Source organism: Nicotiana tomentosiformis, chromosome 2, assembly GCF_000390325.3.
Source record: "Nicotiana tomentosiformis chromosome 2, ASM39032v3, whole genome shotgun sequence".
Taxonomy (NCBI): Eukaryota; Viridiplantae; Streptophyta; class Magnoliopsida; order Solanales; family Solanaceae; genus Nicotiana; species Nicotiana tomentosiformis.
In genome coordinates this window covers 169,207,739-169,279,827 of record NC_090813.1, presented here as the reverse complement: position 1 = coordinate 169,279,827, position 72,089 = coordinate 169,207,739, and the positions used below count along the sequence as shown (strand labels likewise).

The following is a 72,089-nucleotide window of genomic DNA, read 5'->3' as shown; positions in this document are numbered from 1 at the left end:
ATTCCAGTTCTAAGTTCTATTATTTACATCTGGTTTTGTAAGTATTCGGATGCATCTTGCCTCGCCACTATTTCTTTGAGGTTATACTTGATAGTTACTAGGTACCGATTATGGTGTACTCATACTATAATTTTACATATTTTTGTGTAGGTTCTAAGAGTGGTATTATGGTACCTTTGAGCTAAGTAAGAGTGTCTTATTGGAGAATTCTTGATGAGTTGCTATATTGTTCAACCCGCACATGGAGTCCTAGTCCTTATTTATCTCCTATCTATTTTCTTTCTCACAGACAGTGTTGATTATGTATTCAGACTTGTTCTATATTTGCAAGGTCCGGGATTAATTTTATAGAGTGATTCTCAATTTGGAAGCTTTAAGTTGGAAAAGTTGACCAAGATTTGACTTTTGAGTAAAACATATCGAAATCGTGATTTGATGGTTTCAATAAGTTCTTATGGTGATTTGGATTTAGGAGTATATTTAGATTTGAATTCAGATGTTCCTAGAAAGTTTTGGCTCTATTTGTTAAAAGTTGGCAATTTAAAGAATTGAAAAGTTCAAAAAGTTTGATCGGGAGTTGACTATGATATTATCGGACTGGATTTGTGATTTTGAGACCTTGTATAGGTTCATTAATGTATTGACCGATCAATCGTTTTGAGCTTTAGCATTTTGTTCGGCGGTTTGAGAACTTGAATAGCTTCATATGATGTATTATAGCCTGTGTATATGATTGGTTTTTATGTTTGCAGGGTCTGGGGTTGATTTGATAGAATGATTCTCAATTTGAAAGCTTTAAGTTGGAAGAATTGACTAAGGTTTAAATTTTGAGCAAACGACTCGGAATTGGGATTTGATGGTTTCAATAGGTTCGTATGGTGATTTTGGACTTGAGTATATGTTCGTATTTGAATTCAGATGTTCGGGTATATTTGTTGAAAGTTGGCAATTTGAAGAATTGAAGAGTTCATAAGTTTAATCGAAAGTTGACTTTGGTATTATCGGACTCGGATTGTTATTTTGAGACCTTGTATAGGTTCATTTAGTTACCTAGAACTTGTGTGCAAAGTTTGGTTGTGATCCGAAATGTCTAGGTGTGATTCGAATCAATTAGGCGAAGTTAAAATGTTTGGAAGATAAGAGAATGATTTTGATCTTCGTTTCGCAGTTTTGATGTTATCTACGTATTTTTAGACTTTAGATAAGTTTCGATAATATATTTGTCCTTGTTGGTATGATTGGATGGGATCTTGAGGGGTTCGGGTGTGATTTGGGGTAGTCTCGGACCTTTTGGTTCAGTTTGGAGTTGATGTGTTGCTGATGTTCGGCAGAGCATCGCGACGCCGAGCTAGCTCACGATTGCAGAATTGGGATTTGGCGAGCTAAGCATTTTACTTTGTTCGCGGTCCTAGTGGTGCGTTCTTAATGTGTGTTTTGGGAGGTTGAGCTTTACACTCCGCGTTCGCATGGTTTGCCTCACGTTCACATGCTATTGGAAGGAAGACCTCCGCATTCATGGCAAGTGGTCGCGTTGGCTATCGCGTTCGCGAGACGTTGTTTTTGGCTATCACGTTCACATGCTATTGGAAGGCAGGGGTCTCATTGGCTATTGCATTCGCGAGACGTTGTTTTTGGTATTCGCTATCGCGGAGCTCAGATGCAATTGCATAGAGTACTTTCCAAGGCAGCAATGTTTTGTGCTTCGCGAACGCGAGGCTTATGGCGCATTCGCGAAGGGTACTTCTTGGCAGATTACATAGGATTTTATTTCTGGATTTTTACCCATTCTTCAATATTTTGAGCCCTAGACTTGGAGAGGGGGATTTTTCATAGGTACTTTTCATACAAGGCTAGAGGGTAAGTGATTTTTACCTATTTCAGATTATATTTCATGAATCTACACGGAATTCTACACCTAAAACTTGAAATATTGAAAGGCAAATTGGGGTTTATGCCTACACTTTAAGAGACTATATTTTGGGGTTTTGACCATCGATTTGGACCCGAATTTAAAAATAAATTATATATTTGCACTCGGCATGCTATAAATCATCAGACTGTTGTATTGGTTTCGGATTTCGGGCATGCAGACCCCGGTTGACTTGTTAGGAATTCTTCAAAGATCAAAACTTTGTGGATTGGGAGCGCTTCCTGTAGTATTATTTGATTTCCGTGGTTAATGTTTGGCTTGGATTTGCATGATTAGAGGGCTAGAGAGAGGTTTTGATGCAATTTGTGGTTGAAACTACCCCGGAAAAAGGTAAGTCCCTTGGCTAACCTTGTTAAGATAGAAACCCCTAGGATTTGACTTGATTTCTATATGTTTAAGGTATTGGGGTGGTGTATATATGTGGTGGCATGCGTATATTCACTTGCCGAGTTTATATCATGACCGGGATAGAATTGAAATATTTCATGCCTTGTTTTGACTATGTGCTCATTTGATTCATGATTCTTTTGGCTTATGTGGCTATGTTGGCTCTCTTATTCATGATAGAAATCATGCCTAGGTTTATGATTACTTATGAAGACATGGGAACTTACCCTTGATATGTTGAATTTCTTAAATTGTTTGTAGTCACATAGAGCTTAGAGCATATATCTGTATGATTTTATTAAGTTTTTTCACATAGAGCTTAGAGCATATATCTGTATGATTTTATTAAGTTTTTGTTTATTCTTCTCTAGACTCTAGAATCTTGAATCTTCTTCTTTACCTGACCGATTTTGAAAAATTGGTTTGCGTAGTGAACCTTTTATCTGTAATTTTTGAGCATATGCATACATTTTGAATAAGAATACTTGATTTGGACTGAGAAATTTGGCACGAAAGGTAAAGCGTGCAGATGAGATACAGTTATGGCACACAAGATATGATAATTGTATATTTGATTATGAGTGTTGCTATTAAGGTCCTCTTTGCGCTTGAATTCTAAAGTCGGATAATTAGCCATGTTACTTTGGGCCCTGTGAGCGTGGCCGGTACATGAATTTTGTACAGGGCCGGAACATAGATTTTTTACTGGTTGTGGTAATACATGAAATGTGTATTGTGGTACATGGATCTTGTACCGATTTGAGCATGCAGTCATATACTTGACTCATTTAGGAGTATTCATTTAATTGCTTATTGTTGCATGATATATTTATATTCTAGTTGGGAGCCTCGACTCCGTTATTTTAGCATGCAATATTTTGATACTATATCTTGACAATGTTATGATTATTTCTTGTACTGGAAGATCATTCTTAATATCTTTCAATTGTTCATATCTTGGATTCTTGTTATTCATGAGGTTATCTACTATTCCATTTCAAAGTTCTATTCTTTACATCTGTTATTGTAAGTATTCGGATGCATCTTGCCTCGCTACTACTTCTTCGAGGTTATACTTGATAGTTACTAGGTATCGACTATGGTATACTCATACTATAATTCTGCATATTTTTGTACAGGTTCTGAGATTGGTATTATGGTACCTTTGAGCTAAGTAAGAGTGTTTTATTGGAGACTTCTTGATGAGTTGCTATACTCTTCGACCCGCAAATGGAGTCCATGTCCTTATTTATCTCTTGTCTATTTTCCTTCTCACAGATAGTGTTGATTATGTATTTAGACTTGTTCTATATTTCGTACTTGCTCGTGTACTTGTGACACCTAGTCTTGGGGGTTGTATTGTATTGGCCGTGTTTAGGTCGTGTTATGGCTATATCAGATATTGTTATTGTTTTGGACTATTTCTATCTTTATTTATGACATGTCATTGTTAATTAAAGGAAATGGACTTTATTTTGTAGATTGTGAGTTGGATTGCTTAGCAAGTGACTAGGTACCATCATGGCCTTAAGGTGGGATTTTGGGTCGTGGCAAGTTGATATCAGAGCTCTAGGTTCATATAGGTCTCACAAGTCACGAACAAGTCTGGTAGAGTCTTGTGGATTGGTACGAAGACGACTGTACTTATCTCTGGGAGCCTACGGGATGTTATGAAATTTCCCTTTCTTTCTTCCTGTCGTGCGACTTTATCTCAGCTTGAAACCTATATCTTCAATTTCCTCTGACTTGTTTGTACATGATGTTGAGCACTCAATATCAGTTGAGATCCAGTGATTTATGGGGAAGTTTCACCTGCAGGGTTTTTCTTGATGTTGAAGGTCGGCTACTATCGTCTCTTTGTGGAGAGGTTTTCATCTATAGTCGTCCCAATGCTGGTGTTGCCCACAGGTTTGGGGCCTTGCACAGTATATTATGACGCTTTACGTGCCAATTTTGGCGTGGTGTTAGTGTAGAGTGTAGGGTGATTGCTTATGTGTCTCGGCAGTTGAAGCCCTATGAAGGGAACTATCTGGTTCATGATTTGGAGTTTTGCATTTTGTTCCGGTGGAGGGAAGGCATTTGGCTCTGAAAGTTCTGACCTTGGTATATAGAATTGTGAGATTGAGCATTTTCGAACGAAGTGGAGTTCTTTCTTGTGTGGTTGCGGTTGTCTTTGTTTGAGAATATCATAGCTGGTCAGTATGATGATTTACATTTTCATGCCCTTAGGGACATGGTGTGCAGGGTGGTGCTAGGGATGTGGTCCTTAGTGAAACGATGTTTGACAATTTCAGGGTCAGATTTATGTTTCCAGTATTGATGGTTCGACAAAGATGATCATTGAGGAAGTTCATATTTTATGGTACTTTGTCCATACGGATGATACAAAGACATACGTGATTCGAGGCAACATTATGGTGGAGGTCAAAGAAGGACATTATTAGGCATGTCTCATAGCATTTGATTGCCAGCAGGTCAAGAATGAGTATCAGAGACTAAGTGGCTTACATCAGAAGGTGGCTATACCTGCATGGAAGTGGGGGCATATCGTTATGGATTTTGTGGTAGGGTAGCCACAAGCTTTGAGGAAGGTTGGTGCGATTTGGGTCATTATGGGCAAATCACTAAGTCTATGCATTTCAGTGTGATGGCTACTTACGTTTTGGAAGGTTTTAGATTTGATAAGAAGGGTTTTCTTGAGCTACGAAGGAGATGTAGATGCTTGATACCATCTTGAGTTTTGGATGTGCTTATGGATCTTTTGATTGTTCATTGATGAGATAAAACATATTCTCGCAACCTCTGTACAAGTGTAGGCTCGGGAGCATTCATTAGTTACATAATAGTCATGCTCATAGCAAGGTCATAGAAAGATTTGAGGCTAAACAGGTGGGCTATCACTTATGGGAAGGTTAGAGGTTGTATATTATTCATGAGGTTTCTATGAAGAGTTTTACCTTCAATCCAATGGGATGTATGTACTATGAGGTGAGTCTGGATCACTTGAGGTTGATGGCACGACTGTCACAAATTTGAGAATTCATTTGGGCTGATAATTTGGGATGTGTTATGGTTAGTGCAATATGAGCTTATGAGAAGTTCATCGGAGTAACGGTGTGAGGTCATAGTAATTAAAAAGGATCGGTCATTATGAGTATAGGTTAGTCTTGGGGGTGTACTGTATTGGCCACCATTAGGCCGTGTTATGGCTATATCAGATATTGTCACTATTTTGGACTATTTTTGTCTGTATTGATAAAATGTCATTGTTAATTAAAGGAAATGGACTTTATTTTGTGGATTGTGAGTTGGCTTGCTTAGCAAGTTCGGCTAGGCGCCATCACAGCCTTGAGGTGAGATTTTGGATCGTGACACAAGAACATTAAGGGAATAGTAAGAAAAATGCCACACCCCAACCTTGAGGGGGTGACCGGCACCCGGTTCCCTAAGGCCCATGCATACCAATCCTGATACATGTAATATACTCAACCACATGTGGATTGACAAGGCCTCTGACGGGTGTTTGCCTAATCAAAAGATACAACCACCTACACGCAGAAAATACCAACATACGTATATATAAAACAAGGCCAACAAGGCCAATATAAACAAAATGGGTCCACTAAAAAGGCTTACAAAGCCATACTAGTATACAAGACGACTGTTTACAAGCCTCTAGAGAGTAAACAGCACCTAGTTGGGAAAGGACCCCGACATACCCAACTATGTATACACATATAACCACCATACCTATCAGCTCACTAAATAGCTTCGGAAGAAGGGACCATGATAACCTTCAGCTGAGTTGAGTCACCTACTGCGAGGTATCGTCTGAATCTCTATATGTACCTACGGGCATGACACGCAGCACCCCAATAGGGGGTCATCAGTACGAAAGATGTACTGAATATGTAAGGTTGGCAACGCACATAAATAAAATACGAAATATGAAGGAAGAGTACAAAAGTCAACCTGAAACTCGTAACAAACCTCTAAGGGCATACATTGTCACAATCGTGGATATATTTGTTTGTCTGTAAAAATAAAGCCACGCAAAAGGTCCATGTAATATAGTATCAAGTCACTCTATGGGGGAAATCATTTCATAACATAACATACCCGTCCTCGAAGAGAACTTGATCGTACCAAGCCTTAATAAGACTCAGTAATGTCTCATGTCATATCATAATGTATCCGAACTCGAAGAGGACTCGGTCGTACCCGGCCTTAATAGTTCTCGATAATGTCAAAACCAGCTGCAATAATGTGCACATATAAATGGCGTACCCTGTCACACCTCCCCTTTTCTCGTGGGATAAGAAAGAAAGGAGTTTTTTCAATTTAAGTGACATTATTCGAAATGGGATTATTTATTTAATCAGAGTCGCCACTTGGGATAATTTCTGGTGTCCCAAGTCACCGGTTTATTTGAAATCCCAAATCGAGGAAGTTTTGACTCCGAATTACGGTCCGCGAACACAGAGGACCGGGTAAGGAATTATGTTAACCCGAGAGAAGGTGTGAGGCACTCTCGGATTCCGTAGTTTTAGCACAGTCGCTTTAATCATACCTGGCTTAATTAAATTATTTAATTACTCATTTTAGAACCTATGTACATTTACCATTTTACCACTTTTAATTGCTTTATTATTCGTAATTATGGAATTATCTTGAAACGAATCACGCGTACGTGTATTCATTTTATTTGGTATGTCATGAATCATGTCACGCGTACATGTACACAATTAATAACACTTTATTATTTTTAAGATTGTTTTGTCAAAGTTGCGCGAACGCATACTTTGCCTTTAATTTGGAAAATCGTAACTATGTCACGCGAACGTGTACATAATCACGATAATTGATTGGTTAACACGTGCCTAAAGCATACTAGCGTATTTAGAGTATTCCATTTATCTATCTTTTTTATCCGAGACATTTAGTTATATATATATATTTTTTTTTTACTTACTACAAAAAGTCTTAAATTAGTTTATTACTCATTTCGCTCTCTCATAATCTTTTAGCACATGAATTATAGGAGATTAAAAGAGTTTGAGTTAGTTAGCTAATTAATTACTTTGGAATGCAAGACTTGATCATTAAGCCTAAGTTATTTTATAAGACTAATCCTTGACATACTTAATTTCACATCGATTTAAGCTCATCCTTTCATTCTTTATTAATTCAAACCTAAACTTGCTAAAAATATTTAAGAGCAACTAAAGTTTAATCATCTTTTGTAATTTTTTTAAAATTATCACTATGATTGAAATATTTAATATGTTACTGTTACTATTACTTTCTAAAGATTTAAAATTAAACATTAAGCAAAGAAGTAAAATTAACTAGCTAAATCATCTTAAAACTAAAACACATACAGAATATTTAATATGTTATACTAGAAGGACATTCACATCACATATATACTAATTAGAGTACTTCAACCTACACTAAAGTCTGCAATTTGCAAAAAAAAGAAAGTCCTTATGCGAAATTTTATATGGATTTCTACGTTGAAGGTAAATCAGTTTTATTATCATTATTTTTACGATGCAAAATTGACAACTTTTTTAAGGACTAATGGAGACCTCTGAATTTATATATATATTTTCTTACCCATGTTAAGAAAATATAAAGAAAACGAGCAAATTGTGAATCTTCTTATTAAAAAATACTTTATCCTTTTAGCTAAAGGACCATCTCAACTTCTGAACAAAAATTAAATCAAACAATAGGTATGAGATACCTTAGCACTACTTTAAACAAACTTTAAGAATGATATTCTCAGTTTTATTTAACAATCTTTACGAAAACTAGTGAAAATCGTTATATACTAGAATATAAAATAATAAATACTTAGTGTTGTATAATAAAACACTTCCTATAATTAATTTTTAACTCTAACAGCGAATGAGTATTCAACTAACTATAAGTTATTTAGCACTATCTAGGGTATCAGAATCACGTTAAAAAGAAACTAAGGAGATAACTAAACAATGAAAATAATATTAAATAAGATAAACATCACATTAAACATTACAAACACACAAAATACATACAAATTAAAAGGCTGAAGAAACAAAGATAGAGGATATGAACCTTTGCAGAAGCTTTCAAGAATATAAAAGAACACCCAGCAATTACAAGAAAACGAACGAAGACAGCAAACGTAACCCGGATCCGAAACTCGAAATCGAAACTTCGTCTCTTTCAAAGAAGAAAAAAAACTTTTTCTCTTGATCCTTCTCACTTAGTTCTCTATGGAATATAATCAATGGCTTCCTCCCCGTATATCTGAAAATCCTCTCGTATATAAAGTGTATGCCAACTATATATAGAATGTGTGTGCCTTAAAAGTGATGAGTGGAGGAGCAGGCAATAAGATGTGAGGGAGAGTGGGCTGATCTCGTGTGTGTGTGTGTGTGCGCAACGTGTGTGTGAAGGGAAATAGGGATATGGGGTTGGGACGTGAGGAGTGGTGTGTGTAGGTAGTGATTAGAAATTTGCTAATCTTTTGGTTTTAGTTTCGTTTTATTTTCCTTTTTGTTTTTTTCTTTAAAAGATAAAATATAAAGATAAGATAATTAACTAACTAATTTTTAGACTAAAATAATATAGGCAAACTAAATTATTATACTATAATTTAAATGACACCCAAAATATACTAAAGCTAAGCTAACTTATTTACTATAATTCTAATTAAAAGAAATCATATATTTTTGTAAATTTTCTTTTTCTCTTTATAAATAGAAATAAAATTTATTTTATAAGCATGTGAATATATTTTTTTTGTAATTTTTACTTTTCTCAAATAAAACTTAAAAAATAATATAAAATTTTTAAATTATCAAGATTAGACCTAGAAAAAATATTTACACTAAAATAGTATAGAATTCAGGTGTGGTAAAAAATTAGTTGTTCACAGCATGCCCCTCTTTGCTTGAAAACATGAAGAGTTTTCAGGCAAAGAAAATGAACAAGGTGACTGATTTTTGACCTCACTATTATTTAAAAAGGAAAAGAAGATAAAAGAAAAAGATATGACCGAGCCTTGGCTTTAGGCAGCCTACATATTCCGGGTTATAAGGAAATCAGGTCACGTGTAGTTCAAGTGGAAGAAGAGTGATGGAGTATGCTTAGATGGAGAATCGAGCGAAGTTCTGTCGAGGTTCTGGTCCGCGGTTCCTACTATTACAGCAAAATGAATAGAAACTTACATACTCTTAAAATCTAAGAGTTACAAAATTCCTATCTAAAAGTCATCTGGAGTCTGGTCTTGATTCTTGAGTTGCTTCTCCCATTGACTTTAGACTAAAACTTGATGCTCTCGATGCAACAGACTATAAAATATTCTCATAAGCTTGTTTCTTGATCTGATGATGAGAAGATGGATCTTGAGACCATATGTCTTCGCATGCATTATGTCGAAGTTGGTTGCGGCTGGTGTTGAGATCAAAGGTTCCACTTTCTTTTGGCAAGAGTTGGAATCTTATTTTTGCACATCCAATCCGTGCTTTGCAGAAAAACCAACAAGCCATCACAAACAAACAAAACGAATAAATATTTTCTGCCCCAGTTTGCACTAGGAAATTTTTGTGAGTTATTGAAAATACATTAAACTATCTTTGCTATTGCAAAATAAAGAATTGTAAAAGACTTTTTTTTTTTTTTGATAATAGGGGATGTCGTACCCTATGTTAATAAGATGGATGGAAACCAAGGGACCAAGGGATGTAGTATGCTGGCAATAAGATGAGGCTGGTGGCACTCTCAGATGCTACTAGGGAATGTCGTACCCTATGTTGGCACTAAAATGTAACCAGGGGATGTAGTACCCTATGTTTGGAAATAAGATGAGGTTCGTGTCTCTCTGAGATGCTACTAGTGAATGTCGTACCCTATATTGGCAAAACGTAATACAGCCAAGGGGTGTAGTATCTTGTGTTGGCAATAAGATGAGGCTCGTGGCACTCTAAGATGCTACTAAGGAATGTCGTACCCTATATTGGCACTAAAATGCAACCAGGGGATGTAGTACCCTGTGTTTGGCAGTAAGATGAGGCTCGTGGCACTCTGAGATGCTACTAGGAAATGTCGTACCCTATGTTGGCAAAACGATGAGGCATGTGGCTCTTTGAGATGCTACTAGGGAATATCGTACCCTATGTTAGCAATAAGAAATGCAACCAGGGGATGTAGTACCCTGAGGTGAAGATAGGGTATTGATTCCCTATAATGAAACTAAAAATAACATGATTACATGTATATTAGAAGAAAATCAAGTATTTGAGAACTTCACTTGGTGGTGTTTGTCTTTTCACGAACTGTTTCCTAAAATTGTTATGTTCCTGTTCTGAACAAAGAAAGATTTGTTAGTTTTAAAATGGTAGTCAGTTTGTGGCCTTGATTTCTTGGGCGACTTGACCTTGCGTCTATTACACTTGTTAGAAAAACTGACTCCATCGATGATTGTACAAGTTGCCGGGAGATTCTGTCTTTTCTTTCTGGAGATCTTCTTTCTCAACATCAAAACCTAACCATTTTGCGCCTATCACTATTTGTGTTCATGGTGCAAACAACCTTGCTTCCCAAAAATCTTTTAACTGAGTAACTTTTGTTGATTCTTGGAACATTGTTTAGTCCTTCCAGCCTTTTTCTCGTCAAGGAAAATCGCATATGGCTTTATGCCTTTTCCTATACGGTTTATGCCCAGCAATCTTTGCTTTATATAACGGGGAAACTGTAACCAATTTTGCGGCCTTTTCTTTTCTTTGCTTTGACAAGATTATACTGAAAAGGACTCAAAAAAGTAATGCGAAAGAAAATAAGAAGGTGAACTAATAGGTATTACAACTTAATCAAGAAGTGTCCCTTTCAGAGGAAAGAATAAGAAAGGACTTATCTAGAGGAAATATGCTGACTTCAATGAACATGACATGTACTTTGGACTGGATGCCCGATCCGTTTGAACCGTCTAATTCTCGAAATCTGTTGTAAACTTAACTTTGAAACTGAGTTCTTTGTCTTGACCATGCTTGTGTCGGGATGTACGAAGCCTTAAATCGATCAATGATGCCCTTTGTGGGTTTTCACCAATTGACCTCTCTCATCTATCTTTCTCTCAACTCACCATTGCCTTATAGTGCCCGTGAGGGTTTTCACCAATAAGACTCTCTCATTTATTTTTCTCTCTTTACAATGACTGAGGCATCACCCGTAGTATACTGACTTAGCATTCTCGAAAGTTGATCAGAAGGTCTTAGCAGGGAAAGGTAAAAAAGAAATACTCAACTGAATTACAACTTTTGGACCCATTTTGATGGAACAACCATCAAAAATAAAATAAAACCATGCCCCAGTTTATTTGAATACTGGGGACATGTGGATTTTTGTTTTGGTGTGACCGAACCCCAGAGTGAGGCTGCCTACGTATCCTTTCGGAATCAGGTCAAACGTAGTTCAATGAACATGAACTTGTTTTGACTTATTTTATTTATTTATTTATTTTAGGTACATTGGTTCCAAAAGAGGGAAAAACAAAGAAATATAAACAAGGCTTCAAAGGGATAACTAGGGTTGACCAGTGTTTGGGTAGCGAGAATGATAGCCTTTCGTCATCCCAACCTGAGAATGCTAAATATAAGAATGCCCCAACATAGCCATGTCATACATAGTATCTCTTGACCGCATCTGCGTTGACGGATATATCAGTCACCTTTCCTTCTATATCTACCAAATGTAGAGCTCCTTTTGATAATACTTTCTTGACGAGGTAAGGACCTTGCCAATTCGGTGCGAACTTTCCTTTTGCTTCTTCCTGGTGCGGAAAGATACGTTTCAAAACAAATTGTCCTACCTCAAATTTTCTTGGGCGCACTTTCTTATTGTAAGCGTGTGCCATTCTTTGTTGGTATAACTGACCAAAACAAACTGCCGCCAAACGCTTTTCATCAATCAAATTCAACTGTTCCAATCGGGACTTCACCCATTCAGTGTCCTCAATCCCTGCTTCAACAATGATTCGGAGAGAGGGAATCTCAATTTCAGCAGGTATGACCGCTTCAGTTCCATAAACCAATAAGTAGAGCGTTGCGCCAACTGATGTACGGACAGTTGTCCGGTATCCCAAAAGAGCAAAAGGCAGTTTCTCGTGCCATTGTCTAGACCCTTGGATCATCTTCCTAAGAATCTTCTTGATGTTCTTATTTGCAGCTTCAACAGCTCCATTAGCTTTGGGACGGTAAGGAGTAGAATTGTGATGCTCAATTTTAAATTGTTCACATACCTCCTTCATCAGATGACTATTCAAATTAGCAGCATTATCTGTAATAATGGTTTTTGGAATACCGAAACGACAGATAATGTTGGAGTGAACAAAGTCTACTACTGCTTTCTTGGTAACTGCTTTCAATGTAATAGCTTCCACCCATTTGGTAAAGTAATCAATTGCAACCAAGATGAATCTGTGCCCATTTGAAGATTTTGGCTCGATTGGGCCAATGACGTCCATTCCCCAAGCAACAAAAGGCTAAGGAGCCGACATAGGATACAACTCTGAAGGAAGCGAGTGAATCAAATCACTGTGAATCTGACACTGGTGGCACTTGCGAACAAAACGAAAGCAATCTCATTCCATAGTAAGCCAATAATATCCTGCCCGAAGGATTTTCTTTGCTAGAACATATCCATTCATGTGCGGGCCACAAACTCCCGAATGCACCTCATTCATAATTATTTCAGCTTCTTTGGCATCCACACATCTCAACAAATTCAAATCCGGAGTTCTTTTGTATAGGATTTCCCCACTCAAAAAGAAACCATTAGAGAGTCGCCTAACAGTTCTCTTTTGATCCCTATTAGCATGTTCCGGATATTCTCTTGTTTTCAGAAACTGTTTAATATCACGATACCATGGTTCACCATCTGGTTCTGCTTCAATTGTATTGCAATAACCATGTTGATCCCGAATTTGAATTTCTAATGGGTCAATGTGAGTATTACCAGGATATGGAAGCATTGAGGCCAGGGTGGCCAAGGCATCAGCTAATTCATTGTGAAACCTGGGAATGTACCTGAATTCGATGGACTTGAACCTTTTGCTAAGATCCTCCACACATTGTCTATATGGAATGAGCTTGATGTCTCGAGTCTCCCAATCACCTTGAGCCTGCCGAATAAGCAAATCTGAATCTCCCATCACCAACAATTCATGCACATTTAGGTTTATTGCCATGTTCAGACCCATGATGCAAGCTTCATATTCTGCTGTGTTGTTTGTACAGAAAAACGAAGTCGCGCCGTGGCAGGGTAATGTTGCCCAGTAGGTGATACCAGAATTGTCCCAATCCCTACGCCTTTGATGTTGACAGCCCCATCAAAGTATAGTTTCCAAATTTGACTGTCATCTTGGACTACTTCTTCAACTAAATTAACCTCTTCATCTAGGAAATATGTGTTCAAAGACTCATACTCATCATCAACCGGGTTTTCTGCCAGATGATCAGCCAAAGCTTGTGCCTTCATGGCAGTGCGAGTGACATAAACAATATCAAACTCTGTGAGCAAGATTTGCCATTTTGCTAATTTGCCAGTTGGCATCGACTTCTGAAAGATGTACTTCAGGGGATCCATTCGGGATATGAGGTAAGTTGTATAGGCCAAAAGATAATGCCTAAGCTTCTGGGCAACCCAGGTTAAAGCGCAACATGTTCTTTCCAAAAGAGTGTATTTGGCCTCATAAGTGGTGAACTTTTTGCTCAAATAATATATTGCTTGTACTCTTTTGCCTGTGACATCATGTTGACCCAGAACACAACCAAAGGAACTATCCATTACTAACAGATATAAAAATAGAGGCCTACCAGGTTCCGGCGGGACCAAAACAGGGAGATTTGACAAATATTCCTTGATCTTATCAAAAGCTTCTTGGCACTCATCTGTCCACTTGATAGCGGCGTTCTTTTTCAACAACTTAAAAATAGGCTCACATGTTGTTGTAAGCTGCACGATGAACCTGCTGATGTAATTCAACCTCTCGAGTAAACTCATGACTTCTGTTTTGTTCTTCGGGGGAGGCAGCTCTCGAATGGTCTTTATCTTGGAGGGATCTAACTCAATGCCTCTTCGACTAACTATAAAACCCAAAAGCTTCCCAGAAGGAACTCCAAATGCACATTTGGCTGGATTGAGTTTGAGATTGTACCTTCGTAGCCTTTCAAAGAACTTTTTCAAGTCTTGCACATGGTCAGCTTGTGTTCTCGACTTAATGATCACATCATCAACATACACTTCAATCTCTTTGTGCATCATGTCATAGAACATGGTAGTCATGGCTCTCATGTAAGTTGCCCCTGCATTCTTCAAACCGAATGGCATAACCCTATAACAATAAGTTCCCCATGGAGTTGTGAAGGCGGTCTTTTTTGCATCTTCTTCATCCATCAGAATTTGGTGATATCCGGCATAACAATCCACAAAAGATTGGATCTCATGTTTAGCGCAATTGTCAACAAGGATATGAATGTTGGGTAAGGGAAAGTTGTCCTTTGGACTTGCTTTGTTTAAATCCCTATAGTCAACACAAACTCTGATTTTCCCATCCTTCTTTGGCACTGGCACAACATTTGCTAACCATGTAGTGTATCGGACGACCCTGATCACATTTGCACTTAGTTGCTTCGTGATTTCTTCTTTAATCTTATCACTCATGTCTGTCTTAAACTTCCTTTGTTTTTGTTGGATTGGTGGAAAATTAGGATGTGTGGGAAGCTTATGGACCACTAGATCGGCACTCAAACCCGGCATGTCATCATACGACCAAGCAAATACATCTCTATACTCAAACAAAACTTGAATTATGGCATCTCTCGTCTTTTGTTCAGTATGAATGCTTATTTTTGTTTCTCTGATTTCTTCAGGACTTCCCAGGTTAATTGCCTCAGTTTCATTTAAGTTAGGCTTAGGCTTATTTTCAAATTGATCCAATTCCCTTTTTATTTCTCTAAAAGCCTCATCTTCGTCATACTCAACTTCTTGATTCATTATTTCGAGATTAGACAGCTTTTTAAGATCTGGGCATGAATTCCGCGTGCATGTCATATTTTTAAAGCCAGCACTATCGAAACTGAAAATGATAAGAAATTAACAAAAATTAGGAAAATAAAAAGATAGAATTTTACTACGAAAATGGAACTTCATTTCATTGAATTTGAAAGGATAGAAGGGTTAACATCACAGCAAATCAATTAAACTAAAATATCTGGATTACAACCCTTAAAATAATCCAAATACAGAAAAAACAACAAAACAGGCTACCAAGTCTCCTTCCTGATGGGAAGAGGAATTGCTTCCCAGTTGCTGAGCGAAGTATCTGGACCAATCAGTTGAACACTTGCCCGGCTAGGGCCCTCCCCAACTTGAACCATATTGATCTCATAAAACATCTCCTTGAGACCCTGGCAAACTCCGTCAATGTCATCCTGAGTAGAAGGATTTTGGACTTCTTCAAATTGTGGCTTGACAAAAGAGTAGGCAATGTGAGGGATTGGTTTGGACAGATTCCAACCATTCTTTTTGCGGGCCTTGGCTCTGTCTATGTCAGCTGATGTTGGTTTAAAGCCCAAGCCAAAGGTATTTTTCTTCGAAAATGGAGCAATGGGGTTCACAATTCCTTGTAGAGAGGATCCCAATCCTTTTCCTGGTTCATAGCTGTTCCTCAACATCAGCGAAGCTACCATCATAGATGTGGCTGAAAGACGGGGATGCAGATTGGTTTTCCTTCTTCCACTTGGTCCACCTCAATCACCTCAAATGCTTGATATATGATAGATTCACATCCTTCCTTGGCGTCGATATATGGAATGGACGGGTCTTTATAGACAGATGAGTCGTCCTCCCCATGAACAATAATTTCTTGCCCGTCACACTCGAATTTGACCATTTGATGTAGGGTGGATGGTACAGCTCTGGCCATATGGATCCACGGCCTTCCCAAAAGAAAATTATAGGAAGTTTCCATATCTAACACTTGAAAGACAATGTTAAAATCAACTGGGCCGATTGTCATGGTGAGTTCGATTTCCCCAATAGTGTCTCTTTTTGAACCATCAAAAGCTCTGATGCTGACATTACTGGTTTGAATTCTGTTAGTGTCGATGTTCAGCTGTTGTAGAGTAGAAAGAGGACACACATCTACACTTGAGCCTCCGTCAATCATGACTCTTTTTACGTAGTGCCCTTCACATTTGGCCATAAGATGCAAAGCTCTATTGTGGCCAGCCCCTTCCTCAGGCAAATCATCATCGCTGAAAGTAATTCTATTTACTTCAAAGAATCTTTCAGCCATTTTTTCTAGCTGATTCACCGTTGTCTTTTATGAGACATATGCCTTGTTCAAAGTTTTAATCAACACACGACGATGCTCTTCTGAATGCAAAAGCAGAGATAACAAAGATATCTGAGCAGGAGTTTTCCTTAGTTGGTCAATGATTGAGTAGTCTTGCAATTTCATCTTCTTAAGGAATTCCTCCGCTTCTTTTTCTGCAACGGGTTCTTTCACTGGCAAATGACCTTCTCTGGCTTGCTTAGCTTTTCTCAATTCCTCTGGTGAATAACACCTTCCAGAGCGGGTCAAGCCCCCCATTTCACCTGTTTCTTCAACTATCTCTTTTCCTTTGTATGTCATGACAGTCTTGTTATAATTCCAGGGAATAGCTTTTGTGTTTGTCACTGTGAGTTGGCAACAGGTCGGATCACGACTGGCTCTGTTATATTCCTCAAACCATTATTCGAAATGATCTTTTGAATGCCCCCGGGGATGTAAAGTTTTGGCCCACCCAATTGGACCTCAACCTTTTTTGTGCTTCCAGGAACATAGAGAATCGTTTTTTCAGAACATGCCAAGTTCAAACTAGAATTCGCACCTTTCACCATCAATGGTGCCAATTGCGGCGGGCTCACTATCACTTTTGGTTCTGACCCTATGGTTCTAACAACCATCTCTGTCTTGCCAGACTGCTTATAATCCCGATCATCACAAATCATCCCAATAAAATGTGTATTATCATGAGTTGGGAGCGGATTGTTTGTGATATTAGGAGTATCCTCATTGTTTGTTACCACAATTGCCTTTGCTTCAATCAAATTTTCAATGGCTTTCTTTAATGTCCAACAGTTTTCAGTACTATGCCCTTGGGTGTTAGAGTGATACTCACATCTTGCATTTGAGTCAAAACCTTTTGAATTTGGATTCACATAGCGCGGCATAATAGGTTCAATCAACTTTAACTGCATCAACTTTCGAAATAGGCTTGTATACGATTCTCCAATTGGGGTAAACTCTTTCTTTGGCTCCTGTTCTCTCACATATTCTTGTCGGGGACGAGGATTATATGGTGCCTCAAAATTCGGCCGGAGTTGACGGGAGCCTTGTGGAATCGGTGCCCGCCATTGTTGGTGATTGGGAGGCCTAGCATAAGCTTGAGCATTAAACACTGTGTATTTTTGCAGGGGAACTGAGTATCGGGGACCTTGAGGCGGATAATAATGTTGAAGAGAATTGGATAGTCCTTGTTGGAATTGCACGTAAGAAGGAGTTATTCCTCTTTGAACTCCTCCGAACCCAGATGCCATCATGGATCCTTCCTCCTTCTTTTTCCGATTTCTGAAATTGCCTGACCCGCTTTGAATTGCTTGTGTGGTTGCCTTAAGGGCTGCCTGACTCACAATTTTTCCTGACTTCATGCCATTCTCAACTATTTCACCAATCTTAATCGCCTCAGCAAAAGGTTTACCGATGGCGGCCAACATGTAATGGAGGTAATCAGGATCCTGAGCTTGGAGAAAATAGTCAATCATTTCTGCCTCTTTCATTGGTAGTTTGACCCTAGCAGCCTGCTCTCTCCACTTGATTGCATATTCTCTGAAGCTTTCTGCTGGTTTCTTCTTTATGTTGATGAGAGAGGAGCGGTCTGGCACTATATCAATATTGTACTGAAACTGTTGGACAAAATCTTGAGCCATGTCATTCCAAACGTGCCAGTGAGAGATGTCTTGATCTATGAACCACTCTGAAGCAATTCCTGTCAAACTTTCCCCAAAATAAGCCATGAGCAATTCTTCTTTGCCTCCCACTCCCCTTAGTTGGTTACAATACCTCTTCAAATGGGCAACAGGATCACCATGCCCATCATACTTGTCAAACTTGGGGGTCTTGAAGCCGGGTGGCAAATGAACATGGGGAAACATGCATAGATCGTTAAACAAAACACTCTTGTGGCCCCCCAAACCCTGTATGTTTCTCATGGTTTGTTCCAAGCTCTTTATTTTTCTGGTCATTTCCTATTGTTCCATATTCTTTTCGGGCTTTTCGATCTCAATTGGGAACACGTTATGAGAAGTGTGCTTGTATGAATCTGGAACCTTTAAAGTCAGTTCTGGAGAGTAATGTTGGGCATCATGAGCATCCAATTGTGGATCATTATTGGACTTTTGAGCAAGAGCCGGTTGAGGGACAGTGAAAGTATGGACAATGGGTATAGTAGGTGGGTCATTTCTGAGAGGTGCGATTGGAGGACGTGGAATGGAGGTCCTGGGGATAGTGGGAAGGTTAATGCTCGGATTGAATCCAAGTTGGTACAATGGGTTACTTGTTATGGAGATAGGCACTTGAGTGGCAACTGACACATTATGAAGATTATCCGAAGGCCCTATGGATAGTGAGGGCGGTGTTTGTCCATTCACCCAGGCTTGGTACATCTCTGCCAATTGTTGCTTCAACACTCTTACTTCTTCAACCAGTCCTGAACCTTGTTCAACCAATTGTCCATGGACATCATCATTATCTGACTCATTCTCATTGTTGTTTGCCATTCTACTTTTTCCTTTTGATCTCGTGTTGTAAGGGTGAGTCGCCAGTTTAAACCACAAACCAACCACTCTATTTTACTTTATCTTTTAAAATGACAAACAACAAACATGTTAGAGTTAGGCGTTTTGCAGATATTAATCACACATTATATGTTATGCACCTAATACCATTTTCATTTCTAAAATGATCTTGGAAGGCTTTATGTTTCATCCCGGCTTATTGATTTATTGGTTTATTTTCATCTTGAATTTAACGGGGGTTTTTTTCATTTTTTTTTAGATTAATTATGGTTATGATCGCATCCGATGAGGATTGCCTACGTATCATGACGCCGCATGAATCAGACCATTACGTAGTTCAGGGAAAAACAATAATAGTAGATTTTTTTTTAACAAAACGAAATAATACAATAATAGAAAGGACATTACATTGAAAATGACTTACCAAACTCTGACAAGACTAAAAGACAACAATTTTAAAGATTCAACAATGACTCAAACTAAAACATAACTACTACATCAAAAAAGTTCTAACAACTACGACTATAATTCAACTCCCCAATCTTCTTGCTTTCAAACACTGGAACATCTGCTCATGGTGGGGCTTGCCCTGGTTGAACCCCTAATGTACGGTACATCCTTACTAACTCTGCTGCAAGATGACGGGCAAAAGTAGGTGCATGCTCCAAAAACTTCTCATAATCCATCCCTTGGCAGTTCACATAACTTTGAGCGGTATAAACAGCCAAATTATGGACTTGCTCTTTGAAGTACTGGAAATTCTGGTCTCGATCTTGTAACTGCTACTGGCGAGTGGTGGCTATCTCCCTTATGTGTCCCTCACGATCTAAGGCCGACTCCAACTGAGCCCGAAGTCTAGCCTGCTCGAGTCTCGCCTGAGCCATCTCCCTATCAAAATCTGCATGCTGGTATTCTCTATTGTACCTTCTCATTTCTTCCAACTGTGCATGGAGCTGAGCTTCTGAACGTACCCAATGGGCCTTCTCTCTCTCGAATTGAGCCTTCTCTTCTTCAAATTTTGTTACTTGGCGGTCCTTACTTGATTCGGCCTTCTCATTTAGCTGTACGATCTTTTCCTTGGCTTTGTCCAACGCCTTTTCAGTCTTTGCCAAGAGGGAATCATAATCTTGCACCTTTTCCATCAGATTGGCAATGGTTCTCTGTTCTTTCCAACTTCTCACTGGCACTTCAGAGGCTTTCTTCATCTGTTGAAGTTGAGCACGAAGGGCTTCATTTTTGTGGATCAGACTCTTCTTTTCCCCTTCGGCTTCTTGTTCTTGCAAGTCTTTCTCAAAATTGAGGTTTCTCAGCCTTTCTTCTAAGGCATGAATAGTTGTTTTGTATCCCTTTTCTCGTTCACCCCAGGCCAACCGTTCTTGGATTTTATCGTCAAAGGCTTGAACATGCGATCTTTTTGTGGGCCTTTTGGGCTCTGGCACATCATCCACACGAGACCTCTTCCCAAACCATATAGCATAACCCAGATCTACCTCACCTCTCGCAGGATCTGGCACCTGAGTATCACCTTTCAAGTAGCGACAACCATTCCAAATTTGCTGGATTAAAGCTTCGGGGAGTGGGGCTTTAGGGTGTAGCTCAATAACTTGCACACTCAAATCTTCATCTTTAGGTACTACTTGGTACCTTCCTAGCTGTCTTAGAACTCTGTGTGGCATATGCGGCTGGACACTTCTCAAACTCAACAACAACAAATGACTTTTTAGGGCAGACATGTGTATCACCTCTCTTAGCGGGAGCCATCCCAAAGTCCACTCAATTTGACTTGCATTTAAAGATCTTAGGTGGGATATCCAGGCTTCCACCCCTTCTGGAGAGTTGTAATCTTTTACTCTTTCTTCGTAACTATCAATGAAATTGTCCTTGCTCGGACCATAGCTCATGAACTTGGGGTGATGTCGGAGATGCTCAATCAACCACATTTGTAACAAAATATTGCACCCTTCGAAGAATTTTGCCCCAGACTTGCACAAAGTTAACGCCCGATAAATGTCTGATAGAATGATCGGGGCAAGAGTGTGATGTTCTTTGGTAGTGAGGACCTGTACAACCCTGGCTATGCGGGTATCAATTGTCCGCTCCCTATTTGGGAAGACCATAATTCCCAGAAATGCCATTATGAAGGCGAAGCGACGATGAATATGCCATGTGTCTTTGTTCTGCTTGTTGTTAAGGCCCTTTTCATGCATTTCAAACCCATTTGGCTGCCCGAACCTAGAGTACAGGAAGTAGAAAGAACAACACCCTTTGACTACGTTGGTCTTTCTAATTTGCTTACTGATGTTCAGAAGATCGAAGAATCGGTGTACAGAAAGAGCCCTCGGGAATATGAGCTCCTGGTTTCTCAAATCCCTACCAAACCCGGAATATCCATCTATCTCTTCTAAAGTGGGAGTTAGCTCAAAATCGGAGAAGCAAAAAACATTGTGAACAGGGTCCCAAAAAGTCACTAGTGCCTCAATCAAATCGTCCCGTGGTTTAATTTTCATAATATCTGTGAGGGCTCCCAGGTGCTTGGTGATCCATTTCTGACCATCTTCTCCTAAATCATACCACCACATCTGAAGCTGAAGTGGAGCCTCGTCTACAACTGTGAACGGTGTGTTCTGGACAGTGCTCATTTTGTACCTGTGGGTGGTTAAGGTTAGGGTTGACACTAGTTTCAAGAGACAGAACCAATGCACTCATTTTGCAAACAATCTTTTGTAAATAACTCAATTTTAAGAAAAATCAACGAAAATGGGGGCTATTTTTGCAATTGTGACCGAAGAAAGGGTGGCTATTTTTGCAACTATGGCCCCTTCTTACTTTCAAGGATAGCTTTAGGGCCGGGGGAAGGGCATTATGGTAAAAAGTAATTTCCAATTGACAGACACGTATGTTCTTGCGAGAACAGCCCTTCAACAATTTTGAAGATGTTCTAAGGCTATTCTAACAGGAACGATTTGGGATTAACCGAAGCTGGGTCTGCTTATTTATTTTTTGATTAAAAAAAAATACTAGACACATTTCTTTTTTCTTTTTTTTAGTTATTTTATAAAAATGGGGCCGAACCCTATGAAGGTTGCCTACGTATCTCACATCCGGTGAGAATCAGACTCGCGTAGTTCGTAGAAATTTCAGGAATAGGATGACACTTTTTTTTTTTTTGAAAAATTCATGCTTTTTTTTTGGGGGGTAAATACTGAAATTTTCGAAAATCGGGTAAATTTTCTCCCTCATATTTTCTTCTTTCTGGTTTTTCCTCAATATTTTTATATTTTTATTTTATTTTAGAAACCGGTCAACATGCACAAGCCAAATCAAACATAATGCACAAGTAGCACATAAGATGCATCACGATGGTCTTGTAATTTCGGGTACACCTGTCCTAGATGGACCCAACCCCTGTGTTGAGTCCCCAAAATCAAATGCACATGATGCAAACAAATGTTCCTACTAGGGATCCGGCATGAGGCTATGTTATTCTAGGTTTAAATCCTAAGGGGAGTGTTTTAGACCTGGCTTACCCAAGTGGACAGCTCGAGCCGAGGTGGGGGTAATGTACCGGGAGCATAAAAGTCTATCCGACCTAGTTACTAACCCAGCCGTGTTCTAATTGGTATGACTTCTAACAGAAAAGTGGGCCACGCGCACGTGTGCACCATAAATTCAGAAGACTCAGAAGGGAGGCGTAAGAAGACAATTTAATACAGTTCAAATAATATCAAAATGGTAAATAAGCGACAATTAACACATTAGACCCAAAAATACATTAATAACATCAAATCAATAAAGCCAAGTATAAATCATCTTATAAGCTCGAATTCTGAACCCCGAACCAGAAGTTTTGGGTTCTTGGTCCCCAGCAGAGTCGCCAGAGCTGTCACACCTCCCCTCTTCTCGTGGGATAAGAAAGAAAGGAATTTTTTTAATTTAAGTGACATTATTCGAAATGGGATTATTTATTTAATCAGAGTCGCCACTTGGGATAATTTCTGGTGTCCCAAGTCACCGGTTTATTTGAAATCCCAAATCGAGGAAGTTTTGACTCCGAATTACGGTCCGCGAACACAGAGGACCGGGTAAGGAATTCTGTTAACCCGAGAGAAGGTGTGAGGCACTCTCGGATTCTGTAATTTTAGCACGGTCGCTTTAATCATACTTGGCTTAATTAAATTATTTAATTACTCATTTTAGAACCTATGTACATTTACCATTTTACCGCTTTTAATTGCTTTATTATTCGTAATTATGGAATTATCTTGAAACGAATCACGCGTATGTGTATTCGTTTTGTTTGGTTTGTCATGAATCATGTCACGCGTACGTGTACACAATTAATAACACTTTATTATTTTTAAGATTGTTTTGTGAAAGTTGCGCGAACGCATACTTTGCCTTTAATTTGGAAAATCGTAACTATGTCACGCGAACGTGTACATAATCACGATAATTGATTGGTTAGCACGCGCCTAAAGCATACTAGCGTATTTAGAGTATTCCATTTGTCTATCTTTTTTATCCGAGATATTTAGTTATATATATATATTTTTATTTTTTTTTACTTACTACAAAAAGTCTTAAATTAGTTTCTTACTCATTTCGCTCTCTCATAATCTTTTAGCACATGAATTATAGGAGATTAAAAGAGTTTGAGTTAGTTAGCTAATTAATTACTTTGGAATGCAAGACGTGATCATTAAGCCTAAGTTATTTTATAAGACTAATCCTTGACATACTTAATTTCACATCGATTTAAGCTCAGTCTTTTATTCTTTATTAATTCAAACCTAAACTTGCTAAAAATATTTAAGAGCAACTAAAGTTTAATCATCTTTTGCAATTTTTTTTAAAATTATCACTATGATTGAAATATTTAATATGTTACTGTTACTATTACTTTCTAAAGATTTAAAAGTAAACATTAAGCAAAGAAGTAAAATTAACTAGCTAAATCATCTTAAAACTAAAACACATACAGAATATTTAATATGTTATACTAGAAGGACATTCACATCACATATATACTAATTAGAGTACTTCAACCTATACTAAAGTCTGCAATTTGCAAAAAAAAAAAAAAAAAAGTCCTTATGCGAAATTTTATATGGATTTCTATGTTGAAGGTAAATCAGTTTTATTATCATTATTTTTACGATGCAAAATTGACAACTTTTTTAAGGACTAATGGAGACCTCTGAATTTATATATATATTTTCTTACCCATGTTAAGAAAATATAAAGAAAACGAGCAAATTGTGAATCTTCTTATTAAAAAATACTTTATCCTTTTAGCTAAAGGACCATCTCAACTTCTGAACAAAAATTAAATCAAACAATAGGTATGAGATACCTTAGCACTACTTTAAACAAACTTTAAGAATGATATTCTCAGTTTTATTTAACAATCTTTACGAAAATTAGTGAAAATCGTTATATACTAGAATATAAAATAATAAATACTTAGTGTTGTATAATAAAATACTTCCTATAATTAATTTTTAACTCTAACAGCGAATGAGTATTCAACTAACTATAAGTTATTTAGCACTATCTAGGGTATCAGAATCACGTTAAAAAGAAACTAAGGAGATAACTAAATAATAAAAATAATATTAAATAAGATAAACATCACATTAAACATTACAAACACACAAAATACATACAAATTAAAAGGCTAAAGAAACAAAGATAGAGGATATGAACCTTTGCAGAAGCTTTCAAGAATATAAAAGAACACCCAGCAATTACAAGAAAACGAACGAAGACAGCAAACGTAACCCGGATCCGAAACTCGAAATCGAAACTTCGTCTCTTTCAAAGAAGAAAAAAAAACTTTTTCTCTTGATCCTTCTCACTTAGTTCTCTGTGGAATATAATCAATGGCTTCCTCCCCGTATATCTGAAAATCCTCTCGTATATAAAGTGTATGCCAACTATATATAGAATGTGTGTGCCTTAAAAGTGATGAGTGGAGGAGCAGGCAATAAGATGTGAGGGAGAGTGGGCTGATCGTGTGTGTGTGTGCGCGCAACGTGTGTGTGAAGGGAAATAGGGATATGGGGTTGGGACGTGAGGAGTGTTGTGTGTAGGTAGTGATTGGAAATTTGCTAATCTTTTGGTTTTAGTTTCGTTTTGTTTTCCTTTTTGTTTTTTTCTTTAAAAGATAAAATATAAAGATAAGATAATTAACTAACTAATTTTTAGACTAAAATAATATAGGCAAACTAAATTATTATACTATAATTTAAATGACACCCAAAATATACTAATGCTAAGCTAACTTATTTACTATAATTCTAATTAAAAGAAATCATATATTTTTGTAAATTTTCTTTTTATCTTTATAAATAGAAATAAAATTTATACTATAAGCATGTGAATATATTTTTTTTGTAATTTTGACTTTTCTCAAATAAAACTTAAAAAATAATATAAAATTTTAAAATATTAAGATTAGACCTAGAAAAAATATTTACACTAAAATAGTATAAAATTCGGGTGTGGTAAAAAATTAGTTGTTCACATACCCGGTTGACTATATCACAACTCGATAAGAAAATAGATACATATATATAAGTGCAATGCAAGCAACAACCCTGAAGGCCCTTATGGATCTGATCGAAGAGACTCAAGGTCATTATCCTCCAATTATCGCTACGTAATTATGTCTGTATCAATTGTTCAAGAGTCAACAAGGATTATAAGAAGACATAAGATTCAAAGGCTATCAAGGCGGTAAGTGGTCGTCGTTTACTTAACGACTCAATGTATATCTTCCCGAAGACTTTAATCTACATTAAGACAGTAAAACTTTTAGTTAATGCCATAAAGACTTACAAACATGCTTCTACGCTAGTAGGTCACTTATAAAACATCGGACAGTATTTCCCCTATCAAATTCCACTTCCATCCAACTCAAAACAGCACCAAAATAATAGGAACAACATCAACAATAACGTATCCAAGATATTCCAACAAAATCAGATCAAAACCCTTGTAAAACATTACACACGCGCAAACACCTTAATCTTCACTTCTAGTCTCAAGTTTCATATGTTTATTTCATCAATTCACTTGATAAACATATAGACATTCATAACAACAGAAACCATATCATAACCAAGTTATTTTTCACAATTTCCAGCCATCACCAATCATATTTATCACATCAAAACGGCCCAAAACAATAGTAGCCATATCTTAGGTTATTCTAATGCTATCTTGTAGTATTTTGCTTCAAACAACGTCACCAACATGGAATTAAACTTAAGAACAAGCAAGGAGATAATATACTTACCTTATAAAGCAACTAAAACTCTAAATTCAAGCTTCTCTTAGCTCACAACAATCCTTAATGCGACGACACAATCTTGTAGAGGTGTTCTTCCTTCTTTAAGCTAACTTGGTGTTAGATTATGGTGTATTCTTTTTGGAATTTGTTTGGAGCCTTGGGGGATCTGTCTGAGAGGTTTTGAAGAGTGTGGAGATGGAAGGAGGTCGAAAAATGAGCAAAACGCATCCCAAAATGACATAAAAGTAGGTGAAGGTCGGCCACCGACCAAGTGGGTACCAAAAGGGCTACCTGCGCAATCTTGCAAAAACGTGAATATCTCTTTACTCCGATGTTGTATTAACAAATGATTTAACGCATTGAAAATTATACTCGTAGATCTTCAATTCGGTTCAAGGATAACCCTGTAAATCCAAGTATATTAAAAGAAAAACGCATTAACATTAGACCCTAGTAAAACTTATGAACGTAACTTGTGACTACTTTCGTCAAATATTTTTTTCATAACTCGCTTGACTTCAAAACTTAACACACGACTATCATAAGTTTAAAATACCTCATAATATCACCTTCTTTTCATGTAAAGTACCCTAGTCTCACCCCAAAAGTATGGGTTATAATATTTCCAACTTGCCGACTTTTGACGAAACTTATTTTTTTCCGAGTCATTTAGCTTCTAAACCTTCCAACCCTCTTACTAGTTGTTCATGATCTTAAATATTTGTAGCCTCCAAGGTAATATGATTAACTTAATTTATATATTTTCAAAGATGATATCATTTCCGAGCTTACATCAGTTGACTTACGATGTACTTTTACGTACAAAATATGGGAACAAAAATAACAACAGAATTAAAGACGAGAGATAATAAGATGTACAACTAAGTAAAATAAGATCATGTTTCTCAAATTTCATATCCAAGTATTTCTTAACAAGTCAAGTCCCTGAGGAGAATTGATATCCATGAATTAATACAAACCATAACAATCAAGATTTCATAAATGAAAAGCTAAGTAAAAGATATCAAATCAAATAGCACGGAAACACCCGTCGTGTATATATCACTTGTCCTCACATCACACAAACACCTGCCATACATATATTGCTCATCCTCAAAGTACGGAAGCACCCATCGTGCAATATAAATATACTATCAAGAAGCAAAGTAGTACCCGTTGTGCAATATCTCTCATCCTCATAGCATGGAAACATCCGTCGTATAATATAGCTCATCCCCATAGCACAAAAACACCCGTCGTACATAATCACTATTCCTTGCCATGCATAAATAAAATAGTACCAAGCAAGGTGGGAGCCATCAATACCATCAAGAAGAGTGAATAAATATAATACAACAAGAGAAAGAGAGATAATCATTACTTTGGCACCAATCAGCCAACCAACATCTCAATAGCCATATTACTCAAATATTTCAACAAGTCCTCAACATGGTTACTAACAAGTAAATAATTAATCAAATAGCTTCACAATCTAAGTATGTATGGAAGAGTATGCATGAAACAAGCTGAGACAATAATACGGCTAATTCAACCCGATCATGTTATAACCTTGGCATACGCATATACACTCATCACCATGTATATGTGTCGCCCCCAATACACTTAACACGTAGCAAATAGCAAGTTAACCTCTCAAATCAGGGCTAGCCAGGATACTTCTTTTCGGAACCAAATCAACCTTCCAAGACTGTCTTTCCTTTAGAAACCGCCCCCAAACAACTCGAATTTGGCCAAACAACGCTTAAATAAATTAAAACAAGTATTAGGAACCTTCTAAATATAAAAAGGTTGGATTTATACCTATTTTAGAAAAATTCAATGTTCCCACTAGGTCCATATCCGGAATCGGGACCAAATTATGTTTACCCATTCTTTCCCGAGTTCAAGTATGTGTTTAGTTTCAAGATCCGACCTCAATTTGAAGTCCAAATCTCCAAAAATCACTTTCTTAAGTTGCTAACCAAACCCCCTTTTTCTACTTTTTGAAATCTTACGTTTAAGCTTGAAAATCTCTGGGAAAATATGGAAATGAATCAAAACTAAATTAAATTTACTAACCTTTGAAGTTTAGGTGAAAGTGCTCTCACAAATTGCTTCTAGCCGAGCTCTAGGTCTAAAAATGGTGAAATAAGTCAAATCCCCAATTTTATGGTTAAAATAATCACTGGGCAGAGCTTCATCATGATCGCGACTGAGGACACACGATCGCGGAATCCAACGGACTCTGGCTCCTACGCGATCGCAGTCGTAACCATGCGATCGTACATCACACATGTGCAGACCTATGCGATCACCATCCCAAACACGCAATCTCGGAGTGCAGACCTGGACTCGGCTTATCACAACGCGATCGCGGTTCTCCACCTCGCAATCGCGAAGTACAATTTCCACCCTAAGACAAACTAACATGCTGATTCACAACCGCTGCAATGAGTGCAAAAATGGCCGGAACCCACCCTGAAACGCACGCAAGCCCTCGAGGACCCCGTCCAATTATCATAACCAGTCTAATAGTCAATACGAACTTTCTCTGCTCAAAACATCAAAGGTAACATCAAAGATAACATCAAATTAGAGAATCAACCATCAAACCAAAATTTTAAAGTTCTAAAGTTCAGCGTTTCCAAATTTCTACAATTAGCGTCGAAACAACCTCAGGTCACCCGGGACCCCAACCAATATATGTACCAATCCAAAATCATTGTACAAACTTGTCCAGAATTATATAAACACTGATCCAGGGTCGTTTACCCAAAATGTTGACCGTGGTCAACTCCAATAAAGTTAAAGCTCTATAATTATAATTTCTCTTCCAAGACACATTTAAATTTTTCGGAAATTGATGTTTGGCTAAAAGCCACATTTTTGCATGTAATTTGCCTTGCATTATACCTTAATTTTGTTAATTGTTGTGTGAATATTTATGACTCAAGCTTAATAATGTTATTTATATGTATAGGATTCAATTGGAAGTGATTTGGAAAGTTTGCTTGCGAAGTGAAGTAAAAACGAAAGAATTTGGAGGAAGTATAAGATTGGTGCCCAGGTTCGCACTAGGAACCACAAAATGCCAAGGACAGCAGAGCACAAAAGTTGAAAACGTTTGGTGCCCAGGTTGGAGCTAGGTACCAACCAAAACTCCATTAACAGAAGACCACAACGTTTGCTATTCGGTTTCGCACTAGGCGCAAAGCGTGACGCCAAATGGCGGATTTTATCCTAATTCGGCAATGACTTGAGGATTTTAGCCCTACACGTCCCCAACATGTATAAAAGGGGTTCTAAACCTATTTTTGAGGGGTTGGACATTATTTGGAGGCAAGAACATCACGTGGAACAACTTTTGGAGGAGAAAATCATCGAGTTCTTAATTCCTTCATCTTTTCTTTATAATTTGTTTATGCAAAATACTTGAAAGTTGTTACTACGAATATGAGTGGCTAAGAACTCTAGTTTCTAGGGTAGTGGTTGACATAATTATTAACGTTTACTAATTACCTCTTCATTAATTCGGATAATCATCTTGTGATTGTTTCTTTAATTCTAGTTTTGACTTGTAACTTGTTGTAACTGCCAATTCACCCTACTATCTATGTTATGCATAGGAAAGGCATGTTTAGATTAGAGTATAATTAAAGAGAGCTTGTTTCTGAACACGTGACTCGGGGAACGATTTCGCGGTTAGGATAGAAATATACCTAATAGTCTTGCTTAGTTAAATACCGAATTATATTCGTTCGTGATAGACTCAGTACCATAGGAATATAGGATTTATATATTGTGGATATGTGAATAGTATTGTGGGAACATGCTATTCATATAAACGATCTGATCAATTAGCAACAATAGATACTCTAGATTAACAGGTGTGATTATTGAAATTAATAGGATTGATTAACCAACCACAACCCTGGAATCTTCATGTCCTCTGAGCAAAATCCAAAAACACATGTTTGCATCCTTGATAAATTAGCGAATTACTTGCTCAACTTCTGCAAAATTAGTTTAGTAGAAAAATAACATTTTTGATTATCTTGGACAGTTAATTGATTTTAGTTAGCTTAGTTAACGATTAATTTAGATTCGACATCCAACTTTTGAGTCACTTTATTACTTGACAGCCACGTGTACTTGCATGTACTTGGGGAACCAACATGTTTTTGGTGCCGTTGATGGGGACTTAGTCATTCATTGTTTATTTAAGTTAAGCTTTTATTCATTATTTATTCAAGTTTTAACTTTTAGTTTGCTTTAATTATGTTAACACAGGCTCTTCTCTTGAATGCGGAGGAGTAGAAGTGCGAACAACCTCCTTCCTCTTGATCCTGAAATAGAACAACCACTTCGCAGGTTAAGGAAGGAAATTGAAGCTAGAACTAGAACAGAAGGAGAGTTGGACATCGTAGTTCAACCTCAACCACTAGAGATGGCAGGTAATGAAGAGAGACCAGTGATTGAGCCGCAAGGCCTAATCTTCCTAATATGACTCAAGCTATAGTGAAATCTGATGTCATGGGTCACTTTGAGATCAAACAGTACATGGTACAGCTGATTCGGTCCACGGGGCAGTATGTGGGTCTATCCCATAAAGATCCGAAGTGGCACATATAGAACTTTATGGAAATAACGGATACATATAATTATCCTAATGTTTCCAAAGACTATGTCAGATTGACAATGTTTCCCTTTTCACTGCTGGGGAAAGCCAAAGAATAGTTGCAGAAGGAGCCCGCAAACTCGATCCACACTTGGGATGATCTAGCATGAAAAATTTTAATCAAGTTTTTTCCAACTAAGAAGATAAAGTCGTTAAGGAGCCAGATTCTTGGGTTTCAACAATGAGATGGCAAGACTCTTCGTCAAGCTTGGGAAAGATACAAGAAGCTACTCTGAGACTACCCATATCATTGTCAGACTTATAAGGTGTTGGGTCTCGTTGATGGGTTGAATGAGACATCAAAGATGAATCTTGACGCAACATGTGGGGCTAGTTTCATGGCAAGACCGTATAGTGAAATCCAGATCCTGCTAAACAATTTCACTGCTAATGGTAATAATTTGTAAGGAGATGGAAAACCACGAAGAGAACTTAAACAAAAGGCAGTAGGTGTAATTGAGCTTCATGATTTCTCAGCCATGAGGGCAGATATAGCGAGATTAGCAAATCAGATGAATAAAATGACAATGCACCAAGCGCAACAAATGCAACATGTGCAACAGATGTCTACTTGCTGCGAGTTATGTGGTGAAGGTCACACAAGTGGCATATACCCCACAAATTCTGAGTCCATCTACTATGTGGGGCAATAAGCTAGAGGGTCGACCAATCAAAATGCTCAATATGGTAACACACAATCCGAACTAGAGGAACCATCCTAAATTCTTAAGGGGTGGAAATCAGAATAATAGGAACCATCCTCAAGCTAATTACAATCAGCCACCTAAACCCCCAAAGCAAGCCGAGGAGAGTTTGACTAACATGATGAAAAAGCTCTTGATATAAAATTAGAAAGTTATAGTTGAGAATCAACAATTGCGCACAGAGTTCAGAAATCTAGAGAGGCAGTTTGGGCAAATGGCTAACAATCAGAACACTAGATCTACTAGATCTCTCCCAAGTGATACAGAGAAAAATCCTCAAATCAATGCAGTGACATTGAGAAATGGGAGAGAGTTGGTAGAAGTGCCTAAGAAACAAAATGAGTCATCTGGGCTCGAAGAAGAAAGAGTGCCAAAACCTGTAGAGGTAGATGAGAAAAACAAAACAGGGTCTGAGCATATATCAGAGAGGGTGCCACCCCCTTTTCCTCAAAGATTGAGAAAGAAGAATTATGACCATATATTTCACAAATTTCTAGATATGCTGAAGCATATACACTTGAACATCCCTTTGGTGGACATGCTCCGTGATGTCCCAAAATATACAAAATATATTAAGGATATAGTGGCAAATAAAAGGAGGTTAACTAAGTTTGAAACCGCCGCACTTACTGAGGAGTGCGCTTCTAGGATCGACACAAGCTTCCACAAAAGCCTAAGGATCCGGGTAGTTTTACCATCCCCGTGAGGATTGGTGAGATCGATGTGGGTAGAGCCTTATGTGATTTGGGTGCAAGTATCAATTTGATGCCTTTGTCACTGTTTAAACAATTGGGCTTAGGAGCTCCAAGACCCACCACGGTGATGCTACAGTTAGCTGATAGATCTTATGTTTATCCTGAGGGGGTAATTGAGGACGTCTTGCTGCAGATTGGAAAGTTTATTTTCCCTGCATATTTTATCATCTTGGACTACGAGGCTAATGAGTTAGTTCCTATCATCTTAGGACGACCTCTCTTGGCCACTGGGAGATCCAATTATCAAAGCCCGGGAAGGTAAGATGATCATGAGGGTGGACAATGAAGAAGGAGTCTTCAATGTATATTGAGCAGTTCAGTTGTCTCGTCATTACGAGGACCTTGCCATGATTTCAGTGGTAGAGATAAATGAACCAGCCGTAGAGCCAAGTGCTTTTAATGAAGATGAACTAGAAAAGGCATTGATATTGTTCAATTACTTGGAACTTGAAGAAGAGGTTGAGTAGATGTTGCAAATTCTTGATGCATCTTGCGAATACATAAGAGAAAGATCCCAATTTGAGCCTCTGGATAGAATAATCGGCCCGTCCCCTAAACCTTCATTGAGGAGGCCCCAAAACTAGAACTTAAACCCTTACCATCTCATCTTCATTATGCATATTTGGGATGTTATAACACTTTACCTGTGATTGTTTCTTCTCATTTGTCTAACTTGCAGGAAGAAAAGTTGTTGAGGGCGTTGAGGGAGCACAAGCATGCTATTGGTTGGACAATGTCCGACATAAAGGGTATTAGCCCCGCATTCTGTATGCATAAAATACTCATGGAGGAGGGACACAAGCCTAGCGAGGAACATCAACATCCCCTAAATCCAATCATGAAAGAGGTGGCAAGAAAAGAAGAGATTAAGTGGCTCGACGCATGTATAGTATTTCCTATCTCCGATAGTAAGTGGGTATGATTATTGTAGTGAATGAACAAAATGAATTAATCCTAACTAGGACTGACTGGTTGGCGAATATGCATTGATTATAAGAAGTTGAATAATGCCACACGAAAAGATCATTTCCTTCTCCCGTTCATTGATCAAATACTTGATAGGTTAGTTGGACAGGAATACTATTGTTTCCTTGACGGCTATTCGGGGTATAATCAGATTTCTATTGCCCTGGAAGATCAAGAAAAGACCATTTTTACATGCCCTTATGGAACTTATACATTTAAGAGAATGCCATTCAGGTTATGTAATGCACCTGCGACTTTTCAAAGGTATATGATGGCTATTTTCACCAATATGGTGGAACGATTTGTGGAGGTATTTATGGATAATTTTCTGTGTTTGATCACTCTTTTGATGAATGCTTGACCAATCTTGCTAAAGTACTTGCTATGTGCGAGGAGACTAATCTGGTACTGAATTGTGAAAAGTGCCATTTTATGGTACATGAAGGTATAGTGTTGGGGTACAAGGTGTCTAAAGATGTACTGGAAGTTGACAAGGCTAAGGTGGAAGCAATTGAAAAGTTTCCACCACTAATTTTAGTGAAAGGATTTAGGAGCTTTCTAGGACATGCAGGTTTTTATCGCCGATTTATAAAGGATTTCTCAAAACTTTCCTCTCCTTTGTGCAGGTTGTTAGAGAAGTATGTGTCGTTCAAGTTTGAAGATACTTGTCTGAAGGCATTCGAGGAGCTGAAAAAGAAGTTAGTGAGTGCACTAATCATAGTGGCTCCTGCTGGTACGAGCCATTCGAGCTGATGTGTGACGCTAGTGATAGTGCAATATACGGCCCAGAGGAGGAGAAAAATATTTCACTCAATTTACTATGCAAGCAAGACTCTCACTCCTACTTAAATAAATTATACTATGACAGAAAAGGATTTACTTGTTGTAGTGTGGGCGTTCGATAAATTTCGGGCCTATTTGGTTGGCACCAAAGTCATCATCTACACAGACCATGAAGCCATCAAGTATTTGTTCGAAAAGAAAGATGATAAACTAAGGCTAATCCATTGGGTTTTACTCCTGCAGGAATTTGACTTGAAGATCTGATACCGTAAAAGAATAGAGAATTAAGTGGCCAATCACTTGTCCAAGTTAGAAACTCGGAATCATGTAGATGATGGAGATGTCATCAACGAAACCTTCCCGGATGAGCAATTGTTGACTATTACTGCTGGCAAGGTGCCATGGTATGCAGATTATTTGAACTATCTGGCAAGTGGAGAAATGCCGCCAGACCTTGAACCTCATGCTAAAAAGAAGTTCTTGCTAGATGTGAAATCATATATGTGGTATGAGTCGTTTCTGTTCAAATCTTGTACCGATCAGCTAATGAGAAGATATGTGCCCGAATCTGAAATAAATGCTATCTTACATGACTGTCATGCGTTGCCTATGGTGGTCATCATGCGGGTGAAAAAGCGGTAGCCTAGGTGTTACAATCGGGTTTCTATTGGAGTAGGATGTTTAAAGATGCACATGAGTTCGTGAGGAGGTGCGATAGATTCTAAAGAACGGGAACAATTACAAAAAGGCATGAGATGCCATTGCATGGTATTATGGAGGTTGAAATTTTTTATGTGTGGGGAATTTGATTTTATGGGTCCGTTTCCTCATTCAATGGGTGCAAGTACATTTTGGTGGCCATTGACTATGTGTCGAAGTGGGTGGAGGCCATTGCTCTTCCTACCAATGATGCCAAGGTTGTGGTTAACTTTGTGAAAAAGCATATCTTTATAAGGTTCAGCACTCCGTGAGTGATGATAAGTGATGGGGACACCCATTTCTGTAACAAGCTATTGGATAATATCTTAGAAAATACGGGGTCAAACACAAGGTTGCGACCGCCAATCATCCTCAGACTAGTGGACAAGTTGAGGTGTCAAACAGAGAGATAAAGCAGATTCTTGAGAAGACGGTTAGTGCAAGTAAGAAAGATTGGGCCGCAAAGCTCGATGAAGCTCTATGGGAATACCGGACCACCTACAAAACTCTAATCGGAGCCTCCCCTTACAAGCTGGTATATGGGAAGGCATGCCATTTACCGTTGGAACTTGAGCACAAGGCCTATTGAGCAATAAAGAAGTTGAACTTTGATGCAGAATTAGCGGGTGAAAAACGGTTGATACAATTAAACGAGCTTGATGAGTTTCAATTGCACGCGTATGAGAATGCCAAGTTATATAAAGAAAAGACCAAGCATTGGCATGATAAGAATATCCACAATCGTGAGTTCGAGCCGGGCCAATTAGTTCTCTTGTTCAATTCGATGTTAAGACTCCTTCCAAGGAATCCCAAATCGAGATGGTCGGGCCCGTTTGAGGTAGCAAGAGTCACTCCACATGGTGCAATCGAGTTGCGCGTTATAGGTGGCGAGAGAACGTTCTTAGGGAACAGACAAAGAGTAAAGCACTATTATAGAGGTACTTTGATCGTCAGAAGTCGAAGGTGTTACTAGCCAACGATTAGGCGAGATTCTACGTTGTGCCACGACGTTAAATCAGGCGCTTGTTGGGAGGAAACCCAGCTTTACTGCTTTTTTATTTTTATTTTTATTTTTATTTTATTATATTATTTTTGTAGTGTCTGTTTTTATTTTATAGGATTATAATCATAGGAAGCAAAGCCATTGGAAGAGTGCAAAAGCGAGCTAGATGGTGAGAACTACGTGTGGGTTACCCACACAAAGGACCATGCCTGGGGGATGTTTTAGTACCTCGTGAGCTGTGATTGCTTCGGTCTTTGGCCTTTCAGGGAGTTTCTTGTCCACCCTTGTTATTGTTTTGCTTTATTTGTGCTTTTAAGTGTGGGGTGGGAGAATTTCTCTAGATAATTAGTAGTGGTATGTTAGAAAAATGTTAACTTCTTATTTTGATTTTAGCTTCTTATTTTTGTTTTCGTAGTTGTGTAGTATTTTAGTAACTTAATTTTTTTTTAAATGTGGAAAATAAGAAAAATCAAAAACAAAAGGTAGAAAAATTAGACTTTTTCCGACGATAAATCTCCTAGACAGTTTTCTTGAGGGACTAAAGTCTAAACAAAAATCTAAAAAAATGTCTTTTAGTTTCCTTTAGGTAGTAATAATCCCCCGTGATTTTTTTTTGTGCCTCAGTTCTTTTCCATGGGATGTAGTTTGAATCGGGTAGTAGTTTTTTTTATTTTATTTTCTTAGAGTAGGACTTAGAAAAATATGGAGGAAGAAAGATGAGATTCCTAGGCGCGCTCGACTTTTTTGATTTAGCATATTTAGGCTTTGGCATGTGTAGTATCTTTCCTATATTTTGAAATTGATCATGATGCCTTTATAAATTGGATTGCATATCTCGTGACCGCTATGTCTCTTATTCATGACTTATGTTCACTTTATATTTAATGCTTAATATCTTGTGGCTCCGTGAATACTTGCATTAGTTTGAGAGTCGGAATGAGACCGTCCTAAGTGAGTCATGTGTCATGTGTGAAGTGAGATTTTTGTGTAGTCCATATCATTGTACTTGTGTCTAGAACTTGCTCAGTATTTGAGTCGAACCGAAATTTTAGGTGGGGCTTGGTTTGAAAAATGATTTTAGGTGGTCTTTGTTTTTTTTTTTTTTTGAGTTTAATGCTTATCACAAATAAAATCTAATCCCTACTTAACCATTTTGAGCCCGTAGACTTTTATTTGGCACCCACATTACAAGCCTAAATTCCTTTTTGTTTTTAATTGACATTGTTTTGATCCTTTTCCTCTTAAAGTACTTTAATTATGAAATGAGAGCTAAAAGAATTAAGGAGGGAATTTGGGTGGCTTTCGAGTGGAACCAATAAAAGGAAGAAAGGTACACTTGTTTAGTAAAAGAATACACCACTAGCGAAAATTGTAAAGAAAAAAAATCTGAAAAAAGAGAAGAAAAAATATAGATGAATAAATTGACATCTTGTTCTTGCTAATGGGTATGAATTAAAGTAGTGCCTAAAGAAAGAGAGAACGTTGTTAGGGATGATTTTAGTTGTGAAATTGAAGTTGGGATTGGAGAATATGCGCTTAATGTTAAATATATGATGTGTTAAAGTGCTTAGGAGAGTGAACCGCTATTTCTAAATATATCCTACTGGTCCTTTAGCCCACATTACAATCATGAAAAAATCCTAATTGATTTTAGATCGAGCAAGCCTACATTAGTAGAGATTTACATTAAGGGCAAGCCTATGGTACCAATTGCATGCATGTGACTTCTTTTGTGAGAGTGAGTGATTTTATTTGATATATGTGAGCCCTTAAAATATATTTGAGCATTTAATTTGAATGTGTGGATTAAACTTACTCTTTTGTTCTTGTTGTGAGGGCACATGGTTTCATTAGGGATAGGTAACGTTATTAGACTTCTCTAGGATGTTGGGTGTTTAGGCCATGAGTGCATTCTGACACTGAGTCGGTTTTAGAGGCTAGGATTGTTATAAGCATGTCGTCTTTGTTGTGAATATTTTTGAAGAATGGCATAAGTTAAGGGAAGTGTAAGTGATTGCATATACTACAGTTTAGTTGTTGCTATCAACTATGGTCATTAGTATAGTGTGCTTCAAATGTGTAAATATAAAGTGCTCAAGAATAGTGTTAATTGTTGGTCGCTCGAGGACGAGCAAGAGCTTGAGTGTGGGTGGTGATGTTCTAAAAATCCATATTTTTGCATGTAATTTGCCTAGTATTATACCTCGATCTTGTTAATTTTTGTGTGAATATTTGTGACTCGAGTTGAATAATGTTATTTATATTTGTAAGAGTCAATTGGAAGTGATTTGGAAAGTTTGCATGCAAAGTGAAGTAAAAACGGAAGAATTTGGAGGAAGTATAAGTTTGGTGCCCAGGTTCGCGCTAGGCACCAACCAAAACGCCAAGGGCAACAGAGCACAAAAGTCGAAAAAGTTTGGTGCCCAGGTTGGAGCTAGGCACCAACCAAAACACCATTGACAAAAGACCACAACGTTTGTTGTCCGGTTTCGCGCCAGGCGCGAAGCGTGACGCCAAAGGGTGGATTTTGTCCTAATTCAGCTGCGACTTGGGGATTTCAACCCTTCATGTCCCCAACATGTATAAAAAGGATTCTAAACCTATTTTTGAGGGGTTGCACATTATTTGGAGGCAAGAACACCACGTGGAACAACTTTTGGAGGAGACAATCATCGAGTTCTTCATTCCTTCATCTTTTCTTTGTAATTTGTTTATGCAAAATACTTGGAAAGTTGTTACAACGAACATGAGTGGCTAAGCACTCTAGTTTTTAGGGTTGTAGTTGACATGATTATTAATGTTTACTAATTATATCTTCATTAATTCGTATAATCATCTTGTGGTTGTTTCTTTAATTCTAGTTTTGACTTGTGACTTGTTGTAGCTGCCAATTCACCCTACTATCTATATTATGCTTGGAAAATTCGTGTTTAGATTAGAGTAGAATTAAAGAGAGCTTATTTGAACCCGTGGCTCGGTGAACGATTTTGTGGTTATGATAGAAATATACCTAATAGTCTTGCTCAGTTAAATACTGAATTATATTCGTTCATGATAGACTCAATACCATAGGAACACAGGATTGATATATTGTGGATAGGCGAATAGTATTGTGGGAATATGATATTCATATAAACGATCTGGTAAATTAGCAACGTAGGGACTCTTGATTAACAGGTGTAATTATTGAACTTAATAGGATTGATAAACTAACCACAACCCTGGAATCTTCATCTCTTCTGAGTAAAATCCAAAAACACATGTTTGCATCCTTGATAAATTAGCGAAATACTTGTTCAACTTCTGCAAAAGTGGTTTAGTAGAAAAACAACATCTTTTTTATTATCTTGGATAGTTAATTGATTTTAGTTATCTTAGTTAACGATTAATCTAAGTCTCTGTGGGTTCGACATCCGACTTTCGAGTCATTTTATTACTTGACGGCCACGTATACTTACGTGTACTTGGGAAACCAACAGAAATTAAAGCAACCATGCATGCAAGTTAAAAATCATAAAAAGAAGCTATTCATGGTCTCAAATCACAAAACGGAATACTAGAACTCAAAACGGCCTATCGGGTCATTACAACAACCTGCACTCTTTATTTACCCCCTCTTTTTTTTTGCAGCATGGAGATGAAATGACACTAGATTCGCAGAAACACATACAATTCAGAAATAAGGAGATATAAGTGACATTGGATTTCATGTACTCATAACTTATGATATCATTGTAACGACCCGGCCAGTCGTTTCGAGAGTTGTATCCTCATTCCCCCATTTAATGCTTATTTTGCACTTTGTAGTTGTTATGTGACTTGCCGGATTAGTCGGTTCGGATCCAAAGGGATTTCAGAATGAATTGAGACACTTAGTCTCAAGATTGAAAGCTTAAGTTGAAATGGTTGACCGAATATTGACTTATGTGTAAACGACTCCGGAATGGAGTTTTGATGGTTCTATTAGCTCCGTTGGGTGATTCTGGACTACGGAGCATGTCCAGATTGTGATTTGGAGGTCCATAGTTGAATTGGGATTGAAATGGCGAAAATTGGAATTGTTTTTTGAAAGTTTGATCGGGAGTGGACTTTGATATCGGGGTGGAATTCCGGTTCTGGAAGTTGGAGTAGGTCCGTAATGTCAAATGTGACTTGTGTGAAAACTTTGAGGTCAATCGGACGTGATTTGATAGGTTTCGCCATCGTTTGTAGAAGTTGGAATTCCTTAGTTTTTATTAGGCTTGAATCAGGGTGCGATTCATGTTTTTGATGTTGTTTGAGGTGATTTGAGGACTCGACTAAGTTCGTATCATATTTTAGGATTTATTAGTATAGTTGGTTGAGGTCCCGGGGGCCTCGGGTTGATTCCGGATGGTTAACGGATCAAAATGAGACTTAGTGCATTGCTAAAGCTGGGGTCTGCTAGTGTAATCGCACCTGCGGAGCTCTGATCGCAGGTGCGAGCTCGCAGGTGCGGGTTGTGTTACGCAGATGCGATTTTGGAGGGGAATGTGTAGTGGCCGCAGGTGCGAGGGAATTACCGCACCTGCGTGGTCGGAGATGTAGCAGTAGGATCGCAGAAGCAAAAAAGGATTGAGGAGGTTGGTCCGCAGACAAAGGTTTGCGCAGATGCGCGCCCGCAGAAGCGGGGATTTCGACCACAGAAGTGCCCGTCGGCTTAGTGGCTTATGCAGATGCGGATGATGGACCGCAAAAGCAGTGTCGCAGAAGCGAGAATGCTGGGCATGTTATTTAAAACGAGGGTTCCGTGTTTTTCACCATTTTAAGCATTCTAAGCTTGGGATTTGGCAATTCTTGAGAGGATTTTTGGGGGATTTCTTTAGGTAAGTCACTTGTGGTCTAATATATTCAATAATTGTGTTTTCCCATTGATTTTTGTGACTTTAACGAATTTCGAGATGTGGGCCCGGGACCGAATTTTGAGTCGATTTTTTTACTTTTGATTAAAAAATTAGTATTTTCTTATGGAGTTGATTCCTTTAGCCCGTGTTGATTGTATCGAATTGTTTGTGGCTAGATTTGAGGCATTCGGATGCCGTTTTGTGATGCAAAGGTGTGTTGGAGTAGAGATTGCATGGCATGAGGTAAGTAACACTTCTAAACTTGGCCCTAAGGGTTCAAAACCCCCGAATTATGCGTTATATGACTGGTAATAAGGTGACGCACATGCCAAGTGACGGATGTGTGGACGTGCACTGTAAGAACTATGACCTGGTCGATTCCATGGAACTGTATATTGGATTTATCTTGTTTATATCCATGTTTTCACCATGTGATAAAGTAATTGAGTTTTCGATCATGCTAGATATCATGTTTAGGCTATTACTGGTACTGTTGGGACCCATAGTGGTTGTTTCTTTGCTGTTGACTTATTCATTACATTGCAATTTTGTACCAGTCATATTTATTCATTGCATACCATATCTCAGCCTCCGTTGCTATTTATTGCTATATCATATCATCTTTTTTTGGTTAGTTTCATGACATCATGAGCCCGAGAGAGAGACTGGAGAGATTATTGACTGAGTGAGGCCGAGGGCCTGATTGAGAGTGACAGTTATAGGATCGGATTGCACGCCACAGCATGCTTATTGATTTATGTCTGGATCTTTCTTATTATAGCGTTTAGGCTGAAGGAACCCCTCCGGAGTCTGTGCACACCCCCAGTGAGCGCAGTTGATTATATTGAGCGATGGATCTTCCCTAGACATGGATTTTGTCCAAATCATTTATATTTGGGGATGGATCTTCACATGGGTTGGATTGGCCTTATACAGTATTGAGTGACTGACTGTCAGTTGATGTATATATATATAGGATGGATTGGCCATATACAGTACTGAGTGATTGAGTATTCTGAGAGTGTGAGTATACGAGGCTTTCAGCTTGGTGCATCACATACAACATATGCATTGGCATGTAGATGTAGAGAGGTCATACTCCCCATATCATACAGAATTGATCTATTTTACCTGAATTCAGTTTAATTGTTGAACTTAAAAGCATGCCTACATTTCTGTCTATTATTTCTATATTGAACTGTACATGCTGAGTTTATCACTACCTTTCAGTCCAAAGGTTAGATTTGTTACTTATTAAGTTGGTTGTACTCACGCTATACCTTGCACCTTGTGTGTAGATCCAGGTGCTTCCGGTCACGGCGGTTTCTGAGTTGTTGATTCCGGATTTTCGGATACTATCGAGGTAGATGTTCGTTGTTGTCAGACCTTGACTCTCCCTCCTTACCGTTCGTTTTATGTTTTCAGTTTTTATTACCTAGACGGTGCATTAGACTATGTCTTTATGTAGATGCTCATGTACTCGGTGACGCCCCAATTTTGGGAGAGATTTTGTATTGAGTTATGATTTTCTTACTCTGTTTTTAAAAGGTTTTCCTTAATTTTAACTGCTTTCGTATCTTCCAAAGTTTTAGAGTGTTGGAAATGTCTGCGTAGTCGGCTTGCCTAGTACCATGATAGGCTCCATCACGACAGGTTGGTTTTGGGTCGTGAGAAGTTGATATCAGAGCCTAGGTTACATAGGTCTCACGAGTCATGAGAAGGTTTAGTAAAGTCTTGCGGATCGGTACAGAGACGTTGTACTTATCTTCGAGAGGCTGCCAAACCCTTAAAAAACTTCACATTCTTGTATTCTTGTCATGTAGATTTGTTGATTCCGGTAACTAAACTTTTGTATTCTATTCTCTCACAGATGGTTAGGGCATGTGCTACCGGGCAGGACTGACCACCAGTACCACCAGCTAGGGCCACGAGAGGCTAGGCCGCGGTAGGGGTAGAGCAGCACCTGCAGATCCACTAGTTTCTCCAGCTCAGGAGTAGGTTTTGGATGTGGTTGAGCTAGTGGGGCCAGCTCAGGCACCAGCTATGTCCATTGTGATTCCAGGCCTTCATGAGGCTTTGGCCCAAATATTGACTATTTGCACTGGCCTTGCTCAGGTGGTTTCGGCTCAAGCCATACCGGCCACTTCTTAAGCCGGGAAAGGTACTCATACCCCCGCCGCCCGTACTCCAGAGTAGGTGATGCAGGGACTCCAGACACCGGGGTACTACCAGCCCAGCCGGTTGCAGCTTCTCAGACCTAGGTGGTCCCTGTTATGACTGATGATGAGCAGAGGAGACTAGAGAGATTTGGGAGGCTTCAACCTTCATCATTTAGCGGGGTGATTTAGAGGTTGCCCAGGGCATCTTGGATAAGTGCCAGCAGATTCTTCGCACGGCAGGTATTCTGGAGACTAGTGGGGAGAGTTCACTACTTTTTAGTTTACTGGGGTTTCCTTCAGATGGTGGGAGGATTAAGAGAGGCGCAGGCCGGTCGGTGCAGCGGTGTTCCTTCTGGGGGTCAGTTCTACCACAGCAGGGAACGTCCTTATAGGCACGCCTAGATGGCTTGTCCGGTTCACCGTGGTGCATCATCCAGCCATGGTTCATACAGTGCTCATCAGGGTCAGTCATCTCTCAGTGCCCTCCCAGCTCAAATTCCGTCTCGTGCACCATCAGTTCAGGGTTCATCTGTACCAGGTCCTTCTGATAGTTATTCTAGCTCTCGGGGTCCGCCTCAGTACTCAGTGCCATTTGCAGGGAGGGGTTGTTTTGAGTGTGAAGCTTTGGGTCATATAAAGAGACATTGTCCCCACCTTTCGGGAGATCCAGCTTAGCAGAGGAGCCAGACTACGACTTCAGCACCAGTTACTTCACCACCCGCCCAGCCAGCTCGAGGTGGGGCTCAGGCAGCTAGAGGTCGCCCTAGAGGAGGAGGCCGATCAGGTGGTGATCAGGCTCGATTCTATGCTATTCCTGCCATAGCAGATGATGTTGCTTCAGAAGCAGTGATCACAGATATTGTCTCAGTATGCCACAGGGATGCCTCTGTATTATTTGACCTTGGTTCCACTTATTCGTATGTGTCATTGTATTTTGCTCATTATCTGGATACCAGGCAAGTCCTTAGTTTCATATGTTCATGTATCTACGCCAGTGAGCAACACCATTGTTGTGGACCGTGTATATCAGTCATGTGTAGTGACTATTCAGGGATTGGAGACTAGAGTTGATTTTTTATTACTAAGTATGGTTGATTTCGAGGTGATCTTGGGTATGGATTGGTTGTTTCCAGGTCATGTTGTTCTGGATTGTCACGCTAAGACCATGATGTTGGCGATGCCGGGGTTGCCAAGAGTTGTGTGCAGAGGTTCTCTAGACTATGTTTTCAGCAGAGTGATTTCATATTTGAAGGACCAGCGGATGGTTAGGAAGGGTTGTTTATCTTATTTGGCCATTGTGAGGGATGTTGGTGCTGACACTCCTACTATTGATTTTGTTCCGATGGTGCGATACTTTCTGGATGTGTTTCCTGCAGACCTGTCGGGCACTTAGCCCATTTCTATTCCACCGTATCGTATGGCACCAGCTAAGTTAAAGGAATTGAAGGAGCAGCTTCAGGAACTTCTTGATAAGGGGTTTATTACGCCTAGTGTGTCGCCTTGGGGTGCACCGGTTCTGTTTGTGAAGAAGAAAGATGGTACTATGCGGATGTGTAACGACTATAGGCAGTTGAACAAAGTTACAATCAAGAACAAGTATCATTTGCGCCGCATTGATGACCTATTTTACCAGCTCCAGGGAGCGAGAGTGTTCTGTAAGATTGATTTGAGGTCTGGTATCACCAGTTGAAGATTTGGGACTCGATATCCTAAAGACAGCATTTAGGACCAGTTATGGTCATTATGAGTTCCTTGTGATGTCTTTTGGGCTGACCAACGCCCTAGAAGGATTCACGCATCTGATGAACAGTGTGTTTCAGCCTTATCTCGACTTGTTTGTCATAGTATTCATAGATGACATCCTGGTGTACTCTCGTAGCCAGGAGGAGCATGCCCAGCATATGAGGATTGTGTTGCAGCGGTTGAGGGAGGAGAAGCTTTATTCCAAGTTCTCCAAGTGTGAGTTTTGACTTAGTTCAGTGGCGTTCTTGGGGCATGTGGTGTCCAGTGAGGGGATTCAGGTGGATCCGAAGAAGATTGAGGTGGTTCAGAGTTCGCCTAGACCGTCCTCAGCTACGGAGATTCAAAGCATTCTCGGCTTGGCTGGTTATTATCGTCGCTTCGTTGAAGGTTTATCGTCTATTGCATCGCCTTTGACCAAATTGACCCACAAGGGTGCTACTTTCAGGTGGTCGGGATTATTTAAAATGAGGGTTCCGTGTTTTTCACCATTTAAAACATTTCAAGCTCGGGATTTGGCAATTCTTGAGAGGATTTTCGGGAGATTTCTTGAGCTAAGTCACTTGTGTTCTAATTTATTCAATAATTGTGTTTCCCCATTGATTTTCCCACCTAGTTTGTGTGTATTTAAGGTAGAATTTGGGAGTTTGAGGCTAGAAATTTGGAGAGTTTGGTTTGGGGATTTGGGCGGTGATTTGGTGTCGTATTTTGATAAATTTGGTATGGTTGGACTCGTGGTTGAATGGGCTTTCGGATTTTATGACTTTTAACGAATTTTGAAGTGTGGGCCCGGGGGCTGACTTTTGAGTCGATTTTTGACTTTTGATTAAAAACTTAGTATTTTCTTATGGAGTTGATTCCTTTAGCCCGTGTTGATTGTATCGAATTGTTTGTGGCTAGATTCGAGGCATTCGGATGCCGTTTCGCGATGCAAAGGTGTGTTGGAGTAGAGATTGGCACGGCGTGAGGTAAGTAACACTTCTAAACTTGGCCCTGAGGGGTCGAAACCTAGAATTATGCGTTATATGATTGATGTTGAGGTGACGCACATGCCAAGTGACGGGTGTGTGGTCGTGCACCGTAAGAACTGTGACCTGGTCGATTCCATGGAACTGTATATTGGATTTATCTTGGCTATATTTGTGTTTTCACCATGTGATAAAGTAATTGAGTTGTCGATCATGCTAGAAATCATGTTTAGGCTATTAGTGGTACTGTTGGGACCCATAGTGATCGTTTCCTTGCTGTTGACTTATTGATTATATTGAAATTTTATACCCAGTCATATTTATTCATTGCATACCATATCTCAGTTTCCGTTGCTATTTATTGCTATATCATATCATTATTTTTGGGCTAGTTTCATGACATCGTGAGCCCGAGAGAGAGACTGGAGAAATTGACGACTGAGTGAGGCCGGTGGCCTGATTGAGAGTGACAATTATGGGATCAGGCTGTACGCCGCAGAATGTTTATTGATTTATGCCTGGATTTGGCTTATTATAGCGCTTGGGCCGAAGGAGCCCCTCCGGAGTCTGTACACACCCCCAGTAAGCGCAGTTGATTATATTGAGGGATGGATCTTCCCTGGACATGGATCTTGTCCGAATCATTTATATTGGGGATGGATCTTCCCCTGGGCTAGATTGGCCTTATACAATACTGAGTGACTGACTGTAAGTTGATGTATATATATATGGGATGGATTGGCCATATACAGTATTGAGTGATTGAGTATTCTGAGAGTGGGAGTATACGAGGCTTTCAGCGTGGTGCATCACATACAGCATGTGCATTGGCATGTAGATGTAGAGAGGTCATACTCCTCATATCATTCATAATTGATCTATTTTACCTGAATTGAGTTTAACTGTTGAACTTGAAAGCATGCCTACGTTTCTGTACTGTTATTTCTATATTGAATTGTACCTGCTGAGTTCGTCACTACCTTTCAGTCCAAAGGTTAGATTTGTTACTTATTGAGTTGGTTGTACTCACGCTACACCCTGCACCTTGTGTGCAGATCCAGGTGCTTCCGGTCACGACGGTTGCTGAGTTGTGGAGTCTAGATTTTCGGAGACTATCGAGGTAGCTGCTCGGCGTTCGCAGACCTTGACTCTCCCTCCTTACCGTTCGTTTTATGTTTTCAGTTTTTATTACCTAGACGGTGTATTAGACTACATCTTTGTGTAGATGCTCATGCACTCGGTGACGCTCTGGTTTTGGGAGAGATTTTTATTGAGTTATGATTTTCTTACTCTGTTTTTAAAAGATTTTCATTAATTTTAACTGCTTTTGTATCTTCCAAAGCTTTAGAGTGTTGGAAATATCTGCCTAGTCGGCTTGCCTAGTACCATGATAGGCACCATCACGACAGGTTGGTTTTGGCTCGTGACAATCATCATCCTTTGAAGAAAGTGACAGCCTCAACGTAAACCAATACTGCACAATGACAACAAAATCAATACTAAAATTCTCCACCTAAGCTATAGCACTTGCGCCTGAACATTTGAGACAATAAAAAATATATTAACAGAAGGCCAAAAATACAGAAGTGTCGCAGTTCTTCCATCCATCACACTTCCTTCTGACAATAGGACAATGGTACAACATTACTATGAGGTCTTGCATGTGTTCTAGTGCCTTTAAAGTTCTTTAAAACTACATACAAAGCAACAATTGCTGCTTAACTTAATCAAATGACCATCAAACATCACTAGCAGTTGACGCCACATTGACCTCTTGCAGCAGTTTTTGTGGCGTCAGATGTGAAGGGATCAATGCGCACCCAAAGCAATGAGAATATAGACGCAAGAAGAACGGACCAGACAATAACGATGGTAGGTGTACGATTCTGCCGTCCCAAAAGACCTTTGAGGAAAGGATACAAGTGCACGATGACCCAAATGGCGAAGAAGAGCCTTCCAAATAGAGGTCCCCAAGACTGATACCCACTGTTTATGGCATATGAAACACCAGCCACAATTCCTACCATGTTCAAGATAAGGACTGTAGTTGGAGGAATGATGAGAGATGTCCATTTGAACACATAAAGCTCTGAAAATTCTCCGTCCTCATCAGATGCCTTAGACGTGACTGTGAAGTTTGTGTCAATCCCTGCAAGCACTTTTAGTAGACCTTGGAAGACGGCAAACAAGTGAGCAGATGTACCACCAATAACCCAGAACTGTTCATTTCTCCACCAGTCTTCAATGCTCACACCACTCCACCTAAGCTCCAGTATACCAGTAGCAAAAATGGAAAGGAAGAGAAGAATGAACCACATGCTAGCATAGTTGCTTATCTGCCGGGGGTACATGGAACAGGTGTGTTAATACATAATTTTAAGGACAAATATGTGAATAAACATACAATGACGGAAAGAAAAGATCAAGCTGACTGCATGACAGGAAGCCAGGTGAAGATAAATTATCTATGGACCAGATTGATCACAACTAATTAAATGTGTACGCATCACTTGAGGGGGCAAAATTCCACCAGAGTGAGGTAAAAGAAACCTTGAACAATGGCATCTTATTCTCTTTCTCTCTCAAGAGAAACAAGATCAAGTTTGATTGACAAGATTTTAATCACCTTGGCCCACAATTTACAGTTGATTGACCCTAGGTCTTAATCACCTTGTTCTACAACTAAAAGTCATTTCCATTTGGAATCCAAATGAATCCAGACAATGGCTGTAACTCGGAAGAAATCGTCACTAAGAAAACAAATCATAAATTCACTAGTTTTGCACAACCTACCACAACCTTCCTATATTTGGTTTTGGGAATGGCAATGTGAGCAAGCTCACATCGGCGGAATTTAAGAAGACAAATAAACGTTTAAATTAGTCACAATTAGGGGTGACAAACGGGCGGGTCCTGTCGGATTTGGACGGGTAAAAAATGGGTAATGCAAAAAATGTATTAAATTATCCATATTTATTACGGATAAAAAATGAGTTAACTGGTGGATAGTATGGATATCCATATTATCCATGGCATCTTGAATATTATCACTTTTGGAAGAATTCCTAGTCTCAAAAACTTGAATAACCCCCAATTTGAGGCTTTACAAATGTAAAAGCTAAACTCATTAGCTATCCATCGGTTATCCATTTTCTAAGTGGATAATATGGTTCTTTATCCATATTTGACCCGTTGTTCAATAGTTCATTATCCGACCCATTTTTTAATGGATAATATAGGTGGATAACTGTTTTTTTTTAACCTTTTTTCCACCACTAGTCACAATTCAAGAGAAGCTTAGAAGACGGTGAGAAAGAAATAATTGTATTAATTTTTGACTCATCATTAGGTCAATAGACACTGTCTATTTGCAAAGCTAGTACATTCAGCCCTTTTTAATAGGATTAGTGAAATATAAAATGTCATGTTAGGACTAGTCATTACTTCACTCAGCTATTTTTGATACAACTATCAAAAACAAATAGAAGTGTAAAGCAAAAGTGGAACTTTTCACTTACCTCAGGAACAATAAATTTCCCAGTTAGAAGACAGATGGCAGGAAGAATGCAATAAGCAAGCAAAGGTAGTGATGTGATGGGATAAACAATAGTGTTGATATATGCTATTCTCTCCAGAAGCTTCAATTTCCCATTGTAGCCATACCATATAGGGCAATGCCTACTCAGCAGAATTTCAACAGATCCTAAGGCCCACCGAAGTACCTGGTTTAAACGATCAGAAAGATTGATGGGTGCAGACCCTTTAAATGCTGGCCGAGGAGGCATGCAATAGATTGAAATCCATCCTCGTGCATGCATCTTAAACCCGGTAAGAATATCTTCAGTAACAGATCCATAAATCCATCCAATCTAATAGAAAAGATCAAAGTTCAATCAATGAAAAATCAAAAGATCTGAGCAAAACATATTAAAATAAAGCAAACAAATCGAGGTACCTCTTTGCCCCATTCAGTCTTGTCCTCGTACCCACAGCTAATAACATGGATTGCTTCTTTCAAAAGAGTTGCAGGATTGGTAGAAGGAGGAATGCCTCCATATTCCATAAAGGTAGCAGCAACAAATACCGGAGATGAACCAAAGCGTTTCTCTAAGCTCTTCTGTGACATTAACAGTGATTTTTCATCATCGTATCCTGAGATGAAACGCAATAAGATCAACAAAAAGCGTCACGATGAAATTATTCATGCATTTAGCAGCATGAGCTAAGAGACAGGTAAAACAAATTGAGGACTGGAGTTGGAATATTGGCCAACTTAACCACAAACAGAGCAGACAAGAATTAGACATTTGGATAGTATAGCAGCGAATGGAGGACATCATGAAAAGGTAGCCTGGTGCACAAAGCATCCCACGTTCACACAGGGTCCGGGGAATGGCCGCACCCCAAGGGGTGTGATATAGACAGCCTACCCCTAATGCAAGCATTAGTGGCTACTTCCACGGCTAGAGCCCGTGACCTATAGGTCACACGGAGACAACTTTACCGTTGCTCCAAGGCTCCCCTTCATAGAAAGGTCAAATTTGATAACCCGTAAACAGTGCTATACATTGTGGAAAAGAGCTTTAGGATACAAGAAAAGAGGTTAAAATCTTAAATGTTTCCCCATTTCTCTTTTCTTTGGGTATGGTTAAGTAGTTAGAAGCTCAGAACCATGTCACATACATTTAATTGAGTAGGATTCGAGTAAGGAAAAAGATTTCCAAGTGATTGGACAAGTTGTAATGGCATACCTTCCACACCCTCTTCTATGTCTTCCATATTGAAAATTGGGATAGTAGATTCTGTTCTTTTTGCTGCCCTCTTCTTATCAATGTACTTCTTGTTTCCATTCCTTCCCTTCTTCCGTGAGCCACAACAGCTCTTCACAATGATGTTCGGCTCCAAATCAGCCTCAGTTAATACAGGATCATACCCATATAATGCTTGCCTGTTAAAACAACATCCAGTTCCCACATACATTGGACCCTGAAGACCATCCAACCCTTTCAAGTTGATCTACAAAAGGACATCATAAAGTGAGCATTCTGGCAACCATAACAAATAAGAACAACATAGTGAACATGTAAGAGAGACCTACATCAAAGAAGACAATATTCCGGTTAGCATATCGATCATGCAAGTCAATGCCATCAAACCGTTGAGGGAACTGAACATAGCATGTCTTCCTTCCATAAGCAGGATCCATGAAGAAACACATAGCTTCTTTAAGTGCTTTGCTGTTGTTGAAGTAGTGATCACAATCAACATTCAAAATATATGCTCCATTGGTAAGAACAGCAGAAACTCTGATCTGAAGAAAAACAAAATGGTGCATGAGTGAAAAACCTTCAAACTCTAAACTAAATTGTTATAAGGATTGCAACATGATCACACTATGCGATATGACGTATTACTCCTCTAGAAACCATGTAGATTATTATATTCAAGCTATGAACTAAATAGTTTGCTAAATAAAGTTTGTAAATAATTCTCATAAGTTGATTACCAAAGCATTCATAGCTCCGGCTTTCTTGTGGTGCTGAAAACCTGGGCGCTTCTCACGAGAAACATAAACCAGACGAGGAAGTTCATTACCATCTGTATCAAGGCCTCCACTGTGACCCAAAAAGACCTGTAATGAGCATGAGCTTCAATCAATTAGGACAACGAAGGAAGGTGTATGAGCTTCAATCAATTAGGACAACGAAGGAAGGAGCATGAGCTTCAATAAATCGGAAATGTCAAACAGTACCTGGATCATTCCTGGATGATCCCTAGAGTTATTTCCAGGCCAAGGGGTTCCATCTTGCATTGTCCAGCCTTCTTCAGGCATTTTTTGTGCTTTCGCAACAAGTGCATTGATCCGAATTTTGAACTCTTCATATTCTCTCTGCAAAGTCAAGATTTTCAGACTTGAAGGTTTGCTTGTATTCAATATTCAAATACTCAATAAAATAATTTCTCTACAGCACCTTGGACTCCAGCTTCTTACAACCACAAAAACCATAGTGTAATATATAGATCTATAACGTTGGGCTCAAGCAAATGTGAAAGTATAGACTAATTACTAAATTACCAAATGCTTAAATCTCATTCCCTACCTTCATTGCCCTGCGCTCTTTCACAAAAGAAGGCTGAATCTTGTCCTTTAAATAATCTATCTTTTGAGCGAAATAAAACTCAGGGGCCCGAGGCTCAATATTGAACTTCTTGCAGAACGGAACCCATTTCCTTGCAAACTCTGCAGTCTCAGAAAGTGCTTCAAAAGTTAGCATTGCTGAACCATCATCTGAAACATAACATGAGACCTTGTCGACCGGGTAATCCACAGCAAGGATGGACAACACGGTATTCGCGGTAATCAGAGGAGGTTCTTTCATGGGATCCACTGTACTAACGAAAACATCAATAGGTACTAACTGTGAAGGTTCTCCTTCTCTATCATATCTAACAAAACAAGAAAGAACATATTAGATGTAAATGAAATCTTGATAACGATCGGCAACCTCATGCTGATACAGTTTTCAACCACAAGAGAATTTTACCTCAAAGCCAGCCTGTCAAGGTATGTCTCACGATTGATGGGTGACCATTTTGGAAACTGATCCAGAAGCCAGGATAAGGCAAACCAAACTTCACAGATGACCGAGACTAGCCACAAAGGATAGGCATCGTTCACTGGATGAGTTAGACGGTATTGCATGAAAAAGCCCAAGATAATTAACCGCAGTATGATTACAACACGGTATGGGGTAAGGTGGGATGAAGGAATTGGCACCACACGACTAAGAGGTTGACGAGCATCATCAGCCCTGTCCAAGGTGTAACCAGCAATCGTCACATATTTGATTACCTTACTTCTTGCCAGCAAATATTTTACAATGGTGAAACAACCGGATAATAAGCTTAGATCATAGATGCCCATGAGAAATTCACTAATCAATAAGAAGTTGCTTTGGGATAATTAAAAGGAAAAGTGTAAAACTGTTATCTTTCTCTTTCCGAACTAATAAGTGCATGCAAGAAATTAATTGAGAGAGCAACAAAGTTGCATAATTAATGGATACTCCAAAAAAAAATAATTATTTAAATCTTTCTAGGGAAGAGCTAAATTTAAAACACTTTTCTCTCATTATTCAGTTATGAGATAAGATACTCACATTTGCAATTCTTCTCCGTTTGATCCTGTCCCTTCAATGTCTCCCCCCTTCCCTTCCGTGTATCTATGGTTCATGTGAGTCATATTCTTCTCCTGTTTTAGTTTCCAACCTTCTACTCTCTCCTTCCAATCAACACTTCCGAGCCCATAAGAGTTCAAGTCCTTTGAGGGGTCCACGATCCTTACAGGAACTGGAAAAAAATGTAAAATAGTTTCAGAAGAAAAAAGAATGATAGGATTTCATCAAATGGAGACATTGAAACAAGTTGTACCTGGCAATCTAGGATCAACATAAGGCAACGATGCTTGCTTGTCTCCTGGACCCAGGGGGCCTGACATACTTCTTACAGATTGTGTGTCTGGTGTGGCACTTGGAATCTCACCAGATACCTAACATTATCAGATATGTTCTCTTAAGTTCAATAAATTTTTAACATTAAGTTCAATAAATCGAATAAATTCATAAATAAAAGAAAACAAAGAAAGAAATTTACGACACACTTGCCCACAGATCGTGTGTCTGGTGTGGCATCTCACAAAATACCTAAGATCAATTATGTTTTGAGAAGTTCAATAAACTCATAAAACAAAACAAAGAAAAGAATTACGACATAAAAAGGCATTTCCCTAGTCCAATAAGATTTTGAAGTTTTTCAAATAAAGGAATTACGACATAAAAAGGCATTTCCTTCACTTAGTAAGAGAAGTGAAACAAAAAGTGGCCTTCACGGGAAACAATCCTTACATGAGGGAGAATAATGTAACAGAGTCAGAACAACTAGTCCTTTTCATTCCTTGGCAGTAACAGTTTTTTAAAGTATTAATTCCTGATAACTTCAAAGAAATAATCATACAAACTTCATAAAAAAAAAATGCACAAGTATTAAAGAAAGACCAAGCTAAAAAATAAGGATAGTTGTACATTTTTGGTTCCTACCATAATCAAAAGGAAATAAATGAAGCTTCTAGTGTTTGCTTCAGCAGATATTTCACAGCAAAGCAGTGTTTGCTTCAGCAGATATTTCACAGCAAAGCAGTTGCAGATAAATTATTTGAGTATAGATCTTTGTATCTAGTTAGCCTTTTTGACAAAAATGAAAGATGTATACAATATAAATGGCCCTTTGGAGTTCCTTCACACTCTACAGGATCTGTAGGATACTCTGTTATTTTTAATAACCGCACTTTATATGTATCAGCACTCTCTATCGCTGTATCAATAAAATCTTGATATTTATCTTAGAAAAAGAAGAAAAAATTGTTCACGGGCCATATTTAAATTCAAAATTCGTGAGCCAACAGAACAATGATACAGGTAATGTAAAAGCCCCTGAAGTATGGTGGATGATGAAGATAAAAAATTAGGCATAGATTCAAAATCAGAATCTGAAAACAATATTTTTTGAGATTCTGATAGAAGCTACCATGCACAGGACTAATATTTTTTGAGAGCCTTATTTAACTTCAGTACATAATAATAGGAGGGAAATGCAACCTAGCCACCAGAGCAAGTAAAGCAACATTACTTCATCAAAACTAAAAGGTGTATCTGAACAGTGGCGCCTTGATAGCTTCAAGTGTTGTAGCGTCATTTGCCATATTAAAACATATTTGAAGTATGGAAACATAATGTACAGTCATGAAGGACGAGATAAGCACATATTGTCACTTACAGACTGCCCATTTGTGAGAAGAGGGATTGGGTGCTGAGGGTCCTGTCTGGAGGATGAAGACAAAGAAGCATCTTCTCCCTGCCACTGGCGTCTGGCCTTGCTATTGCCTTGGGCATAATTGAACTCATTGTCGATGTCATCAACATCATCTTCATCATCATCTCCATCCACTCGTGGACACCCTAATACTTGCACAACCAATTAGCTAATGTTCATCTTAGAAACAGAAATAATAACTCCAATAAAGCAGGAAAAGAAAAAATAACTCAAATGAAGCAGGAAAAGAATCTTAGACAACTTATTCAGGAAATCTCACCCTTATGTCTCTTGTATCTTGTCTTGCACTGGGGACATGATTGATTTCCATCTTTGCGTTCATACTCGTAACAAGATCGGCAAACAGGAAATGCGCACTCATTACAAGCAACAAAGACATCACCAATGGCATTCAATCCGACATTATCGCCACAAATTTGGCAAATCTGACTGTTCAGAGGCTTAATGGGTTTCGGCTGCATTCACAACAATCAATTAGAACAAACAGGAATGCAATGAATTGAACAATAAGTGCCCACAAAACTACTGAAGTTTCAATTGTACATTAATTGAATTCAGAGGCTGATTTTGGAAGGACAGTATTAGCAATCAAGTATTAATCAGATTCAACCATTTGGTGATCAGTGTTGTATCAAGTAACCTAAAACTAAGGATAAAGTATGCCTATCTTTCCCCAAAGTTTGCCTTTTTTCCAGAGAAAATTATTTTGAAACATATAAGAATTGACAGCAAAAAGGTGAAAACCCATGAGATCTATCCTACCAATGTCAGGACACATTTAGTACACCTTAAATGATCAAAATTGCAACAAAATCAGATCAAGCTCCACTATGAAAATACCCTATTAAACAACTACTAAACTCGAAAATACATCAATCTCCTACTGAATCACATAAAATCCGGATATTGACCTAAAGCTCAGTCTACACTTGAACCAAGACTTAATGTGTAACCAAATTCAAGCAAATTTGCGAATTTAGATTCTCAAGAAAACAAATCTGAACACTGACCCAACACCAACAGTGCTTCACTGTTACTTCATCAAAAAGAAAACTAATCTGAACACTTCAAATTCAAGATGATCAAATTCCCTATCCTAAATCAGCTCAATGATCCCAACTTTTTTACAAAATCTCACTGCTACACACTCACACATTAGATCTGAACACCACATTCAATTGAAATTTATTAGAAATTCAGGAACTGAAAAAGCAGAAGGAAAGATCCTAACTCTCACATTAGATCTAAACGCACCATTAGACTAAAAAGAGAATAAAGAAAAAAGATTTTTAACTGAAAATGTCAAAAGGGTACTTTCCAAAAGCATACCCCACTATCAGAGTCATGGCGAATTCGAACCAATTCATTCCTCTTGTGTGATCCAGCAACCATTCCTGCACTTGCCTCCATTTCTCTTTAAGAAGAAGAAACAGAGGGATTTTGGAACTAACTTCTGGGGGTATAATACATGAAAGATCAAGGGGAAATGGAAAAGGATATTTGGGTATGACAGTCAGCAGATGCAGCTGTGAAGCAGCAGAGCATTTCTTTGCTTCTCTGCCAATCAACTGGTCATCACTACTTGCTATGCTTTCTGTTTTATTTATTGTTTTCGGAAATTAGTTTTTGTTGGAAGTTTTGATTTTTGTATTACATTATTATAAGTATTTTTAACGCTAGACTATATTGGGTTGTTCCTCTTATTTTTGTTGTAGCATAACAATTTTTAACCGGCTTGACCCGTTCCCGCAATACTGGGAAAACAAACAAGGTAAAAAGAGGAAAAGAAAAATATGTTTACCATTTCACTAGAAAAAATAAGTTTGTGAATGTTTAATATTATTAAGTAAAAATCAGAAAACCGGTATTGCACTAATACATCTATAATTCACTATTTTAATATTTTATTTGAAGTTCAAATACTGAACTCTCATCTTTTTCATTTCTGGGGTATTCATTAATTGTAAATACTCATAACAAAATTAATGTTAAAAATACTCATGACCGAATTAATATCCTAAATATTATAGGTTAGTAATTTAAAGGACTAAAACAATATTTGATGTCCAACAATATGAACGTGTCACGACCCGAAATCCCAACCGCGAGGCTGTGATGGCGCCAAATCTTGGAATCTAGTGTCACAAGTACATGAGCATACTATAAGTGCTACGACCAATATCCGAATAAAATATAATTGTTCGGAATAAAATAAACAGTAAAGCTAGATAAGGAAGGGACTTCAGGGACTGCGATCGACGTGCAGGTCTACCTCAAATCTCCAGATATAGATATGATTGGAGCATAAACTCCGCTAGACACCGATGGGACCAACACCATAATCTGCACAAGAAGTGAAGAAGTGTAGTATGAGTACAATCGATCCAATATACTCCGTAAGTGACGAGGATAAGACACTTACTAAATTCATGTGTAGATATATACATAAAGCAACAGAAATACGACGAGCGTAAAATACAACACAAAATTGATGCTCGTTAATCAAAGATAGAATGTATAATATCGTATCCACATGGATTGATTTTAAACAATGTTTGAGTAATTTTTGGTTTAATTGCTATTCAGGAGAATCAACACTTGGGTTAACAGATTATGAACTAAGTTTAACTACTAAAATAAAGCACTTGACAATTGAGAGCAAGGAATCGGAGATTTGCAAAGTTGGTTTCTTATCAATATGAGGGATAAGAGTTTTGACATGATAGGTGTAAGGTTATTATTCTGGATATGATATTGTTATATTTCACTCTTGAGGTTCTATCGAATCTCACGAATTCAATAGGTGAGTAGCTTATGCTTCCGATTCAGACTCCTCTCTCGATTAAATGTAAATCTTTCAAATAAACTAATGTGAACTGCGATGAAACTTGCAAGAATCTATCGGTAAGAATGGTCTAAGAGAAACTTCTCTCTAATATTTCTCAATCTTAATTTAAGGGGTAGATCACAAAGCTCTTTCGATTACTTTAAAGAAGTACCAAAATAAATTAAGGCATGCGTTGCAATAATATTCAATATTATGCTCCTCTTCCGATTAAACAAGACAATGAATAAAATCGCAACTAGAGTTAAAGTTCTTCCAATAGATTCAAGTAATTAAGCAGTAATCAAATCCATAAACAATAACCAAGTCACCAAATCATGTCAAGCCCTAAGGTAAACTACTCCATAATTATGGAAGAAGTCATCACAAAAAGAGTTAAAGAATAAGAAAGTATCAATCAAACATTACAATCCAAATTCCCTTATTGAATTGATGGAAAGATAATAAAATCTTGAGTCTTCTTGCCTTCAATGCTCTCTCAAAGCTTTCCATGTCAAAAGTCCCTTCAAAAATGTCTTTTTGGTGTATTTATACCCTGTAGGAGTGGGCCCAGTCGAAATTACCTTTTCCAAGTCGAAACAGGACAAATACTGTGAGAAAATCACACAGGCATGCCGTACCATGCGCCGCCCCATACGGGGCGCTAGTGAAAAAGTTCAGAGAGCACATTCTATCGGACAACATCACAATAGCACTGATACGCCGCCCATTGCGATAGCACTGTGCGGCGCACTAACGAAAAAATTCAGAGAGATGCACAATATTGCTGACAACCAAAATTGCCAACAACTTCACTAGACACGACGTCCAACACCTCGGTGTAGTTGGTAAATTCATAATGTTAATCAAGTTAAGATTCTTTAATTACTTCTACTGCACATTTGCAAAGCAATTTCACGTTGCAGCCTTATTCCACCCTTTTGGCATTCTTTTCTTTTATTTTTCTTATACATATTTGATTCTCGATCCCGATTTAATTTTTTGGACTTTTACTGAGGCTTTAAAGTTTCGCATTGTTTGATTTAGTTCCAAATTATCTTTTTAACTCGGAATCACTTCCTGCGAAGCATAAAACACATAATAAGTGCAATACACTAACATTTAAGCTCAAAAATAAGTAAAATACAGTAATTGAAGTACAAACTACGACTAAAATAAAGGTTTCTAGCATACCATCAAAATAACAAGTAAAGCATTTAAAATAATAACGGGGAGGGAACATGCAGAAATAGAGTAAGACCAGAACAGTATGTACAAAATCACCAAGTATCCTCTTTCCGGAATAAACAACGATACAGCCAAGTAAATTCATAAATCCGGAATCAAGTAAAAGCAATGATCATCAAATGGCATGACATCACCCTTCGCTCTTTTACTCTCATCCTCACCATGTAATATAATAAATGCAATGGCACGGCATCACCCTTCGTGATTTTGCTCTCATCCTCACAATATGATATGATAAATGAAATGGCACAGCATCGCCCTTTGTACTTTTACTCTCTTTTTCACATGATATGATAATGATATTAAGGCAATCAAGTGCACGGCATTACTCTTTGTGCTTTAATCCTCACAATCACTCAATCAAAGATAACAATATGTAAAATAAGGCACCACAATACCCTTCGTGCTTTTCACTCTTCCTCACCAAGAAACACCAATAATCCAAAGTATCAATGCAAGGTGGGAAGAAAATTTCAACTCCAATAGTGGTGTTATGATAAACAAATTCAACTTCCGATATCCCAACAACTTCAAATTAATTAATAAGCACGAAAGCGAACAATCAAAGAATAATAATCTAACTAATGCACAGAAGGCATGGTAAAAAGGCAACATGGTACAACAAATTAATTCCCTCCTGCATGCTTTAACCCATGACGTATGCATATATACTCGTCACCTTGCATATACGTCGTCTTCACATGTAATTCACATAGCAAATAGACCAACAAGTCCTAATTCCCTCAACTCAAAATTAAACATGACACTTACCTCACTCTACAACTAATTCAATCATTCAACCACGATCTTGACTTTCGAACAAGCCTCCATCAATCGAATCTATCCAATTATCGATCAAACAATTCAAAAAAAAGCTTTAGAAACTACCCACGAAGGAAAAAGGTTCAATTTTGATCAATTTTGAAAAAGTCAACAAAAGTCAACGCGAGCTTTCTTGGTCAAAATTCGAGATTCGGACCAAAATTTTATTACACATTCACCCAAAGCCCGGCTATGTGATTCGTTTCGAAATTCGACCACAACTGATATCTAAATCTCAATTTTACAAAATCCTCAAATTCTACCCAAAATCCCTAATTTCTACCATAAAATTCATAGATTTGATGTTAAAATCTCATGAAAAGTAATGGGGAATTGATAAAAAATGAATTAGAGTTTTTTACCAATGAATTTAGAAAAAACGGTTCTTCAAAAATCGCCTTTAGAGTATTTGAGGTTGAGAAATGGTGTAAATAAAGCTAAGTCTCGTTTTTCCCTCTTTTACCTAGTTGCAGGTATCGCATTTACGAATACTTGTTTTCAAATACGATGCCTATAAATACGAGACATTAATCGCAAATGCGATCAGTGCATTAGTCCACCAAACGTCGCAAATGCGACAAAAGTCTCGCAAATGCAAGGAGTCCCCCCATCGCAAATGCGAGCTAAGCTTCACATTTGTGAAGCTGCCAGCCCCCAGCTCCAAGTCGCAAATGCAAACACCCAGTGTCCGCAAATGCGATCAGATATTCGCAAAAGTGAAGTACCAGCCCACCATCCCCTTATCAAAAATGCGACCATTTGACCGTAAAAGCGAGCTCGCAAATGCGAGCCAGATCTTGTAAATGTGAGATCTGCAGACCTGAAGCACAGCAGTTTGCACCAGCAATCCTAAAACCAACCAAACTCATCTGATACTCACTTGAAACTCACTTGAGCCCCTCGGGCTCCAAACTGAACATGCATAAGTATAATAACATTATAAAAACTTGATCGCTACCTCAATTTATCAAAATAATATCAAATAACAAGAATCGATCGTCAAAACTTAAAACATTTTGACTTAAACCAAATTTTCATAATTTCACACATAATGCGTTGAAACGCGTTCGTGTCACCCAGGACCCAAAACAAACATGCGTACAAGTTCAAAAATATTATACGAACCTACTAGAATCGTCAAAACGCTGATCTGAGGTCGTTTACCCATAATGTTGATCATGGTCAACTCTAGCCTCATTTTAAGTCAAAAATCATATTTTCTTCAAAATTTCATATAAAGCTTTCTGAAAAGCAGCACGGACCATGCACACAAATCAATAAACATTAAATGAAGCTATGGGAGGTCTCGAAATATAAAAATTAGGGCTAATACTCAAAATAACCTATCGGGTCGTCACATTCTCCATTTCTAAAAGAAACGTTCGTCCTCGAATGAACATAGAAAAGTACCTGGACTGATAAAAAGGTGGGGTTATCTACTCCGCATATCGGACTCGGACTCCCACGTAGCCTCCTCAATCGGCTGACATCTCCATTGCACTTTCACAGAAGAATACTCGTAGATCTCAACTTGCAAACTTGCCGGTCCGGAATAGCTACCGGCTCTTCCTCATAGGTCAGATTTTCCTCAAGTTGCATCGTGCTAAAGTCCAAAACATGTGATCTGTCCTCATGTTACTTCCGAAGCATGAAAACGTGAAATATCGGATATACCTCTGCTAGGCTAAGAGGCAATGCAAGCCTATAAGTAATCTCCCCAACTCTCTCCAAGATCTCGAACATGCCAATAAACCCCGGGTTCAACTTGCCCTTCTTCCCAAACCGCATCACTCCCTTCATAGGCGACACTTGGAGAAGAACCATCTCACCTGCCATATAAGCCACATCTAGAACCTTTCGATATGCATAACTCTTCCGCCTGGATTGAGCTATACGAAGTCGCTCCTGAATTACCTTAACCTTCTCCATAACATCACGAACCAATTCAGTGCCCAGTAACCTAGCCTCACCGGGCTCAAATCAAACAATCGGTGAACGCCATTGCCTCCCATATAAGGCCTTGTACGGAGCCATCTGGATGCTCGACTGAAGCTATTATTGTAGGTGAACTCCGCTAGAGGTAAAAACTGGTCCCATGAACCTTCCCAATTCCTAACACAGGCATGTAACATGTCCTCCAAGATCTAAATAATGCACTCGGACTATTCGTCCGTCTAAAGATAAAATGGTGTACTTAGCTCGATCTGTGTGCCCAACTCACACTACACTGCCCTCCAAAACATGACGTGAACTGCGTGCCTCGGTCAGAAATGATGGAAATGGGCACGCCGTGCAGGCGGATAATCTCCAGAATGTAAATCTAAGCCAACCACTCTGAAGAATGGGAAGTCATCACCAAAATGAAGTGTGCAGACTTAGTCAGCTGGTCCACAATGACCTAGACTACGTCATATTTTCTCAAGGTCCGTGGTAAGACTAGCACAAAATCCATAGTAATGCGCTCGCACTTCCACTCTGGTATCTCCAGTCTCTGTCAAGTCCACCAGGTTTCTAATGCTCGTACTTTACCTGTTAACAATTCAAACACCGAGAGACATAAGCAACAATATCATTCTTCATTCTCTGCCACCAATAGTGTTGTTTCAAGTCATGATACATCTTCGTGACACCTGGATGAATGGAATAGCGAGAACACTGAGACTCCTCGAGGATTAACTCTCTCAACTCATTAACAATCGGAACACAAATCCGGCCTTAAAGTCGCAGAACACCATCATCACCAATCACAACCTCCTTAGCAGCACCTCGCTGCACCGTATCCTTCAACACCAACAAGTGAGGATCATTAAATTGGCAAACCTTGATATGCTCTAACAACGATGTCTGTGCCACAACACAAGTAAGAACCTAACTAGGCTCTGAAACATCCAATCTCACAAAATGATTGGCCAAAGCGTGAACATCTATGGCTAGTGGCCTCTCCATTACCGGTAAATATGCCAAATTGTCCATGCTCTCAGCCTTCCTACTCAATGCATCTGCCACTACATTGGCCTTCCTTGGATAATATAATATGGTGATATCATAGTCTTTTAACAATTGTAACCATCTCCGTTGCCGCAAATTAAGGTCTTTCTACTTGAACAGGTGTTGGAGACTCCAATGGTCGATATAGACCTCAATGGAACGCCGTATAGATAATGCCACCAAATCTTCAGCGCATGAACACTGCTAACTCTAAGTCATGCACAAGGTAATTCTTTTCATGAACCTTCAATTGAGGAATCACACCGGCCTGGGTCATATTCTCCATAAGGCCCACTAGACGGACTAGAGCATCCTGAAGTATCAGGGTAGCAATAAACCCCTATGGGACTTAAGCTGGTCCAACTGGCACGATCTGAACATGGATCTCTCCTCCTGCCCGATCTGAAGCTCTGTAATAGGTGTTGCTGCACGTGTTCTAAGCTGAGTTCTGCCTCAACCTCTGGCTCGGCCTCGGACCTGGCCTCTACCCCTGGTAGTGGCAGCAACCTGGGGCTCCGGCTGCTGACCAGCCATGGATGTTGTACGTGTCCTCACCATCTGTGAGAGAACAAGAAGAGAATAATTCAAACTTCAGCGATAGAATAAAGTTGCACGACAGAGTAAGAAAGAAGTGAAATTTCCTAAAGCCATATAGCCTCTAGAAGAAAAGTATAGTCTCCGTACTGATCCTCCAGACTCTACTAAGCTTACTCATGACTCGTGAGGCCTAGGCAACCTATGTCACACCTCGACCTCGAGAAGCGTGATCGGCCACCCAAAGCTTTGCGAAAGCGATCATCTCTTAACAAACACGAAGAACAAACTCATCTGCCATCCAAAGACCCTCCGCAAATGCGACTGCTTTTTCGCGGTTGCGAAGAAGGAAACCAGAACTGAGAATCAACAATTCCATAACATGGAGAAATGGTCTGAAACCCACCCGAAACATACCCGAGGTCCCCAGGACCCTGTCCAATCATACCAACCAATCTCAAAATATAATACAGACCTACTCGAGACCTCAAATCACACCAAACAACATCAAAATCATGAATCGCACCTCAATTCAAGCCTAAGGAATTAATTCAAATTTCCAAATTCAGAACTTATACCAAATAAGCCTAAACAACTCTGAATGGCCTCAAATATTGCATGCAAGTTACAAATGACATAGTGGACCTATTTTAACTCCCGGAACAAAAATTCAAACCCGATATCATCAAAGTCAAATCTCGATCAAACCTATCAACCTTCCAAACCTTCAACCTTTCAACTTTCGCCAAAAAATATCAAATTAACCTACGGACCTCCAAATCAATATCCAGACATGTGCCTAAGTCCAAAATTACCATACGAAGCTATAGTAACCATCAAAACTTCATTTCGGAGTTGTCTACACAAAAGTCAAACTCCGATTAACTCTTACAACTTAAGCTTCCAACATTGGGACTAAGTGTCCCAATTCACTCCAAAACCTTTCCGAAACCAAACCAACCACCCAAGCAAGTTACATAACCACAAATACACATATGTAAAGCATCAAATAGGGTAAACGATACTAAATTACTCAAAATGACCGGCCGAGTCGTTACACCCTACGTATACTAATCCAATAACACATCACGACCGAAGATCGACCCTTTTAACCTACACTTGTAAGCCTTAATATCAATACCTAGAATCTCCTTCCAAAACCTAATTCTCACAATAGCTCTATATTATCAACTTAAATAACCATTATCAAGTCATAGATGAATTAATGAAACACAACCACATGATATATCATGCATGATACACCTCTCTAGTCACACTTTATTGTCATAACACAACCCGTAGTCAAACCTAGTATCGGTCAAATGCCCAAACTCAAATAGATCAACATGTTTCCCCTTCATAACACTGCTAATGATAAATTAGACTTATAGAAACTCATATCCACTATCATATAAACAAGTCATGTAGCTCACTCACCCGACAAGGACTATTACCAATTTCTAAGCTGTGGAATGACATTCTTCTTCTAAACATACCTTATCCAAATCCAATTGCACTAATTCCAAATCTGCTAAGTTTGCCTCACCCAGTACAAGCTACTCAGCTAACAAGTCACAACAAATTCTATATGTAATTTCACACACGTGGTCTGTGCATCAAACAAACGATAGCTCAAATATGATAAATAATTGTAAAAGGATCAAATAAGAGAACTATCAAGAAAGTTTAGCAGGCAGGGCAACAAAACATAGACATATAGACCATTTCCATAAATAAGAAGCAAAACTCGTGAAATAAACACAATGAATCCCATCCCATTATGATAATCGCACGATAGAAACCTCATGCTACATTAGTGATAATATCACAATAACTGCACGACATAAGCCTCGTGTGACAACAATGCCAATATCATAATAACTGCACGGCACACACCTCGTGCCACAATCGTCTAAATACGCTCAAAATGTCCCAATGTGCCATAAGTATGTCAATTAATATAAGACTTTCATTTCTAAGAATTTATGCGTACATTTTAGAGATGATCGATAAGATGCACAAGCACATAATAAATAAAGATACGACGATGTACGCATGAACATATGAGACGGTCTCTAACCATGGTGTATGCCTGCATGTAACATATAATTACAGCTTAAACACATAATCCATCAAACAAAGGACGTTCAATTTCAAAATAAAGCATCAAAGCCCAGTCATGGTCTCTAACCTATGGATAACTAAGTAGCCTCACAACCCATCTTAGCATAAGAGAAGAAAACATGAAACATTTAATGGCATGAATAGGACTAACTATACTTGATGGCACATCTATAGTAAAGGCTGCAGTGCATAACCAGATCTGATCCAATGCGAAATACATATCCCCCATAGGACTATTGATAACCCCCAAAACGACTTAAACCATTTCGAAATAGGTACATAGTCATGCCTCTAGAAAATAAATCCGGCCTCTAAACCTCAAGAACATAAGGATTTACATACATGATCTCCAATTAACCCACTCAAATGTCTGCGCCTTTTCCTACACACAAGCAGCTCATAAAGCATATTTCTATCAATCTGACATGTCGAGTAGCCAAAAATCTGAACATCAACGGTTACCAGCCACGCAATTTCTGTAGTACTTAATCAAGTCACTCGCAAGTCAAGACACAATACATCTCCTACAACACACACATATTTCTCAAGCGACTCCAGATAGTACCATCACTCTCATAAGCCTCTAAAATCTCTCGCGCTATCTCCAACTTATAGCTTTCCTTTCGGAAAGGAACTACAACCTTTTATGCCCAATCCAAATCTCACGTGACTTACTACGCGCATCACAATGCCAAATGAAAATACAAAATTTGCTATCAACTCTAGTTCACAAATACGATTAGTCATCCCCAAAGGTACTCTAACGACTAGATGCATACCATCTAAATTAATCTAGAAGATAATCATAACAACAAACTTTCCATACTCATAGAAGACATCTACCTCAAAGTCACGGTCAAATACATCATAGGCTCTCTAAACTAATTTACTCAAAATTATGCTATCAGAATTGAGTCTATCTAAACCACCCAAGCCACGCAGGCTGCCAAATCCAAAAGTCCAACCGCAAAAGTGTCACATCTAGAAACTCGAACCCGTTGAAATTATATCCCGAAAATCAACCACTATACTCTAGTGCCCCAATACATAACCAAGCATACCGAACAATCTGTGCCCTATTGCACCTTATCCCATCAGAAGGAGTAACCTAAATAAGGGATCCGAGTGAGTATCTTCCTATTTCATGCTATAACCACAATGAATTTCGAACCTAAGTCACTAAGAAATCCCTATACATCACTCAGGCGTAGTGTATCACATATCTGATAAATCCAAATTTGAGTCGACCTTGATGCCACTCTACTCAAGTCACTATAGGCCCACAAATATACCTAATCCAGAAATAACACACACCCACATTACCCTGATAAACTCCCTCACTTAGGCTATAGCCCTAATCATATCATCACCTAGTAAACTCATAAGGGAATCTTACAACCTCAAACCTCATCATAGAAGACAAATCATATGCTATGCCTCAACACGACACCTTTCTCTGACCTTACCAAGGTTACAACCTCTATATGTTCAACCAATTCTATCAAGTCTACACTTGTCAACAATATGCAAGAATCTGTTTCTTCCCACTAATGAATAGCTAAAGATCCACCAATACGCATGTAACCTAAAGCTTATGATAATCAAATGCGCATATCATGTAGCATCTCAAACAACCCTTCTCATTATATCCAAATTCTCTAAACATAGTCCTTAAGACACACAATAACTATCACATAACTATCTCGTAGCACTTCCATAACATCATCACAAATCGCAGGTGCTTATCAAATAACATGTCTTCAACAACGCATACGAACAAATGGAAAGGATTAAAGTTTAAACCTCAAGCTAAAACGAAGTCGCACGATAAGGAAAGAAGGAAGTGAAGTTTCCTAAATATCTCGTAGCCTCTCGAAGATAAGTATAGACAACTCCATACCGATCCGAAAAACTCTACTAGACATGCTCATAACTCATAGAACCTATGAACCTAGGCACCTAACCCAACCTACTAGGTAATCCAACTAATACATAACATAGTCTAAGCTTGAAATCATTAAATAATATTAAAATAAAATGCGAAAATCTTAGAACAACTTCCAAGGACTAGTAGTACAAGTCATGAGCAACTAAAATTTGAGTTACAACATTGGCAAGAAGAATTATATCATTTGTTTGAATGTTACATAAACAGAAAGCATGTCATATACTACAATGAACAAAATAATAATAGATAGCTAGAACACTGAATCTTCAATGCTCGGCCTCAAACTCTGCAGCTGCTTAGCTCCAAATATCTGCACGCAATGTGTAGAAGTGTAGTATGAGTAAAACTGACCTCATGTACTCAGCAAGTATCTTGACTAATCTCGGTGAAGTAGTGGCAAGGTTTAGGGTCAAAGATACCTACTCATATAACCTGGACAACTTTTAAGCATAGGAAAATAACAGGAGGAATAACTAGAAAAAAACTAAAGAAGCAATGAATAGCAATGACAAGATACACATTCAAGGAACAAGATAACTACATATTGTTCCAAATTTCCAAGTCAAAACATGCAACGAAATCCCGCATCCACATACAAAGTAATTATGCATCAATTAGTGCTAACTCAAATGCTCCTACGTAATGATGGAGTATTTATACATGATAGGATTCCAATTCCATATTAATTACTAATTGGTGGTGTTATGTATGTGTAATGCCTCGTAACATTTCACCTAAAACCCCGGGTTTCATGATACTGGGGTAGACATATTCGTTGATGCGCGGTTCAGACTTTTTGGATTGAACAGTGCGTTGGAGAGTTGAAGAAAATTTTTGGAAGTGCAGGACGTTTCTACGGTCCATTCTGCGGTCATAGAACTAGTTTGTGGACCGCAGATCTGCCGCAGACTGAAGCAGAAATCTAGGAAAATTTTTGGACCATTATACGGTCCATTACGTGGCCGCACAATTATTTTGCGGGCCGCATAACCCATCGCAGACCCAGCATGAAAATTTCAGGTGGGAAGTTTTGTGGCTTATAATACGACCGCAGACCGATCGCAGAGTAGGGCAGAAATGCCCAGTTCTAGATGGCTATTTTGCTGACCACAATAGCATTATGCGGTCGCATATGCGACCACAGATCTGCAACGGGGCTTTTTTTTAAAAAATTTTAAACCTGACCCCATTCTTATAAAACAACCTTAGGGATCATTTTAGGAGGATAAAACTTATATTTCTAGAGAGAGGGAGTGTCATAAAGTGGGGGGGGGGAAGGATTTCCTAAGCTCGTCATTTATCAATTCTTGCTCATAGTTGAAGAATTCACTAGGTCTTCATCCTAGAGGTAAGGTTCTACTCCATAGCCCTCAATTTCATGATTTTAACTGAAAATAGGTAATAAGCCAAGCAAATTCTTGGGTGTGGGAGTTGTTTATTTTACATGCATGTACCATCAAGGGTATTGGGAAGCTTGTTGAGCTCTTTTGGGTAAACCTTAGGTAGTGGGATGAAAGAATCCACCATAGGAGGACCTTAAAACCTTAATGCACACCTAGTATTTGATAAAATGCTCAAGTGAGCTGGAACTATGAACTCCTTCCTAATTTATGTTTAATTTTGCTATATCTCTAAATAGATCAAAGTCGTTAGGATTCCGAAACTGTGTAGTGAATTAAAGAAAGCTCAAAGCCTGGTATGTTGGCTAAACTCTTCTCTTATAATTGTACCTCACAATATACTTGTAAGTCCCGTGATGCTCATTATAAATTGATTATTCCAAATAAGCCTTGTGTCAAAAATAAATATGCGTTCAATATTTATTCCAAAGATTCTTGTTATGCTGAGTCACTGTTGAGAATGTTGTTTAAGTATGGGCTGTGTGTTATTGCGTTATGATTTAAAAACGTGACTCTAATGAAAGCTATCATGTCAATTGTATAAAAATCACATGTGCCTAAGACCATGAATTGCTCAAATATGTGTTTAACGTCTTAATTTGAAAGGCCTTGTTGTTGAATATCCATGATGATATTTGAAAGTTAAAGAAGAGAACATGAAATATGATGTGCGACCAACGTGCCAAGAATGATATTGCGTCAAGGCCATTGGTGCCAATGAAATGAATGATATGCAAAAGATTACAAAATAAGTGATAAATTCTTTTAACAATAATAGCTTTGGGAGTATCTATTAGCCACCGAGGAAGGGTAGGTCGAAATAACCTAACCCCGAAACTACACATGCCGGTGTAGGAGTGATTGAGGGGTAAATCCCCGTGCTAATGTGATGAGATTGTTTCCCCTTATATGGGATGAGATTGATGTGTTGAGATGTTTCCTCTTAAATGGGATGAGATTATTGCTAGCAAGATGTGATGTGATGTCGACCCACATGACATTGTGGTGAGACGGCTTAGTCAGTCGGGCTGAGATCGGATGCCATGCCGCGCACATGGTGTCGGGATAAGATCGGGCTCCGTGCTAAAATACGGTGGTGTATCGGTGCTAAAGATCTCCCAACTCAAAGTACGGAAACTTACTTGAAATTTACCTTTCCCCTAACTTGACACCTTGATGCTGTTTGAGTCTCTTATTGATTTTATGTTTTATTCTCCGTTTACTGTTACTCGTTCTATTGAGAGGGTGTTTAATTTTTCATACTAGTACTATTCCATATGTACTAACGTCTCTTTTGCCGGGGGAGCTGCACCTTTAATAGATGCAGGTGGTTCCATAGCAGGTGGTATTTATCAGTGATAGCAGCACACCCTCACCTCAGCTGAATTGGTGAGCCCCAATTCATTTCCTGGTCCTGTATCTCTTATCCTTTGTACATAGCGTTTTGAGGTATAGCTGAGGCCTTATTACCGGCATTGTCATAGCACTCTTTTGTTTCTGTTAAAGGCTCCGTAGATATAGTGTGGGTTGTAACCTGTTTTGGGAAGGTTGAACTAAACTTGTTGTAATTGTATCATCTGTCCCACTTTAACTACGAATGTATATTGTACTATTTTGGGTATCTGTTAATGATGTAACTAATAGAAGTGAACTGGTGTTATTCACATGACCAGTTAATGTTTAATTAAAGATATAAATGTATCTTCTCTTTTTTCATGGGCGAGTTGGGTAGAAGGTATTGTACATGCTTGCTCGGCCGGGGTATCTCGGTTGAGCACTGGTCGTGCTCCCCATGGTCGGGGCGTGACAATATGCCTTTACATATGTTCGGTATATCAAGCAAGATGAAATCTCTTTCTTTACATTAATCTGACATTTCTCCATTGTTCAACAACTTATTTACATGTCTCATGCGTACGCAAGTATTATATCTAAAAGTGCATGGACATATATGTGTGCATATTGCATATAAGAAATCATGAATTTATTGTTGCAGCAGCAACCCGATCCAATGGGGCGACAACGTGATCCTTTATACATTATGGTTGCGGCGGCAACCCGATCCTTTATATATTACTATTGCGGTGATAACCCGATTCTACACCGTTGTGGTGTGCAATACGATCCCATCATATCAATTTGCACAAAACAGTAACAACCAAACTACCAACAACGAGGTAACACCAACAAACAAGGTGGAAGGCATGTATGTAACTGTATCAAACGAGGTAGAGACATAGATGTAACATAAGCACCTAAGATAGAAGACATAGATGCAACAACAACGGTCAAGGTACAAGAAATATATTTAACAGTAGCAACCAAAGTAGATGGCAAGTATGTAACAACAATAACTCAAGTAGAAAGCGTAGATGCAACGGTAGTAACAAGGTAGGAAACATAGATATGACGGTAACCGGTATGCGCGCAGAATTGGTCAACTATTCCACAATGACCCATGACTTTATTCTTCCGATAAGGACCATTGCCAGATTTTGAGTTGATTAATGACTTTATTCTTACATACATACCTTATCCAGATCCGATTGCTCTAATTCCAAGTCCAATAACCTTATCTCACCCAGTACAAGTTGTCCGACCGGCATGCCACACACAATGCCACCTAGAGCCACAATCTGCACCCAACAAGCAATAACTCAAATATAACCAAAGATGGAAGGAGAACTAAATAAGAGAACCACCCAACAAGTTCAACAAATACCACTACAAAGCACAATGCTATGAACCAATCTCACAAGAGAGAAGCAAAGCACACAAAGAATCGTGTCCTATCATAACTCTGTTGTGGCACGTAGCCCGATCCAAACATACTGATCCACATGGAATACCCATCTAGCCATAAAGCTCACAATCAACAACCACATGTGTATCAACAGCAAACGCGTGAAGTGCATGGCCACAACCATGGAGAAACGGATAGAACAACATACCACAGACAGGAAAAACACAGCTAAGGCATGATAAACAATTCAACACCCCAGGAGCCATCTCGCTCAAATCTCGTCACAAGGCCCAAACAGAACCACGTCATGTGTATGAATAGCCATGTAGTCTCACATCCCGTCATAGCATAAGAGCATAACACATGGAATATATCAGGACATGAATAAGGTCAACTTTAGTTGCTGACACACCCCCAGCAATAGCTGTGTTGAGTAAACAAACCCTATTTGATGCAGAATACACATTCTCATTAGGCCTATAAATGGGCCCCCAAATCCATTATAATCATCCTAAAATAGGTAAATAACCTTCCAAAAGCCCACAATAATATATCCATAACATATACAATCTGTTGTCTAACCCTTAACATACCTTCACGGTCGGCAACCAAGGAATAGTCTGCCTTTGAGAACATCCAGTCCCTAAACCTCGAGAATACATGAATCTCCATATCTGATCCCAGCTCCTTCACTCAAATGATTGACACATCACTCGTACACAATCATCTCACGAAAAATACTCACAAAAAT

At 38.7% G+C, this 72,089-nt stretch overlaps 3 protein-coding genes across 4 annotated transcripts; 1 reads left to right on the top strand and 2 right to left on the bottom strand.

Moving 5' to 3' along the window:
* Nucleotides 1-19,964: 19,964 nt before the first annotated feature.
* LOC138905678 (uncharacterized) lies at nt 19,965-21,852 on the bottom strand. Its single transcript, XM_070194198.1, has one exon. The coding sequence runs from the start codon at nt 21,844-21,846 to the stop codon at nt 19,990-19,992; it is 1,857 nt and encodes a 618-aa protein (XP_070050299.1). The 5' UTR covers nt 21,847-21,852; the 3' UTR covers nt 19,965-19,989.
* Nucleotides 21,853-32,097: 10,245 nt separating this feature from the next.
* LOC138906065 (uncharacterized) lies at nt 32,098-35,029 on the top strand. Its single transcript, XM_070194585.1, has 7 exons — nt 32,098-32,428; nt 32,954-33,096; nt 33,318-33,546; nt 33,601-33,843; nt 33,981-34,122; nt 34,231-34,337; nt 34,800-35,029. Exons 1-7 carry the CDS (start codon nt 32,098-32,100, stop codon nt 35,027-35,029), a joined length of 1,425 nt encoding a protein of 474 aa, XP_070050686.1.
* Nucleotides 35,030-47,358: 12,329 nt separating this feature from the next.
* Nucleotides 47,359-56,292, bottom strand: LOC104093741 (cellulose synthase A catalytic subunit 1 [UDP-forming]-like). Of its 2 annotated transcripts, XM_018769955.3 has the most exons (15): nt 56,154-56,292; nt 56,037-56,123; nt 54,967-55,162; nt 54,651-54,832; nt 53,250-53,367; nt 52,979-53,168; nt 52,364-52,630; nt 51,920-52,265; nt 51,571-51,708; nt 51,325-51,450; nt 50,917-51,129; nt 50,570-50,834; nt 49,774-49,970; nt 49,337-49,687; nt 47,359-48,154 (listed from the first exon to the last, which is right to left on the bottom strand). In XM_018769955.3, exons 2-15 carry the CDS (start codon nt 56,115-56,117, stop codon nt 47,567-47,569), a joined length of 3,258 nt encoding a protein of 1,085 aa, XP_018625471.1. In that variant the 5' UTR covers nt 56,118-56,123; nt 56,154-56,292; the 3' UTR covers nt 47,359-47,566. The 2 variants fall into 2 exon arrangements, with proteins under 2 accessions (XP_018625471.1, XP_009597841.1); XM_009599546.3 differs by having other exon boundaries at nt 56,037-56,284.
* Between the last annotated feature and the right edge of the window lie 15,797 nt (nt 56,293-72,089).

Coding starts and splice junctions, on each gene's coding strand:
- LOC104093741 (XM_018769955.3), bottom strand. CDS start 56,117: ATGGAGGCAAGTGCAGGAATGGTTGCTGGATCACACAAGAGGAATGAA. Junction 52,266..52,363: donor CTTGACAGGCTGGCTTTGAG/GTAAAATTCTCT, acceptor TTGTTTTGTTAG/ATATGATAGAGAAGGAGAAC. Junction 50,835..50,916: donor GGAATATTGTCTTCTTTGAT/GTAGGTCTCTCT, acceptor GTCCTTTTGTAG/ATCAACTTGAAAGGGTTGGA.
- LOC138905678 (XM_070194198.1), bottom strand. CDS start 21,846: ATGAGCACTGTCCAGAACACACCGTTCACAGTTGTAGACGAGGCTCCA.
- LOC138906065 (XM_070194585.1), top strand. CDS start 32,098: ATGGCTAACAATCAGAACACTAGATCTACTAGATCTCTCCCAAGTGAT. Junction 32,429..32,953: donor CCCTTTGGTGGACATGCTCC/GTGATGTCCCAA, acceptor TATATTGAGCAG/TTCAGTTGTCTCGTCATTAC. Junction 34,338..34,799: donor AATCATAGTGGCTCCTGCTG/GTACGAGCCATT, acceptor CATGGTATGCAG/ATTATTTGAACTATCTGGCA.